The following is a 72,089-nucleotide window of genomic DNA, read 5'->3' on the forward strand; positions in this document are numbered from 1 at the left end:
AACATGGAAATATCTACACCGCCATCTCTATAAACATGGAAATATCTACACCCCTATCTGTATAAACATGGAAATATCCACACCGCTATCTCTATAAACATGGAAAAATCAACACCGCTGTCTCTATGAACATGGAAATATCTACACCGCCATCTCTATAAACATGGAAATATCTATACCGCGTTCAGTATAAACATGGGAATATCTACACCGCTATCTGTAAAAACATGGATATATCTCCACTGCTATCTCTATAAACATCGAAATATCTACACCGCCATCTGTATAAACATGGAAATACTTACAAAGTTATCTGCATAAACATGGAAATATCTATAATGCCATCTGTATAAACATGGAAATATCAACACAGCCATGTGTATATACATGGAAATATCTACACCGCTATCTATATAAACATGGAAATAACTACACCTCTTTCTGTATAAACATGGAAATATTTACACCGCCATCTACATATCCATAGAAATATCTGTGACGCCATCTGTATAAACATGGAAATATCTACACGGTCATCTGTGTATAGATGGAAATATCAACACCGCCATCTGTACAAACATGGAAATATCTGCTATGCTATCTGTATAAACATGGAAATATTTACACCGCGGTCTGTATAAACATGGAATTACCTACATCGCTATCTGTATAAACATGGAAATATCTACACCGCTATCTCTATAAACATAGAAATACCTACACCGTGATCTGTATAAATATGGAAATATTTACAAGGCTATCTGTATAAACTTGGAAATATCTACACCGCCATTTGTATAAACATGGAAATATCTACACTGCTATCTCTATAAACATGGATATATCTACAATGCCATCTGTAAAAACATGGAAATACCTATGCAGTCATCTGTATGAACATGGAAATATCTACACCACCATCTGTATAAACAGGGAAATATCTACAATGCCATTTGTATTCAGATGGAAATACCTACGCGGCAATCTGTGTATAGATGGAAACATCAACACCGCCATCTGTACAAACATGGAAATATCTACACCGCTATCTCTATAAACATGGAAATATCTACACTGCGATCAGTATAAACATGGAAATATCTACACCGGTATCTGTATAAACATGGAAATATCTACACCACGATCTGTATAAACATGGAAATATTTAAACCGCTATCTGTCTAAACATGGAAATATCTGCACCGCTATCTCTATAAACATGGAAATATCTACAAAGCCATCTGTATTAACATGGAAATACCTACACAGTAATGTGTAGGAACATGGAAATATCTACACTGCCATCTGTATAAATATGGAAATATCTACACAGCCCTCTGTATAAATATGGAAAAATCTGCAAAGGCATCTGTATAAACATGGAAATATCTGCACCGCTACCTGTCTAAACATGGAAATACCTACACCGCTGTCTCTATAAACATGGAAATATGTACACCACTATGTGTATAAACATGGAAATATCTCAACTGCTGTCTGTATAAACATGGAAATTTCTACACCGCGATCAGTATAAACATGGAAATATCTACACCACTATCTGTATAAACATGGAAATATCTACACAGCTATCTCTATAAACATGGAAATACCTACACCGCCATCTGCATAAACATGGAAATACCTACAAAGTCATCTGTATAAACATGGAAATATCCACACAGACATCTGTATAAACATGGATATATCTACACAGCAATCTGTATATACATGGAAATATCTACACCGCTATCTGTATAAACATGGAAATAACTACACCGCTATTTGTATAAACAAGGAAGTATCTTCACCGCCATCTTTTTAGCATGGAAATATATACACAGACATCTGTTTATTCATGGAAATATCTACACCGCTATCTGTATAAACATGCTAATAACTACACCGCTATCTGTATAAATGTGGAAATATTTGCACCGCTATCCCTATAAACGTGGTAATATCAAAACTGCGATCTGTATAAAAAAGGAAATATCTACACCATGATCTGTATAAACATGGAAACATCTACACCGCGATCTGTATAAACATGGAAATATCTACACCGTGATCTGTATAAAAATGGAAATATCTACACCGCCATCTCTATAAACATGGATATATCTACACCCCTATCTGTGTAAACATGGAAATATCCACACAGCTATCTCTATAAACATGGAAAAATCAACACCGCTATCTCTATGAACATGGAAATATCTACACCGCGATCTCTATAAACATGGAAATATCTACACCGTGATCAGAATAAACATTGAAATATCTACAAGGCTATCTGTATAAACATGGAAATATCTTCACCACGATCTGTATACACATGGAAATATCTACACCACTATCTGTATAAACATGGTAATATCTACACCACCATCTATATAAACATGGAAATATCTACACCGCCATCTGTATAAACATGGAAATATCTACAATGCCATCTGCAGAAAGATGGAAATATCTACACCGCAATCTCTATAAACATGGAAATAACTACACCGCTATTTGTATAAACAAGCAAATATCTACACCGTGATCTGTATAACCATGGAATTATCTACACCGCCATCTCTATAAACATGGAAATATCTACACCCCATCTGTATAAACATGGAAATATCCACACCGCTATCTCTATAAACATGGAAAAATCAACAACGTTATCTCTATGAACATGGAAATATCTACACCACCATCTCTATAAACATGGAAATATCTACACCACGATCAGTATAAACATGGAAATATCTACACCGCTATCTGTATAAACATGGAAATATCTCCACTGCTATCTCTATAAACATCGAAATATCTACACCGCCATCTGTATAAACATGGAAATACTTACAAAGTTATCTGTATAAACATGGAAATATCTACAACGCCATCTGTATAAACATGGAAATATCTACACCGGTATCTGTATAAACATGGAAATATCTACACCACGATCTGTATAAACATGGAAATATATACAGCGCTATCTGTATGAACATGGAAATATCTGCACCGCTATCTCTATAAACATGGAAATATCTACAAAGCCATCTGTATAAAGATGGATATACCTACACAGTCATGTGTAGGAACATGGAAATATCTACACTGCCGTCTGTATAAATATAGAAATATCTACACAGCCCTCTGTATAAATATGGAAATAACTGCATAGGCATCTGTGTAAACATGGAAATATCTGCACCGCTATCTGTATAAACATGGAAATAGCTACACCACTGTCTCTATAAACATGGAAATATGTACACCGCTATGTGTATAAACATGGAAATATATCCACTGCTGTCTGTATAAACATGGAAATATCTCCACCGTTATCTGCTTAAACGTGGAAATATCTACACTGCCATCTGTAAAAACATGGAAATATCTACACAGTCATCTGAATATACATTGAAATATCTACACCATCATCAGTATATACATGGAAATACCTACAATACCATCTGTATACACATGGAAATATCTACACAGACATCTGTATAAATATGGAAACATCTACACGGCCATCTGTATAAACATGGAAATATCTACACTGCCATCTGTTGAAAGATGGAAATATGTAAACCGCTATCTCTATAAATATGGAAATATCTACACCGCCATCTCTATAAACATGAAAATATCTACACTGCCATCTCCATAAAGATGGAAGTATCTACTCCATCATGTGTATAAACACGGAAATATCTACACCACCATCTGTGTAAACATGGAAATATCTACACCGCTATCTGTGTAAACCTGGAAATAACTACACCGCGATCTGCATGTGCATGGAAATATCTACGCCGCCATCTGTATAAACATGGAAATACCAACACCGCCATCTGTATAAACATGGAAATATCTACACAGCTATCTCTATAAATATGAAAATACTTACACCACCATCACTGTAAACATGGAAATATTTACACCGCTATCGCTATAAACTTAGAAATAAATAGACCGCCATCTCTATAAACATGGAAATATCTACACCGATATCTGCATAAACATGGAAATATCTACACAGACATCTGTAATAAACATGGAAATATGTACACTGCCATCTCTGTAAACATGAAAATATCTACACCGCCATCTTCAGAAACATGGATGTATCTACACCGCCATCTGTATAAACATGGAAATACCTACACCACCATCTGTATAAACATGGAAATATCCTCACTGCCATCTCTATAAACATGTAAATATCTACACCGCCATCTGTATAAAGATGGAAATATCTACAACGCAATCCGTATAAATATGGAAATACCAACACCGCTATCCCTATAGACAAGGAAATATCTACACCGCTATCACTATAAACATGAAAATACTTACACCACCATGTCTATAAACATGGAGATATTTACAACGCTATATCTATAAACATAGAAATAACTACACCGCCATCTCTATAAACATGGAAATATCTACACCGCCATCTGTAAAAACATGGAAATATCTACAAAGTCATCTGAATAAACATGGAAATATCTACACCACCATCTGTATAAACATGGAAATACCTACAAAGTCATCTGTATAAACATGGAAATATCAACACAGCCATCTGTATAAACATGGAAATATCTACACAGCTCTCTGTATAAATATGGAAATATCTGCATAGGCATCTGTATAAACATGGAAATATCCGCACCGCTCTCTGTATAAACATGGAAATACCTACACTGCTATCTCTATAAACATGGAAATATGTACACCGCTATGTGTATAAACATGGTAATATCTCCACTGCTGTCTGTGTAAACATGGAAATATCTCCACGTTTATCTGTATAAACATGGAAATATCTACAGCGCCATCTCTATAAACATTGAAATATCTACACTGCCATCTGTAAAAACATGGAAATATCTACACAGTCACCCGAATAAACATGGAAATATCTACACCACCGTCTGTATCAACATGGAAATACCTAGAATACCATCTGTATACACATGGAAATACCTACACAGACATCTGTATAAATATGGAAATATCTACACCGCCATCTGTATAAACATGGAAATATCTACACCGTGATCAGTATAAACATGGAAATATCTACACCGCTATCTGTATAAGCATGGAAATATCTCAACTGCCGTCTGTATAAACATGGAAATTTCTGCACCGCGATCAGTATAAACATGGAATTATCTACACCGCTATCTGTATAAACATGGAAATATCTACACAGCTATCTCTATAAACATGGAAATACCTACACCGCCATCTGCATAAACATGGAAATACCTACAAAGTCATCTGTATAAACATGGAAATATCCACACAGATATCTGTATAAACATGGATGTATCTACACAGCAATCTGTATATACATGGAAATATCTACACAGCTATCTGTATAAACATGGAAATAACTACACCGCTATTTGTATAAACAAGGAAGTATCTTCACCGCCATCTGTTTAAGCATGGAAATATACACACAGACATCTGTTTATTCATGGAAATATCTACACCGCTATCTGTATAAACATGCTAATAACTACACCGCTATCTGTTTAAATGTGGAAATATTTGCACCGCTATCCCTATAAACATGGTAATATCAAAACTGCAATCTGTATAAACATGGAAATATCTACACCGTGATCTGTATAAACATGGAAACATCTACACCGCCATCTCTATAAACATGGATATATCTACACCCCTATCTGTGTAAACATGGAAATATCCACACAGCTATCTCTATAAACATGGAAAAATCAACACCGCTATCTCTATGAACATGGAAATATCTACACCGCCATCTCTATAAACATGGAAATATCTACACCGTGATCAGAATAAACATTGAAATATCTACAAGGCTATCTGTATAAACATGGAAATACCTCCACTGCTATCTCTATAAACATCGAAATGTCTACACCGCCATCTGTATAAACATGGAAATACTTACACAGTTATCTGTATAAACATGGAAATATCTACACCGCCATCTATATAAACATGGAAATATCTACACAGCCATGTGTATATACATGGAAATATCTACTCCGCCATCTGTATAAACATGGAAATATCTACACAGCCATGTGTATATACATGGAAATATCTACACCGCTATCTATATAAACATGGAAATAACTACACCGCTATCTGTATAAACATGGAAATATCTACACCGCCATCTGCATGTCCATGGAAATATCTACGCGCCATCTGTATAAACATGGAAATATCTACACGGTCATCTGTGTATAGATGGAAATATCAACACCGCCATCTGTACAAACATGGGAATATCTGCACCGCAATCTGTATAAACATGGAAATATATACACCGCGGTCTGTATAAACATGGAAATATCTAAACCGCTATCTGTATAAACACGGAAATATCTACACCGCTATCTCTATAAACACGGGTATATCTACACCGAGATCTGTATAAACATGGAAATATTTACACAGCTATCTGTATAAACATTGAAATATCTACACCGTTATCTGTATAAACATGGAAATACCTACAATGCCATCTGTAGAAACATGGAAATATCTGCACGGCAATCTGTGTATAGATGGAAACATCAACACCGCAATCTGTACAGACATGGAAATATCTACACCGCTATCTGTATAAACATGGATATATCTACACTGCGGTCTCTATAAACATGGAAATATATACACCGGTATCTGTATAAATATGGAAATATCTACACCACAATCGGCATAAAACATGGAAATATTTACACCGCTATCTGCACAAACATGGAAATATCTACACCGCTATCTCTATAAACAAGGAAATACCTGAAAAGCCATCTGTATAATAATGGAAATAACAACACAGTCATGTGTAGGAACATGGAAATATCTACACTGCCATCTGTTTAAACATGGAAATATCTACACAGCCTTCTGTATAAATATGGAAATATCTGCATAGGCATCTGTATAAACATGGAAATATCTGCACCGCTATCTGTATAAACATGGAAATACCTACACTGCTATCTCTATAAACATGGAAATATGTACACTGCTATGTGTATAAACATGGTAATATCTCCACTGCTGTCTGTATAAACAAGGAAATATCTCCACGTTTATCTGTATAAACATGGAATTATCTACAGCGTCATCTCTATAAACATTGAAATATATACACTGCCATCTGTGAAAGCATGGAAATATCTACACAGTCACCCGAATAAACATGGAAATATCTACACCACCGTCTGAATAAACACGGAAATACCAACAATACCATCTGTATACACATGGAAATATCTAAACAGACATCTGTATAAATATGGAAATATCTACACCGCCATCTGTATAAACACGGAAATATCTACACCGTGATCAGTATAAACATGGAAATATCTACACCGCTATCTGTATAAGCATGGAAATATCTCCACTGCTATCTCTATAAACATCGAAATATCTACACCGCCATCTGTATAAACATGGAAATACTTACAAAGTTATTTGTATAAACATGGAAATATCTACACAGCCATCTGTATAAACATGGAAATACCTACACAGCCATGTGTATATACATGGAAATATCTACACCGATATCTGTATAAACATGGAAATAACTACACCGTTATTTGTATAAACAAGGAAAGATCTACACCGCCATCTGTTTAAACATGCAAATATATACACAGACATCTGTTTATACATGGAAATATCTACACCTCTATCTGTATAAAAATGCTAATAACTACACCGGTATCTGTATAAATGTGGAAATATTTACACCGCTATCACTATAAACATGTTAATATCAACACTGCGATCTGTATAAACATGGAAATATCTACACCATGATCTGTATAAACATGGAAACATCTACAACGTGATCTATATAAACATGGAAATATCTACACCGCCATCTCTATAAACATGGAAATATCTACACCCCTATCTGTATAAACATGGAAATATCCACATCACTATCTCTATAAACATGGAAAAATCAACACCGCTATCTCTATGAACATGGAAATATCTACAACGCCATCTCTATAAACATGGAAATATCTATACCGCGATCAGTATAAACATGGGAATATCTACACCGCTATCTGTAAAAACATGGATATATCTCCACTGCTATCTCTATAAACATCGAAATATCTACACCGCCATCTATATAAACATGGAAATACTTACAAAGTTATCTGCATAAACATGGAAATATCTATAATGCCATCTGTATAAACATGGAAATATCAACACAGCCATGTGTATATACATGGAAATATCTACACCGCTATCTATATAAACATGGAAATAACTACACCTCTTTCTGTATAAACATGGAAATATTTACACCGCCATCTACATATCCATAGAAATATCTGTGACGCCATCTGTATAAACATGGAAATATCTACACGGTCATCTGTGTATAGATGGAAATATCAACACCGCCATTTGTACAAACATGGAAATATCTGCTATGCTATCTGTATAAACATGGAAATATTTACACCGCGGTCTGTATAAACATGGAATTACCTACATCGCTATCTGTATAAACATGGAAATATCTACACCGCTATCTCTATAAACATAGACATACCTACACCGTGATCTGTATAAATATGGAAATATTTACAAGGCTATCTGTATAAACTTGGAAATATCTACACCGCCATCTGTATAAACATGGAAATATCTACACTGCTATCTCTATAAACATGGATATATCTACAATGCCATCTGTAAAAACATGGAAATACCTATGCAGTCATCTGTATGAACATGGAAATATCTACACCACCATCTGTATAAACAGGGAAATATCTACAATGCCATTTGTATTCAGATGGAAATACCTACGCGGCAATCTGTGTATAGATGGAAACATCAACACCGCCATCTGTACAAACATGGAAATATCTACACCGTTATCTCTATAAACATGGAAATATCTACACTGCGATCAGTATAAACATGGAAATATCTACACCGGTATCTGTATAAACATGGAAATATCTACACCACGATCTGTATAAACATGGAAATATTTAAACCGCTATCTGTCTAAACATGGAAATATCTGCACCGCTATCTCTATAAACATGGAAATAACTACAAAGCCATCTGTATTAACATGGAAATACCTACACAGTAATGTGTAGGAACATGGAAATATCTACACTGCCATCTGTATAAATATGGAAATATCTACACAGCCCTCTGTATAAATATGGAAAAATCTGCAAAGGCATCTGTATAAACATGGAAATATCTGCACCGCTACCTGTATAAACATGGAAATACCTACACCGCTGTCTCTATAAACATGGAAATATGTACACCACTATGTGTATAAACATGGAAATATCTCAACTGCTGTCTGTATAAACATGGAAATTTCTACACCGCGATCAGTATAAACATGGAAATATCTACACCACTATCTGTATAAACATGGAATTTTCTACACCGCGATCAGTATAAACATGGAAATATCTACACCACTATCTGTATAAACATGGAAATATCTACACAGCTATCTCTATAAACATGGAAATACCTACACCGCCATCTGCATAAACATGGAAATACCTACAAAGTCATCTGTATAAACATGGAAATATCCACACAGACATCTGTATAAACATGGATATATCTACACAGCAATCTGTATATACATGGAAATATCTACACCGCTATCTGTATAAACATGGAAATAACTACACCGCTATTTGTATAAACAAGGAAGTATCTTCACCGCCATCTTTTTAGCATGGAAATATATACACAGACATCTGTTTATTCATGGAAATATCTACACAGCTATCTGTATAAACATGCTAATAACTACACCGCTATCTGTATAAATGTGGAAATATTTGCACCGCTATCCCTATAAACGTGGTAATATCAAAACTGTGATCTGTATAAAAAAGGAAATATCTACACCATGATCTGTATAAACATGGAAACATCTACACCGCGATCTCTATAAACATGGAAATATCTACACCGTGATCTGTATAAAAATGGAAATATCTACACCGCCATCTCTATAAACATGGATATATCTACACCCCTATCTGTGTAAACATGGAAATATCCACACAGCTATCTCTATAAACATGGAAAAATCAACACCGCTATCTCTATGAACATGGAAATATCTACACCGCGATCTCTATAAACATGGAAATATCTACACCGTGATCAGAATAAACATTGAAATATCTGCAAGGCTATCTGTATAAACATGGAAATATCTTCACCACGATCTGTATACACATGGAAATATCTACACCACTATCTGTATAAACATGGTAATATCTACACCACCATCTATATAAACATGGAAATATCTACACCGCCATCTGTATAAACATGGAAATATCTACAATGCCATCTGCAGAAAGATGGAAATATCTACACCGCAATCTCTATAAACATGGAAATAACTACACCGCTATTTGTATAAACAAGCAAATATCTACACCGTGATCTGTATAACCATGGAATTATCTACACCGCCATCTCTATAAACATGGAAATATCTACACCCCATCTGTATAAACATGGAAATATCCACACCGCTATCTCTATAAACATGGAAAAATCAACAATGTTATCTCTATGAACATGGAAATATCTACACCGCCATCTCTATAAACATGGAAATATCTACACCACGATCAGTATAAACATGGAAATATCTACACCGCTATCTGTATAAACATGGAAATATCTCCACTGCTATCTCTATAAACATCGAAATATCTACACCGCCATCTGTATAAACATGGAAATACTTACAAAGTTATCTGTATAAACATGGAAATATCTACAACGCCATCTGTATAAACATGGAAATATCTACACCGGTATCTGTATAAACATGGAAATATCTACACCACGATCTGTATAAACATGGAAATATATACAGCGCTATCTGTATGAACATGGAAATATCTGCACCGCTATCTCTATAAACATGGAAATATCTACAAAGCCATCTGTATAAAGATGGATATACCTACACAGTCATGTGTAGGAACATGGAAATATCTACACTGCCGTCTGTATAAACATAGAAATATCTACACAGCCCTCTGTATAAATATGGAAATAACTGCATAGGCATCTGTGTAAACATGGAAATATCTGCACCGCTATCTGTATAAACATGGAAATAGCTACACCACTGTCTCTATAAACATGGAAATATGTACACCGCTATGTGTATAAACATGGAAATATATCCACTGCTGTCTGTATAAACATGGAAATATCTCCACCGTTATCTGCTTAAACGTGGAAATATCTACACTGCCATCTGTAAAAACATGGAAATATCTACACAGTCATCTGAATATACATTGAAATATCTACACCATCATCAGTATATACATGGAAATACCTACAATACCATCTGTATACACATGGAAATATCTACACAGACATCTGTATAAATATGGAAACATCTACACGGCCATCTGTATAAACATGGAAATATCTACACTGCCATCTGTTGAAAGATGGAAATATGTAAACCGCTATCTCTATAAATATGGAAATATCTACACCGCCATCTCTATAAACATGAAAATATCTACACTGCCATCTCCATAAAGATGGAAGTATCTCCTCCATCATGTGTATAAACACGGAAATATCTACACCACCATCTGTGTAAACATGGAAATATCTACACCGCTATCTGTGTAAACCTGGAAATAACTACACCGCGATCTGCATGTGCATGGAAATATCTACGCCGCCATCTGTATAAACATGGAAATACCAACACCGCCATCTGTATAAACATGGAAATATCTACACCGCTATCTCTATAAATATGAAAATACTTACACCACCATCACTGTAAACATGGAAATATTTACACCGCTATCGCTATAAACTTAGAAATAAATAGACCGCCATCTCTATAAACATGGAAATATCTACACCGATATCTGCATAAACATGGAAATATCTACACAGACATCTGTAATAAACATGGAAATATGTACACTGCCATATCTGTAAACATGAAAATATCTACACCGCCATCTTCAGAAACATGGATGTATCTACACCGCCATCTGTATAAACATGGAAATACCTACACCACCATCTGTATAAACATGGAAATATCCTCACTGCCATCTCTATAAACATGTAAATATCTACACCGCCATCTGTATAAAGATGGAAATATCTACAACGCAATCCGTATAAATATGGAAATACCAACACCGCTATCCCTATAGACAAGGAAATATCTACACCGCTATCACTATAAACATGAAAATACTTACACCACCATGTCTATAAACATGGAGATATTTACAACGCTATATCTATAAACATAGAAATAACTACACCGCCATCTCTATAAACATGGAAATATCTACACCGCCATCTGTAAAAACATGGAAATATCTACAAAGTCATCTGAATAAACATGGAAATATCTACACCACCATCTGTATAAACATGGAAATACCTACAAAGTCATCTGTATAAACATGGAAATATCAACACAGCCATCTGTATAAACATGGAAATATCTACACAGCTCTCTGTATAAATATGGAAATATCTGCATAGGCATCTGTATAAACATGGAAATATCCGCACCGCTCTCTGTATAAACATGGAAATACCTACACTGCTATCTCTATAAACATGGAAATATGTACACCGCTATGTGTATAAACATGGTAATATCTCCACTGCTGTCTGTGTAAACATGGAAATATCTCCACGTTTATCTGTATAAACATGGAAATATCTACAGCGCCATCTCTATAAACATTGAAATATCTACACTGCCATCTGTAAAAACATGGAAATATCTACACAGTCACCCGAATAAACATGGAAATATCTACACCACCGTCTGTATAAACATGGAAATACCTAGAATACCATCTGTATACACATGGAAATACCTACACAGACATCTGTATAAATATGGAAATATCTACACCGCCATCTGTATAAACATGGAAATATCTACACCGTGATCAGTATAAACATGGAAATATCTACACCGCTATCTGTATAAGCATGGAAATATCTCAACTGCCGTCTGTATAAACATGGAAATTTCTGCACCGCGATCAGTATAAACATGGAATTATCTACACCGCTATCTGTATAAACATGGAAATATCTACACAGCTATCTCTATAAACATGGAAATACCTACACCGCCATCTGCATAAACATGGAAATACCTACAAAGTCATCTGTATAAACATGGAAATATCCACACAGATATCTGTATAAACATGGATGTATCTACACAGCAATCTGTATATACATGGAAATATCTACACAGCTATCTGTATAAACATGGAAATAACTACACCGCTATTTGTATAAACAAGGAAGTATCTTCACCGCCATCTGTTTAAGCATGGAAATATACACACAGACATCTGTTTATTCATGGAAATATCTACACCGCTATCTGTATAAACATGCTAATAACTACACCGCTATCTGTTTAAATGTGGAAATATTTGCACCGCTATCCCTATAAACATGGTAATATCAAAACTGCAATCTGTATAAATATGGAAATATCTACACCGTGATCTGTATAAACATGGAAACATCTACACCGCCATCTCTATAAACATGGATATATCTACACCCCTATCTGTGTAAACATGGAAATATCCACACAGCTATCTCTATAAACATGGAAAAATCAACACCGCTATCTCTATGAACATGGAAATATCTACACCGCCATCTCTATAAACATGGAAATATCTACACCGTGATCAGAATAAACATTGAAATATCTACAAGGCTATCTGTATAAACATGGAAATACCACCACTGCTATCTCTATAAACATCGAAATGTCTACACCGCCATCTGTATAAACATGGAAATACTTACACAGTTATCTGTATAAACATGGAAATATCTACACCGCCATCTGTATAAACATGGAAATATCTACACAGCCATGTGTATATACATGGAAATATCTACTCCGCCATCTGTATAAACATGGAAATATCTACACAGCCATGTGTATATACATGGAAATATCTACACCGCTATCTATATAAACATGGAAATAACTACACCGCTATCTGTATAAACATGGAAATATCTACACCGCCATCTGCATGTCCATGGAAATATCTACGCGCCATCTGTATAAACATGGAAATATCTACACGGTCATCTGTGTATAGATGGAAATATCAACACCGCCATCTGTACAAACATGGGAATATCTGCACCGCAATCTGTATAAACATGGAAATATATACACCGCGGTCTGTATAAACATGGAAATATCTAAACTGCTATCTGTATAAACACGGAAATATCTACACCGCTATCTCTATAAACACGGGTATATCTACACCGAGATCTGTATAAACATGGAAATATTTACACCGCTATCTGTATAAACATTCAAATATCTACACCGTTATCTGTATAAACATGGAAATACCTACAATGCCATCTGTAGAAACATGGAAATATCTGCACGGCAATCTGTGTATAGATGGAAACATCAACACCGCAATCTGTACAGACATGGAAATATCTACACCGCTATCTGTATAAACATGGATATATCTACACTGCGGTCTCTATAAACATGGAAATATATACACCGGTATCTGTATAAATATGGAAATATCTACACCACAATTGGCATAAAACATGGAAATATTTACACCGCTATCTGCACAAACATGGAAATATCTACACCGCTATCTCTATAAACAAGGAAATACCTGAAAAGCCATCTGTATAATAATGGAAATAACAACACAGTCATGTGTAGGAACATGGAAATATCTACACTGCCATCTGTTTAAACATGGAAATATCTACACAGCCTTCTGTATAAATATGGAAATATCTGCATAGGCATCTGTATAAACATGGAAATATCTGCACCGCTATCTGTATAAACATGGAAATACCTACACTGCTATCTCTATAAACATGGAAATATGTACACTGCTATGTGTATAAACATGGTAATATCTCCACTGCTGTCTGTATAAACAAGGAAATATCTCCACGTTTATCTGTATAAACATGGAATTATCTACAGCGTCATCTCTATAAACATTGAAATATATACACTGCCATCTGTGAAAGCATGGAAATATCTACACAGTCACCCGAATAAACATGGAAATATCTACACCACCGTCTGAATAAACACGGAAATACCAACAATACCATCTGTATACACATGAAAATATCTAAACAGACATCTGTATAAATATGGAAATATCTACACCGCCATCTGTATAAACACGGAAATATCTACACCGTGATCAGTATAAACATGGAAATATCTACACCGCTATCTGTATAAGCATGGAAATATCTCCACTGCTATCTCTATAAACATCGAAATATCTACACCGCCATCTGTATAAACATGGAAATACTTACAAAGTTATTTGTATAAACATGGAAATATCTACACAGCCATCTGTATAAACATGGAAATACCTACACAGCCATGTGTATATACATGGAAATATCTACACCGATATCTGTATAAACATGGAAATAACTACACCGTTATTTGTATAAACAAGGAAAGATCTACACCGCCATCTGTTTAAACATGCAAATATATACACAGACATCTGTTTATACATGGAAATATCTACACCTCTATCTGTATAAAAATGCTAATAACTACACCGGTATCTGTATAAATGTGGAAATATTTGCACCGCTATCACTATAAACATGTTAATATCAACACTGCGATCTGTATAAACATGGAAATATCTACACCATGATCTGTATAAACATGGAAACATCTACAACGTGATCTATATAAACATGGAAATATCTACACCGCCATCTCTATAAACATGGAAATATCTACACCCCTATCTGTATAAACATGGAAATATCCACACCACTATCTCTATAAACATGGAAAAATCAACACCGCTATCTCTATGAACATGGAAATATCTACAACGCCATCTCTATAAACATGGAAATATCTATACCGCGATCAGTATAAACATGGGAATATCTACACCGCTATCTGTAAAAACATGGATATATCTCCACTGCTATCTCTATAAACATCGAAATATCTACACCGCCATCTATATAAACATGGAAATACTTACAAAGTTATCTGCATAAACATGGAGATATCTATAATGCCATCTGTATAAACATGGAAATATCAACACAGCCATGTGTATATACATGGAAATATCTACACCGCTATCTATATAAACATGGAAATAACTACACCTCTTTCTGTATAAACATGGAAATATTTACACCGCCATCTACATATCCATAGAAATATCTGTGACGCCTTCTGTATAAACATGGAAATATCTACACGGTCATCTGTGTATAGATGGAAATATCAACACCGCCATCTGTACAAACATGGAAATATCTGCTATGCTATCTGTATAAACATGGAAATATTTACACCGCGGTCTGTATAAACATGGAATTACCTACATCGCTATCTGTATAAACATGGAAATATCTACACCGCTATCTCTATAAACATAGACATACCTACACCGTGATCTGTATAAATATGGAAATATTTACAAGGCTATCTGTATAAACTTGGAAATATCTACACCGCCATCTGCATAAACATGGAAATATCTACACTGCTATCTCTATAAACATGGATATATCTACAATGCCATCTGTAAAAACATGGAAATACCTATGCAGTCATCTGTATGAACATGGAAATATCTACACCACCATCTGTATAAACAGGGAAATATCTACAATGCCATTTGTATTCAGATGGAAATACCTACGCGGCAATCTGTGTATAGATGGAAACATCAACACCGCCATCTGTACAAACATGGAAATATCTACACCGCTATCTCTATAAACATGGAAATATCTACACTGCGATCAGTATAAACATGGAAATATCTACACCGGTATCTGTATAAACATGGAAATATCTACACCACGATCTGTATAAACATGGAAATATTTAAACCGCTATCTGTCTAAACATGGAAATATCTGCACCGCTATCTCTATAAACATGGAAATATCTACAAAGCCATCTGTATTAACATGGAAATACCTACACAGTAATGTGTAGGAACATGGAAATATCTACACTGCCATCTGTATAAATATGGAAATATCTACACAGCCCTCTGTATAAATATGGAAAAATCTGCAAAGGCATCTGTATAAACATGGAAATATCTGCACCGCTACCTGTCTAAACATGGAAATACCTACACCGCTGTCTCTATAAACATGGAAATATGTACACCACTATGTGTATAAACATGGAAATATCTCAACTGCTGTCTGTATAAACATGGAAATTTCTACACCGCGATCAGTATAAACATGGAAATATCTACACCACTATCTGTATAAACATGGAAATATCTACACAGCTATCTCTATAAACATGGAAATACCTACACCGCCATCTGCATAAACATGGAAATACCTACAAAGTCATCTGTATAAACATGGAAATATCCACACAGACATCTGTATAAACATGGATATATCTACACAGCAATCTGTATATACATGGAAATATCTACACCGCTATCTGTATAAACATGGAAATAACTACACCGCTATTTGTATAAACAAGGAAGTATCTTCACCGCCATCTTTTTAAGCATGGAAATATATACACAGACATCTGTTTATTCATGGAAATATCTACACCGCTATCTGCATAAACATGCTAATAACTACACCGCTATCTGTATAAATGTGGAAATATTTGCACCGCTATCCCTATAAACGTGGTAATATCAAAACTGCGATCTGTATAAAAAAGGAAATAACTACACCATAATCTGTATAAACATGGAAACATCTACACCGCGATCTGTATAAACATGGAAATATCTACACCGTGATCTGTATAAAAATGGAAATATCTACACCGCCATCTCTATAAACATGGATATATCTACACCCCTATCTGTGTAAACATGGAAATATCCACACAGCTATCTCTATAAACATGGAAAAATCAACACCACTATGTCTATGAACATGGAAATATCTACACCGCGATCTCTATAAACATGGAAATATCTACACCGTGATCAGAATAAACATTGAAATATCTACAAGGCTATCTGTATAAACATGGAAATATCTTCACCACGATCTGTATACACATGGAAATATCTACACCACTATCTGTATAAACATGGTAATATCTACACCACCATCTATATAAACATGGAAATATCTACATCGCCATCTGTATAAACATGGAAATATCTACAATGCCATCTGCAGAAAGATGGAAATATCTACACCGCAATCTCTATAAACATGGAAATAACTACACCGCTATTTGTATAAACAAGCAAATATCTACACTGTGATCTGTATAACCATGGAATTATCTACACCGCCATCTCTATAAACATGGAAATATCTACACCCCATCTGTATAAACATGGAAATATCCACACCGCTATCTCTATAAACATGGAAAAATCAACAACGTTATCTCTATGAACATGGAAATATCTACACCGCCATCTCTATAAACATGGAAATATCTACACCACGATCAGTATAAACATGGAAATATCTACACCGCTATCTGTATAAACATGGAAATATCTCCACTGCTATCTCTATAAACATCGAAATATCTACACCGCCATCTGTATAAACACGGAAATACTTACAAAGTTATCTGTATAAACATGGAAATATCTACAACGCCATCTGTATAAACATGGAAATATCTACACCGGTATCTGTATAAACATGGAAATATCTACACCACGATCTGTATAAACATGGAAATATATACAGCGCTATCTGTATGAACATGGAAATATCTGCACCGCTATCTCTATAAACATGGAAATATCTACAAAGCCATCTGTATAAAGATGGATATACCTACACAGACATGTGTAGGAACATGGAAATATCTACACTGCCGTCTGTATAAACATAGAAATATCTACACAGCCCTCGGTATAAATATGGAAATAACTGCATAGGCATCTGTGTAAACGTGGAAATATCTGCACCGCTATCTGTATAAACATGGAAATAGCTACACCACTGTCTCTATAAACATGGAAATATGTACACCGCTATGTGTATAAACATGGAAATATATCCACTGCTGTTTGTATAAACATGGAAATATCTCAACCGTTATCTGTTTAAACGTGGAAATATCTACACTGCCATCTGTAAAAACATGGAAATATCTACACAGTCATCTGAATATACATTGAAATATCTACACCATCATCAGTATATACATGGAAATACCTACAATACCATCTGTATACACATGGAAATATCTACACAGACATCTGTATAAATATGGAAACATCTACACGGCCATCTGTATAAACATGGAAATATCTACACTGCCATCTGTTGAAAGATGGAAATATGTACACCGCTATCTCTATAAATATGGAAATATCTACACCGCCATCTCTATAAACATGAAAATATCTACACTGCCATCTCCATAAAGATGGAAGTATCTACTCCATCATGTGTATAAACACGGAAATATCTACACCACCATCTGTGTAAACATGGAAATATCTACACCGCTATCTGTGTAAACCTGGAAATAACTACACCGCGATCTGCATGTGCATGGAAATATCTACGCCGCCATCTGTATAAACATGGAAATATCTACTCGGCCATCTGTGTATAGATGGAAATATCAGCACCGCCATCTGTACAAACATGGAAATATCTACACCGCTATCTCTATAAACATGGAAATATCTGCACTGCCAACTGTAAAAACATGGAAATACCTATACAGTCATCTGTATAAACATGGAAATATCTACAATGACATCTCTATAAACATGGAAATATCTACACCCCTATCTGTATAAACATGGAAATATCTACACGGCCATCCATGTTTAGATGGAAATATCAACACCGCCATCTGTACAAACATGGAAATATCTACATAGCTATCTCTATAAACATGGAAATATCTGCACTGCCATCTGTAAAAACATGGAAATAGCTATACAGTCATCTGTATTAACATGGAAATATCTACACTGCTATCTCTATAAACATGGAAATATCTACACCGCCATCTCTATATACATGAAAATATCTACACTGCCATCTTCATAAACATGGAACTAACTACTTCAACATCTGTATAAACAGGGAAACATCCACACCGCCATCTGTGTGAATAATGAAATATCTACAATGCCATCTGTATAAAGATATAAATATCTGCACCGCGAGCTGTATAAACATGGAAATATCTTCATCGCAATCTGTATAAACGTGGAAATACCAACACCGCGGTCTGTATAAACATGGAAAAAACTACAAAGACATCTGTATAAACATGGAAATATCTACACAGCCATCTGTATAAACATGGAAATATCTACACAGCCATCTGTATATACATGGAAATATCTACACCGCTATCTATATAAACATGGAAATAACTACACCGCTATTTGTATAAACAAGGAAATATCTACACCGTGATCTGTATAAACATGGAAATATCTACACTGCCATCTCTATAAACATGGAAATATCTACACCCCTATCTGTATAAACATGGAAATATCCACACCGCTATCTCTATAAACATGGAAAAATCAACACCGCTATCTCTATGAACATGGAAATATCTACACCTCCATCTCTATAAACATGGAAATATCTACACCACGATCAGTATAAACATGGAAATATCTACACCGCTATCTGTATAAACATGGAAATATCTCCACTGATATCTCTATAAACATCGAAATATCTACACCGCCATCTGTATAAACATGGAAATAACTCCACTGCTATCTCTATAAACATCGAAATATCTTCACCGCCATCTGTATAAACACGGAAATGCTTACAAAGTTATCTGTATAAACATGGAAATATCTACACCGCCATCTGTATAAACATGGAAATAGCTACACAGCCATGTGTACATATATGGAAATATCTACACAGCTATCTATAAAAATGGAAATAACTACACCGCTATCTGTATGAACAAGGAAATACCTACAGCTCCATCTACATATCCATGGAAATATCTGCGCCGCCATCTGTATAAACATGGAAATATCTACACGGTCATCTGTGTATAGATGGAAATATCAACACCGCCATCTGTACAAACATGGAAATATCTGCACCGCCATCTGTATAAACCTGGAAATATCTACACGACGGTCTGTATAAACATGGAAATATCTACACAGGTATCTGTAAAAACAAGGAAATATCTGCACCGGTATCTCTATAAACATGGAAATATCTACAAAGCCATCTGTATGAACATGGAAATACCTACACAGTCATGTATAGGAACATGGAAATATCTACACTGCCATCTGTTTAAACGTAGAAATATCTAGACAGCCCTCTGTATAAAAATGGATATATCTGCATAGGCATCTGTATAAACATGGAAATATCTGCACAGCTATCTGTATCAACATGGAAATACCTACACCGCCGTCCCTATAAACATGTAAATATGTACACCACTATGTGTATAAACATGGAAATATCTCCACTGCTGTCTGTATAAACATGGAAATATCTCCACCATTATCTGTATAAACATGGAAATATCTACAGCGCCATCTCTATAAACATTGAAATATCTACACTGCCATCTGTAAAAACATGGAAATATCTACACAGTCATCTGAATAAACATGAAAATATCTACACCACCATCTGTATAAACATGGAAATACCTACAATACCATCTGTATACACATGGAAATATCTACAGAGACATCTGTATAAATATGGAAATATCTACAACGCCAGTTGTATAAACATGGAAATATCTACACTGCCATCTGTACAAAGATGGAAATATCTACACCGCTATCTCTATAAATATGGAAATATCTACACCACCATCTCCATAAACATGAAAATATCTAAACTGCCATCTCCATAAAGATGGAAGTATCTACTCCGCCATGTGTATAAACACGGAAATATCTACAACACCATCTGTGTAAACATGGAAATATCTACACCGCCATCTGCATGTCCATGGAAATATCTATGCCGCCATCTCTAAAAACTTGGAAATATCTACACAGCCATCTGTGTATAGATGGAAATATCAACACCGCCATCTGTACAAACACGGATATATCTACACCGCTATCTCTATAAACATGGAAATATCTGCAATGCCATCTCTAAAAACATGGAAATAACTATACAGTCATCTGTATAAGCACGGAAATATCTACAATGCCATCTGTATACACATGGAAATATCTACATAGTCATCTGTATAAACATGTAAATATCTACACTGCTATGTCTATAAACATGGAAATATCTACACCGACATCTCTATAAACATGAAAATATCTACACAGCCATCTCCATAAACATGGAACTAACTACTCCGCCATATGTATAAACATGGAAATATCTACAATGCCATCTGTAGAAAGATGGAAATACCTACACCGCAATCTGTGTAAACATGGAAATATCTACACCGATATCTGTAAAAACATGGAAATATCTACACCGCTATCTGTACAAACATGGAAATATCTACACCACGATCTGTATAAAGATGGAAATATCTACAGCGCCATCTCTATAAACATTGAAATATCTACACTGCCGTCTGTAAAAACATTGAAATATCTACACAGTCATCTGAATAAACATGGAAATATCTACACCACCATCTGTATAAACATGGAAATACCTGCAATACCATCTGTATACACATGGAAATATCTACACTGCCATCTGTAGAAAGATGGAAATATCTACACCGCTATCTCTATAAATATGGAAATATCTACACCGCCATCTCTATAAACATTATAATATCTACAATGCCATCTCCATAAAGATGGAAGTATCTACTCCTCCTTGTGTATAAACACGGAAATATCTACACCACCATCTGTGTAAACATGGAAATATCTACACCGCTGTCTGTATAAACATGGAAATATCTACACCGCCATCTGCATGTCAATGGAAATATCTACGCCGCCATCTGTATAAACATGGAAATATCTACACGGTCATCTATGTATAGATGGAAATATCAACACCGCCATCTGTACAAACATGGAAATATCTGCACCGCTATCTGTATAAACATGGAAATATCTACACCGCGGTCTGTGTAAACATGGAAATATCTACACCGCTATCTGTATAAACATGGAAATATCTACACCGCTATCTCTATAAACATGGAAATATCTACACCATGATCTGTATAAACTTGGAAATATTTCCACCGCTATCTGTATAAACATGGAAATATCTACAGTTTTCTGTAGAAATACGGAAATATCTACACCACTATCTCTATAAACACGGAAATATCTACACCGCCATCTGTATAAACATGGAAATACCTACACAGTCATCTGTATAAACATGGAAATATCTACACCACTATCTGTATAAACATGGAAATACCTTCACTGCCATCTGTATATACATGGAAATATCTACACTGCCATCTGTATAAAGATGGAAATATCTACATCGCTATCTCTACAGACATGGAAATATCTTCACCGCTATCTGTATAAACATGGAAATATCTACACCGCTATCTGTATAAACATGGAAATAACAACACCGTTATCTGTATAAACATGGAAATATCTACACCGCTATCTCTATAAACATGAAAATACTTAAACCGCCATCTCTGTAAACATGGAAATATTTACACCGCTATGTCTATAAACATAGAAATACCTACACCGCCATCTCTATAAACATGGAAATATCTACACCGCCATCTGCATAAACATGGAAATATCTAAACAGACATCTGTATAAACATGGAAATAACTACAATACCATCTGTATGAACTTTTAAATATCTACACTGACATGTGTAGAAAGATGGAAATGTCTACAAAGCGATCTGTATAAACATGGGAATTTCTACACCGCTCCCTGTATAAACGTGGAAATAGCAACACCGCTATCTGTATCAACAAGGAAATAACTACACCGCAATCTGAATAAACATGGAAATATCTACAATGCTATCTCTGTAAACATGGAAATATCTACACAGCTATCTGTGTAAACTAGCAAATATCTACACCGCTATCCTGGTAAATTTGGCAATAGCTACAGTGCAATCTATGCAAAGATGGAAATATCTACACTGCTATCTATGTAAACATGGAAATATCTACACCGCTATCTGTATAAACATGGAAATATCAACACTGCCATCTATATAAACATGGAAATATCTACAGCGCCATCTGTATAAACATGGAAATATCCACACCGCCATCTGTACACTCATGGAAATATCTAAACAGCCATCTGTATAAACATGGAAATATCTACACCGCTATCTCTATAAACATGGAAATATCTACACAGATATCTGTATAAACATGGAAATATCTACACCGCTATCTGTATAAACTTGGAAATATCTACAACGTTATCTGTGTAAACATGGAAATATCTACACAGTTATCTGTGTAAACTTGGAAATATCTACACAGCTATCTGTGTAAAAATGGAAATATCTACACAGCCATCTGTGCAAAGATTGAAATATCTACACCGATATCTCTGTAAGCATGGAAATATCTACACCGCTATCGGTATAAACAAGGAAATATCTATACTGCTGTCTCTATAAACATGGTAATATCTCCACCGCTATCTGTATAAACATGAAAATATCTACACCGCTATCTGTATAAACATGGACATATCTACACCGCAGTCTGTATATACATGGAAATATCAACACCCCTATCTGTATAAGCATGGAAATATCCACACCGCTATCTCTATAACCATGGAAATATCTAAACCGCGATCACTATAAACGTGGAAATATCTACGCCGCTATCTCTATAAACATGGAAATATCTCCACTGGTATCTCTATAAACATTGAAATATCTACACCGCCATCTGCATAAACATGGAAATATCTACACAGCCATGTGTATATACATGGAAATATCTACACCGCTATCTATATAAACATCGGAATAACTACACCGCTATCTCTATTAACATGGAAATATCTACACCGCCTTCTACATATCCATGGAAATATCTGCGCCGCCATCTGTATAAACATGGAAATATCTACACGGACATCTCTGTAGAGATGGAAATATCAACACTGCCGTCTGTACAAACATGGAAATAACTGCACCGGGATCTGCATAAACATGGAAATATCTACACAGTGGTCTGTATAAACATGGAAATAGCTAAACCGCTATCTGTATAAACATGGCAATATCTACAACGCTATCTCTATAAACATGGAAATATCTACACCGTGATCTGTATAAACATGGAAATATTTACACTGCTATCTGTATAAACACGGAAATATCTACATCATTATCTGTATAAATATGGAAATATCTACACCGCTATCTCTATAAACATGGAAATATCTACACCGCCATCTGTATAAACATGGAAATATCTACACTGCTATCTCTACAAACATGGAAATATCTACACTGCGGTCGGTATAAACATGGAAATTTCTACACCGGTATCTGTATAAACATGGAAATATCTACACCACGATCTGTATAAACATGGAAATATTTACACCGCTATCTGTAAAAACATGGAAATATCTACACCGCTATCTCTATAAACATGGAAATATCTACAAAGCCATCTGTATAAACATGGAAATACCAACACAGTCATGTGTAGGAACATGGAAATATCTACACCGCGATTTGTATAAACACGGAAATATCTACACCGCGATCTGTATAAACATGGAAATATCTACACCGCTATCTGTATAAACATGGAAATATCTACACAGCTATCTCTATAAACATGGAAATATCTACACCGCAATCTGTATAAACATGGAAATACCTACAAAGTCATCTGTATAAACATGGAAATATCTACACAGCCATCTGTATAAACATGGAAATATCTACACAGCCGTCTGTATATACATGGAAATATGTACAACGCTATCTGTATAAACATGGAAATAAATACACCGCTATGTGTATAAACAAGGAAATATCTTCACCACCATCTGTATAAACATGGAAATATCTACAATGCCATCTGTATATACATGGAAATACCTACATGGCAATCTGTGTACCGATGGAAATATCAACACCGCCATCTGTACAAACATGGAAATATCTCCACCGCTATCTGTATAAACATGGAAATATCTACATTGCTATCTTTATGGACATGGAAATATCAACACCGCTATCTGTAAAAGCATGGAAATAACTATAACACTATCTGTGAAAACATGGAAATATCTACACACCAATCTGTGTAAACATGAAACATGTACACTGCTATCTATGTAAATATGGAAATGTCTACACCGCTATCTCCGAAAACAGGGAAATATCTACACCGCTATCTGTATAAATATGGAAATATGTACACCACGATCTCTATAAAAATGAAAATATCTACACGGCTATCTGTATAAACATGTAAATATCTATACCGCTATCTGTATAAGTATGGGAATATCTACACTGCTATCTCTATGAACATGGAAAAGTCTACAACGCTATCTGTATAAACATGGAAATATCTACATGCATATGTCTATAAACATGGAAATATCTACACCGCCATCTGTATATACATGGAAATACCTACACCGTCATATGTATAAACACGGAAATATCTACACCGCTATTTTTACAAACATGGAAATATCTCCACCGCTATCTGTATAAACATGGAAATATCTCCACCTCTATCTGTATAAACATGGAAATATCTACTCCGATATCTGTATAAACATGGAAATATCTACAATGCTGTCTGTATAAACTTTCAAATGTCTACATCGCTATCTGTATAAAAGTGGAAATATCTCCATGGCTATCTGTACACACATGGAAATATCTACATCACTATCTTCATAAGCAGGGAAATATCTACACCGCTATCTATATAAACATGGAAATTTCTACAACACTATCTGTCTAAACATGGAAATATATACATTGCTATCTGTGTAAACATGGAAATATGTACTCCGCAATCTGTGTAAAGATGGAAATATCTACACCGCTATCTCTGTAAACTTGGAAATAACTACACCGCTATCTCTATAAACATGGAAATATCTCCACCGCTATCTGTATAAACATGGAAATATCTACACCGATATCTGTATAAATATGGAAATATCTACACCGCTATCTCTATAAACATGGAAATGTCTACACCGCTATCTGTATAAACATGGAAATATCTGCAAGGCTATCTCTATAAAGATGGAAATATCTACACCGCCATCTGTATAAACATGGAAATATCTACACAGCCATCTCTATAAACTTGGAAATATCTACTCCGCTACATGTATAAACAAGGAAATAGCCACACCGCTATCAGTATTAACATGGAAATATCTACACAACTATCAGTATAAACATGGAAATATGTACACCGCTACCTGTTTAAACATGGAAATATCTTCACCGCTATCTGTAAAAACATGGAACTATCTACACTGCTATCTCTATAAACATGGAAATATCTATATCTCTATCTGTACAAATATGGAAATATCTCCACCGCTAACTCTATAAACATGGAAATATCCACACCGCTATGTTTATAAACATGGAAATATCTACACCGCTATCTGTATAAACATGGAAATATCTACAACACTATCTGTGTAAACATGGAAATATCTACACAGCTATCTGTGTAAACATGGAAATATGTACACCGCTATCTGTGATGATGGAAATATCTACACTGCTGTCAGTATAAACATGGAAATATCTACACTGCTGTCTATGTAAAGATGGAAATATCTACACCGCTATCTGTATAAACATGGAAATATTTACACCGCAATCTGTATAAACATGGAAATATCAACACCACGATCTGTACAAACATGGAAATATCTACACCGATATCTGTATAAACATGGAAATATCTACACCGCTATCTGTATAAACACGTAAATATCTAAACCGATATCTGTGTTAACATGGAAATATCTACACTGCTATCTCTATAAACATGGAAATATCTGGAACACTATCTGTGTAAACATGGAAATATATACACTGCTATCTGTGTATACATGGAAATATGTTCCACGCTATCTGTGTAAAGATGGAAATATCTACACCGCATTCGGTGAAAATATGGAAATATCTACACCGCTGTCTTTGTAAACTTGGAAATATCTACACCGCTATCTGTATAAACCTGGAAATATCTACACTGCCATCTCTATAAACAAGGAAATATCTAGAACACTATCTGTGTAAAGATAGAAATATACACACTGCTATCTGTGTAAACATGGAAATATGTACCCCGCTATCTATGTAAAGATGGAAATATCTACACCGCAATCTGTGAAAATATGGAAATATCTACACCGGTATCTCTGTAAACTTGGAAATACCTACACCGCTATCTATATAAACATGGAAATATCTACACAGCTATCTGTATAAACATGGAAATATCTACACCACGATCTGTATAAACATGGAAATATCTACACGGCTTTCTGTTTAAACATGGAAATATCTACACTGCTATCTGTATAAACATGGAAATACCTACACCGATATCTGTATAAATATGGAAATATCTACAACGCTATCTCTATAAACATGGAAATGTCTACATCGCTATCTGTATAAACATGGAAATATCTACATGGATATCTCTATAAACATGGTAATATCTACACCGCCATCTGTATAAACCTGGAAGTATCTACACCTCTAACTGCATAAACATGGAAATATCTACACCGATATCTGTATAAATATGGAAATATCTACACCGCTATCTCTGTAAACATGGAAATATGTACACCGCTATCTGTGAAGATGGAAATATCTACACCGCTGTCAGTATAAACATGGAAATACCTACACCGCTGTCTGTGTAAAGATGGAAATATCTACACCGCTATATGTATAAACATGGAAATATTTACACCGCAATCTGTATAAACATGGAAATATCAACACCACGATCTGTACAAACATGGAAATATCTACACCGATATCTGTATAAACATGGAAATATCTACACCGCTATCTGTATAAACATGGAAATATCTAAACCGATATCTGTGTTAACATGGAAATATCTACAATGCTATCTCTATAAACATGGAAATATCTAGAACACTATCTGTGTAAACATGGAAATATATACACTGCTATCTGTGTATACATGGAAATATGTACCCCGCTATCTGTGTAAAGATGGAAATATCTACACCGCATTCTGTGAAAATATGGAAATATCTACACCGCTATCTCTGTAAACTTGGAAATATCTACAACGCTATCCGTATAAACCTGGAAATATCTACACTGCCATCTCTATAAACATGGAAATATCTAGAACACTATCTGTGTAAACATGGAAATATACACACTGCTATCTGTGTAAACATGGAAATATGTACCCCGCTATCTGTGTAAAAATGGAAATATCTACACCGGTATCTCTGTAAACTTGGAAATATCTACACCGCTATCTATATAAACATGGAAATATCTACACCGCTATCTGTATAAACATGGAAACAACTGCACCGCCATTTCTATACACATGGAAATATCTTAACAGCAATCTCTATAAACATGGAAATATCTACACCACGATCTGTATAAACATGAAAATATCCACACCGCCATATTTATAAACATAGAAATATCTACACTGCCATCTGTAGAAAGATGGAAATATCTACACCGTGATCTGCATAAACATGGAAATAACTACATCTCCACTATATAAACATGGAAATATCTAAACCGCTATCTGTATAAATATGGAAAAATCTACACCGCTATGTCTATGAACATGGAAATGACTACACCACTAACTGTATAAACATGGAAAAAGCTACATGACTATCTCTATAAAAATGGAAATATCTACAACGCCATCTGTATAAACATGGAAATATCTACACCGATATCTGTATAAAAATGGAAATATCTACACCACTGTCTGTATAAACTTGCAAATGTCTATATCGCTATCTGTATAAACATGGAAATATCTCCACCGCTATCTGTACAAACATGGAAATATCTACATCACTATATTTACAAGCATGGAAATATCTACACCGCTATCAATATAAACATGGAAATATCTACAACACTATCTGTGTAAACATGGAAATATATACACTACTATCTGTGTAAAGAAGGAAATATGTACCCCGCTATCTGTGTAAAGATGGAAATATCTACACCGCAATCTGTGATAATATGGAAATATCTACACCGCTATCTCGGTAAAGTTGGAAATATCTTCACCGCTACATGTATAAACATGGAAATACCTACACTGCTATCTGTATAAACATGGAAATATCTACATCACGATCTATATAAACATGGAAATATCTACACCGCTATCTGCATAAACATCGAAATATCTACACCGATATCTGTATAAAAAAGTAAATATCTACACCGCTATCTCTATAAACATGGAAATGTCTACACCGCTATCTGTATAAACATGGAAATATCTACATGGCTATCTCTATAAACATGGAAATTTCTACACCGCCATCTGTATAAACATGGAAATACCTACACGGTCATCTGTATAAACATGGAAATATCTACACCAATATCTGTATAAACATGGATATTTCTACACTGCCATCTGTATAAACATGGAAATATCTACACAGCCGTCTCTATAAACATGGAAATATCTACAACGCTACCTGTATAAACATGGAAATAGCCACACCGCGATCTGTATAAAAATGGAAATATCTACACCGTTATCTGTATAAACATGGAAATATCTACACCGCTATCTGTATAAACTTGGAAGTATCTACACCGCCGTCTGTATAAACATGGAAATATCTCCACCGCTATCTGTATAAACATGGAAATATCTCCAACGTTATCTGTATAAACATGGAAATATCTACACCGGTATCTGTTTAAACATGGAAATATCTACAATGCTATCTGTATAAATATGGAAATATCTACATCGCTGTCTGTATAAACGTGGAAATATCTCAACCGCTATCTCTATAAACTTGGAAATATCTACACCGCTATCTTTATAAACATACAAATATCTACACTGCTATCTGTATAAACATTGAAATATCTATAATACTATCTGTGTAAACATGGAAATATCTACACAGCTATCTGTGTAAACATGAAATATGTACACCGCTATCTATGTAAATATGGAACTATCTACAACTCAATCAGAGCAAATATGGAAATATCTACACCGCTATCTCTGAAAACATGGAAATATCTACACAGCTATCTGTATGAACATGGATATATCGACCCCGCAATCTGTTTAAACATGGAAATATGTATACCACGATCTGTATAAACATGAAAATATCTACAACACTATCTGTATAAACTTGGAAATATCTGCACCGCTGTCTGTATAAGTATGGAAATATCTGCATCCGCTATCTCTATGAACATGGAAATGTCTACACCGCTGTCTGTATCAACATGGAAATACCTACAGAGTCATTTGTATAAACACGGAAATATCTACACTGCTATGTTTATAAACATGGAAATATCTCCACCGCTATCTGTATAATGATGGAAATATCTACACCGCTATCTGTATAAACATGGAAGTATCTACACCGCTGTCTGTATAAACATGGAAATATCTACACCACTATCTGTATAAATATGGAAATATCAACACCGCTATCTCTATGATCATGGAAATGTCTACACCGCTATCTCTATAATCATGGAAATATCTACATGGATATCTCTATAATCATGGAAATATCTACACCGCCATCTGTATAAACATGGAAATACCTATACAGTCATCTGTATAAACATGGAAATATCTACAGCAGTATCTGTATAAACATGGGAATATCTACACTGCCATCTGTATAAACATGGAAATATCTACACAGCTATCTCTATAAACATTTAAATATCTACACCGATACCTGTATAAACATGGAAATGGCCACACCGCTATCTGTATAAACATGGAAATATCTACACCACTATCGGTATGAACATGGAAATATCTACAACGCTATCTGTTTAAACATGGAAATATCTACACTGCTATCTGTATAAACATAGAAATATCTACACAGCTATCTGTATAAACATGGAAATAACTACACCGCTATCTGTATAAACTTGGAAATATCTCCACCTCTATCTCTATAAACATGGAAATATCTACACCGCTATCTTTATAAACATGGAAATATGTACACCGCTATCTGTATAAACATGGAAATATCTACAACACTATCTGTGTAAACATGGAAATATCTACACAGCTATCTGTGTAAACATGGAAACATCTACACTGCTATCTGTATATACATGGAAATATTTACACCGCTATCTGTATAAACATGGAAATAACTACACCGCTATCTGTATAAACTTGGAAATATCTCCACCTCTATCTCTATAAACATGGAAATATCTACACTGCTATCTCTATAAACATGGAAATGTCTACACCGCTATCTGTATAAACATGGAAATATCTACATGGCTATCTCTATAAACATGGAAATATCTACACCGCTATCTCTATAAACATGGAAATAACGACACAGTCATCTGCAGAATCATGGATATATCTACACCAGTATCTGTATAAACATGGAAATATCTACACTTCCATCAGTATTAACATGGAAATATCTACACAGCCATCTCTGTAAACATGGAAATATCTACACTGCTATCTGTATAAACATGGAATTAGACACACCGCTATGTGTATAAACATGGAAATATCTCCACTGCTATCTGTACAAACATGGAAATATCTATATCGCAATCTTTATAAGCATGGAAATATCTACACTGCTATCTCTATTAACATGGAAATACCTAGAACACTATCAGTGTAAACATGGAAATATACACACTGCTATCTGTGTAAACATGGAAATATGTACCCTGCTATCTGTGTAAAGATGGAAATATATACACTGCAATCTGTGAAAATACGGAAATATCTACACTGGTATCTCTGTAAACTTGGAAATATCTACACAGCTATCTATATAAACATGGAAATATCTACACCGCTATCTGTATAAACATGGAAATATCTACACCACGATCTGTATAAACATGGAAATATCTACACTGATTTCTGTATAAACATGGAAATATCTACACTGCTATCTGTATGAACATGGAAATATATACACCGCTATCTTTATAAACATGGAAATACCTACACCGCTATCTCTATAAACATGGAAATATCTACACCGCTGTCTCTATAAACATGGAAATATATTCACCGCCATCTCTTTAAACATGGAATTATCTACACCGCCATCTACATAAACAAGGAAATATCCACACCGACATCTATACAAACATTCAAAAATCTGTACCGGTATCTGTATAAACATGGAAATATCTACAACGCTATCTCTATAAACATGGAAATATCTTCACCACCATCTCTATAAATATGGAAATATCTACGAAGCCATCTGTATAAACATGGAAATATCTACACCGTTACCTGTATAAACATGGAAATAGCCACACCGCTATCTGTAGAAATATGGAAATATCTACACCGCTATCTGTATAAACATGGAAATATCTACACCGCCATCTGTACAAACATCGAAAAATATACACCTCCATCTCTAGAAACATGGAAATATCTACACCGCTGTCTGTATAAACATCAAAATATCTCAAATGCTATTTCTCTAAACATGGAAATATCTACACCGCATCTGTACAAAGATGGAAATATCTACACCCCGAACTGTATAAATATGGAAATATCTAAACTGCTAACTGTATAAACATGGAAATATCTACACCGCTATCTGTACAAACATGGAAATATTTACATCGCCATCTGTATAAACATGGAAAAATATACCCCGCCATCTCTATAAACATGGAAATATCTACACTGCCATCTGTATAAACATGGAAATATCTACACAGCCATCTGTATAAAGATGGAAATATCTACACCGCGAAGTGTATAAACATAGAAATATCTACACCGCTATCTGTGTAAACATGGAAATATCTACACAGTCATCTGTATAAACATGGAAATATCTACACCACTATCTGTATAAACATGAAAATATCTACATTGCCTTCTGTATAAACATGGAAATATCTACACAGCCATCTCTATAAACATGGAAATATCAACACTGGTATCTGAATAAACATGGAAATAGCCACACCGATATCTGTATAAACATGGAAATATCTACACCGCCATCTGTAAAAACACGGAAATATCTACACAGTCATCTGTATAAACATGGAAATATCTACACCTTCATCTGTATAAACAGGGAAATATCTACACTGTCATCGGTATACACATGGAAATATCTACAGTCATCTCTATAAACATGGAAAAATCTACAAAGCTATCTCCATAAACATGGAAATACCTACACCGCAATCTGTATAAACACGGAAATATCTACACAAATATCAGTATAAACATGGAAATATCTACACCGCTATCTGCTTAAACATGGAAATATCTACACTGCTGTCTGTATCAACATAGAAATATCTACACTGCTATCTGTATAAACATGGAAATATCTACATCGCTATCTGTATAAACATGGAAATAGCCACACCGCTATCTGTATAAACATGGAAATATCTACACGGCTATCTGTATAAACATGGAAATATCAACACCACGATCTGTATAAACATGGAAATATCTACACCGATATCTGTATAAATATGGAAATATCTACACCGCTATCTGTATAAACATGGAAATATCTAGACCGATATCTGTGGAAACATGGAAATATCTACACTGCTATCTCTATAAACATGGAAATATCTAGAACACTATCTGTGTAAACATGGAAATATATACACTGCTATCTGTGTATACATGGAAATATGTACCCGGCTATCTGTGTAAAGATGGAAATATCTACACCGCAATCTGTGAAAATATGGACATATCTACACCGCTATCTCTGTAAACTTGGAAATATCCACACCGCCATTTGTATAAACATGGAAATACCTACACAGTCATCTGTATAAACATGGAAATCTCTACACCACTATGTGTATAAACACGGAAAAATCTACACTGCCTTCTGTATAAACATCGAAATATCTACACAGCCATCTCTATAAACTTGGAAATATCTACACCGTTACCTGTATAAACATGGAAATAGCCACACCGCTATCTGTAGAAATATGGAAATATCTACACCGCTATCTGTATAAACATGGAAATATCTACACCGCCATCTGTACAAACATCGAAAAATATACACCTCCATCTCTATAGACATGGAAATATCTACACCGCTGTCTGTATAAAGATCGAAATATCTCAACTGGTATATCTCTAAACATGGAAATATCTACACCACATCTGTACAAAGATGGAAATATTTACACCCCGAACTGTATAAATATGGAAATATATAAGCCGCTAACTGTATAAACATAGAAATATCTACACCGCTATCTGTACAAACATGGAAATATTTACACCGCCATCTGTATAAACATGGAAAAATATACACCGCCATCTCTATAAACATGGAAATATCCACACCTCCATCTGTATAAACTTGGAAATATCTACACTGCCATCTGTATACACATGTAATTATCTACACAGCCATGTGTATAAACATAGAAATAACTACACCGCTATCACTGTAAACATGGAAATAACTACACCGCAATCTGTATAATCATGGATTTATCTACACTGCTATCTCTATAAACATAGAAATCTCTACCCCCCATTTCTATAAACATGGAAATACCTACACCGCAATCTGTATAAACATGGATATATCTACACGTCTATCTGAATAAACTTGGAAATATCTACACCGCTAACTGTATAAACACGGAAATATCTACACAGCCATCTGTATAAAGATGGAAATTTCTACACCGCTATCTGTAGAAACATGGAAATACGAACACCACTATCTGTATAATCATGGAAATATCTACACCGCTATCTGTATAAACATGGAAATATCTACACCACAATCTCTATAAACATGGAAACACCTACTCCGCCATCTCCGTAAACGTGGAATTATCTACACCGATATGTCTATAAACATAGATAAATCTACACCGCCATCTCTATAAACTTCGAAATAGCTACACAGCCATCTGTATAAACATAGAAATATCTACAACACCATCTGTATAAACATGGAAATATCTATACCGCCATCTGTATAAACATAGAAATATCTACACAACCATCTGTAGAAAGGTGGAAATCTCTACACCGCGATCTGTATAAACATGGAAATACATACACCTCTACCTTTATAAACCTGGAAATATCTACACCGCAATCTGTATAAATATGGAAACATCTACACCGCTATAACTATAAACATGGAAATGTCTACACCACTGTCTGTATAAACATGGAAATATCTATATGGCTATCTCTATAAACATGGAAATATCTACACCGCCATCTGCATAAACATGGAAATACCTACACAGTCATCTGTATAAACATGGAAATATCTACACCACTATCTGTATAAACATGGAAATATCTACATTGCCATCTGTATAAACATGGAAATATCTATACAGCCATCTGTAACAACATGGAAATATCTACACAGTCATCTGTATAAACATGGAAATATCTACACATCCATCTGTATAAACATGGAAATATCTACCCTGTCATCGGTGTACACATGGAAATATCTACACAGTCATCTCTATAAACATGGAATAATCTACACCGCTATCTCCATAAACATGGAAATACCTACACCGCAATCTGTATAAACATGGAAATATCTACACCACTATCAGTATAGACATGGAAATATCTACACCGCTATTTGCTTAAACTTGGAAATATCTACACTGCTGTCTGTGTAAACATGGCAATATCTACACTGCTATCTGTATAAACATGGAAATATCTACATCGCTATCTGTATAAACATGGAAATACCTCCAACGCTATCTCTACAAACATGGAAATATCTCCACCGCTACCTCTATAAACATGGAAATATCTACACCACTATCTTTATAAACATGGAAATATCTACACCGCTATCTGTATAAACATGGAAATATCTACAACATTATCTGTGTAAAAATGGAAACATCTACCCAGCTATCTGTGTAAACATGGAAATATGTACACCTCTATCTGTGAAGATGGAAATATCTACACCGCTATCTGTATAAACCTGGAAGTGTCTACACAGCTATCTGTGTAAAGGTGGAAATATCTACACCACTATCTGTATAAACATCGAAATATCTACACCGCTATCTGTATAAACATGGAAATATCCACACCGCTATCTGTATAAACATGGAAATATCAACACCGCTATCTGTGTAATCATGGAAATATATACACTGCTATCTCAATAAACAAGGAAATGTGTACACCGCTATCTGTATAAACATGGAAATATATACATGGCTATCTCTATATACATTTAAATATGTACACCGCCATCTCTATAAACATGGAAATACCTACACAGTCATTTGTATAAACATAGAAATATCTACAACACTATCTGTATAAACATGGAAATATTTACACTGCCATCTGTATTAACATTGAAATATCTACACAGCCATCTCTATTAACATGGAAATATCTACACTGCTATCTTTACAAACATGGAAGTAGCCACACTGCTATCTGTATAAACATGGAAATATCACCCCCGCTATCTGTACAAACATGGAAATATCTACATCGCTATCTTTATAAGCATGGAAATATCTACGCTGCTATCTATATAAACATGGAAATATCTACAACACTCTCTGTGTAAACATGGAATTATATACACTGCTATCTGTGTAAACATGGAAATATGTACCCAGCTATCTGTGTAAAGATGGAAATATCTACACCGCAATCTGTGAAAATATGGAAATATCTACACCGTTATCTCTGTAAACTTGGAAATATCTACACCGCTATCTGTATACACATGGAAATATCTACACCGCAATCTGTATAAACATGGAAATATCTATACCATGATCTGTATAAACATGGAAATATCTACACCGCTATATGTATAAACATAGAAATATCTACACCGCTATCTGTGTAAACATGGAAATATCTACACCGATATCTGTATAAATATGGAAATATCTACACCGCTATCTCTGTGAACATGGAAATGTCTACACCGCTGTCTGTATAAACATGGAAATATCTAAATGGCTATCTCTATAAACATGGAAATATCTACACCAGTATCTGTATAAACATGGAAATATCTACACTGCCATCTGTATAAATATGGAAATATCTACACAGCCATCTCTATAAACTTGAAAATATCTACACCGCTACCTGTATAAACATGAAAATAGCCACACCGCTATCTGTATAAACATGGAAATATCTCCACCACTATCTGTACAAACATGGAAATATCTACACCGCTATCTGTTTAAACATGGAAATATCTACACTGCTGTCTGTATAAACATGGAAATATCTACACCGCTATCTGTATAAGCATGGAAATATCTACATCACTATCTGTATAAACACGGAAATATCTCCACCGCTATCTGTATAAACATGCAAATATCTACACCGCTATCTTTATAAATATGGAAATATCTACAACGCTATCTGTATAAGCATCGAAATATCTACAACACTATCTGTGTAAACATGGAAATATCTACACAGCTATCTCTGTAAACATGGAAATATGTACACCGCTATCTTTGAAGATGGAAATATCTACACCGCTATGTGTATAAACATGGAAATATCTACACAGCTATCTGTGTAAAGATGGAAATATCTACACCGCTATCTGTATAAACATGGAAATATCTACACCGCTATCTGTATAAACATGGAAATATCTACATTGCTATCTGTATAAACATGGAAATACCTCCACCGCTATCACTATAAACATGGAAATATCTACACCGCTCTCTTTATAAACATGGAAAAAGCTACACCGCTATCTGTATAAACGGGAAATATCTACAAAACTATGTGAGTAAACATAGAAATATCTACACAGCTATCTTTGTAAACATGGAAATATGTACACCGCTATCTGTGAAGATGGAAATATCTACACCGCTATCTGTATAGACATGGAAATATCTACACCGCTATCTGAGTAAAGATGGAAATATCTACACCGCTATCTGTATATACATGGAAATATCTCCACCGCTATCTGTATAAACATGGAAATATCAACACCACGATCTGTATAAACATGGAAATATCTACACCGCTATCTGTATAAACATGGAAATATCAACACCGCCATCTGTATAAACATGGAAATACCTACACAGTCTACTGTATAAACATGGAAATAGCTACACCACTATCTGTATAAACATGGAAATATCTACACTGCCTTCTGTATAAACATGGAAATATCTACACAGCCATCTCTATAAACTTGGAAACATCTACACCGCTACGTGTATAAACTTGGAAATAGCCACACCGCTATCTGTATAAACATGGAAATATCTACACAGCCATCTCTATAAACTTGGAAACATCTACACCGCTACGTGTATAAACTTGGAAATAGCCACACCGCTATCTGTATAAACATGGAAATATCTACACCACTATCAGTATAAACATGGAAATATCTACACCGCTATCTGTTTAAACATGGAAATATCTACACTGCTATCTGTATAAACATGGCAATAGCTACACCGCTATCTCTATGAACATGGAAATATCTACATCGCTATCTGTATAAACATGGAAATATCTCCACCGCTATCTCTATAAACATGGAAATATCTACACCACTATATTTATAAACATGGAAAAAGCTACACCGCTATCTGTATAAACGTGGAAATATCTACAACACTATGTGTGTAAACATGGAAATATCTACACAGCTATCTTTGTAAACATGGAAATATGTACACCGCTATCTGTGAAGATGGAAATATCTACACCGCTATCTGTATAGACATGGAAATATCTACACCGCGATCTGTATAAACATGGAAATATCTACACCGCTATCTGTATATACATGGAAATATCAACAACGCCATCTGTATAAACATGGAAATATCTACATGGCTATCTCTATAAACATGGAAATATCTACACCGCCACCTGTATAAACATGGAAATACCTACACAGTCTACTGTATAAACATGGAAATAGCTACACCACTATCTGTATAAACATGGAAATATATACAATGCCTTCTGTATAAACATGGAAATATCTACACAGCCATCTCTATAAACCTGGAAACATCTACACCGCTACGTGTATCAACTTGGAAATAGCCACACCGCTATCTGTATAAACATGGAAATATCTACACCGCTATCTGTATTAACACGGAATTATCTACACCGCTACCTGTGTAAACATGGAAATATCTACACTGCTATCTCTATAAACATGGAAATGTCTACACCGCTATCTGTAGAAACATGGAAATATCTACATGGCTATTTGTATAAACATGGAAATATCTACACAGTCATTTCTATAAACTTCGAAATATCTACCCTGCTACCTGTATAAACATGGAAATAGCCACACCACTATCTGTATAAACATGGAAATATCTACACCGCTATCTGTATAAACATGGAAATATCTACACCACTATCTGTATAAACATGGAAATATCTACACCGCCATCTGTATAAACATGGAAATAGCTACACAGTCATGTGTATAAACATGGAAATATCTACACCACTATCTGCATAAACATGGAAATATCTACACTGCCATCTGTATAAACATGGAAATATCTACACAGCCATCTCTATAAACGTGGAAATACCCACACCGCTACATGTATAAACATGGAAATACCCACACCACTATCTGTATAAACATGGAAATATCTTCACCAATATCAGTATAAACATGGAAATATGAACACCGCTATCTCTATAAACATGGAAATATCTACATCGCTATCTGTATAAACATGGAAATATCTCCACGGCTATCTCTATAAACATGGAAATATCTACACCACTATATTTACAAACATGGAAATATCTACACCGCTATCTGTATATACATGGAAATATCTACAACACTATCTGAGTAAACATGGAAATATCCACCCAGCTATGTGAGTAAACATGGAAATATGTACACCGCTATCTGTGAAGATGGAAATATCTGCACCGCTATCTGTATAATGCTGGAAATATCTACTCCACTATCTGTATAATCATGGAAATATCAACATCACGATCTGTATAAACATGGAAATATCTACACCGCTATCAGTATAAACATGGAAATATCTACACCGCTCTCTGTATAAACATGGAAATATCTACACCGCTATCTGTGTAATCATGGAAATATCTACACTGCTATCTCTATAAACATGGAAATGTGTACACCGCTATCTGTATAAACATGGAAATACCTACACAGTCAACTGTATAAGCATGGAAATATCTACACCACTGTCTGTATAAACATGGAAATATCTACTCCGCTGTCTGTATTAATATGGAAATATCTACACCGAGATCTCTATAAACATGGAAATGTCTACACCGTGTTCTGTATAATCATGAAAATATCTACACTGCCATCTGTATAAACATGGAAATAACTACACCGCTATCTCTATAAACATGGAAATATCTACACTGCCATCTGTATATACATGGAAATAGCTACACACCTACACCGCCATCTTTATGAACATTGAAATATCTACACCGCTATCTCTGTAAACATGAAAATGTCTTCACTGCTATCTGTAAAAACATGGAATTATCTACATGGCAATTTCTATAAACATTGAAATATCTACGCCGCCATCTCTATAAACAGGGAAATACCTACACAGTCATCTGTATGAACATGGAAATATCTACACCACAGTCTCTATAAACATGGAAATATCTACACTGCCATCTGTATAAACATGGAAATATCTACATCGCTATCTGTATAAACATGGAAATATCTACATTGCTATCTGTATAAACATGGAAATACCTCCACCGCTATCACTATAAACATGGAAATATCTACACCGCTATCTTTATAAACATGGAAAAAGCTACACCGCTATCTGTATAAACGTGGAAATATCTACAACACTATGTGTGTAAACATGGAAATATCTACACAGCTATCTTTGTAAACATGGAAATATGTACACCGCTATCTGTGAAGATGGAAATATCTACAACGCTATCTGTATAGACATGGAAATATCTACACCGCGATCTGAATAAACTAGGAAATATCTACACCGCTATCTGTATATACATGAAAATATCTCCACCGCTATCTGTATAAACATGGAAATATCAACACCACGATCTGTATAAACATGGAAATATCTACACCGCTATCTGTATAAACATGGAAATATCAACAACGCCATCTGTATAAACATGGAAATATCTACATGGCTATCTCTATAAACATGGAAATATCTACACCGCCACCTGTATAAGCATGGAAATACCTACACAGTCTACTGTATAAACATGGAAATAGCTACACCACTATCTGTATAAACATGGAAATATCTACACTGCCTTCTGTATAAACATGGAAATATCTACACAGCCATCTCTATAAACTTGGAAACATCTACACCGCTACGTGTATAAACTTGGAAATAGCCACACCGCTATCTGTATAAACATGGAAATATCTACACCGCTATCTGTATTAACACGGAATTATCTACAACGCTACCTGTGTAAACATGGAAATATCTACACTGCTATCTCTATAAACATGGAAATGTCTACACCGCTATCTGTATAAACATGGAAATATCTACATGGCTATCTGTATAAACATGGAAATATCTACACAGTCATTTCTATGAACTTCGAAATATCTACCCTGCTACCTGTATAAACATGGAAATAGCCACACCACTATCTGTATAAACATGGAAATATCTACACCGCTATCTGTATAAACATGGAAATAACTGCACCGCTATCTGTTTAAACATGGAAATATCTACACTGCTGTCTGTATAAAACTGGAAATATCTACACCGCTATCAGTATAAACATGGAAATATCTACATCGCTATCTGTATAAACATGGAAATATCTCCACCGCTGTCTCTATAAACATGGAAATATCTACACTGCTATCTTTATAAACATGGAAATATCTACACCGCTATCTGTATAAACATGGAAATATCTACAAAACTATCTGCGTAAACATGGAAATATCTACACAGCTATCTGCGTAAACATGGAAATATGTACAGCGCTATCTGGGAAGACGGAAATATCTACACCGCTATCTGTATAAACCTGGGAATATCTACACCGCTATCTGTGTAAAGATGGAAATATCTACACCGCCATCTGTATAAACGTGGAAATATCTACACCGCTATCTGTATAAACATGGAAATATCTACACCGCTATCTGTATAAACATGGAAATATCTACACCGCTCTCTGTGTAATCATGGAAATATCTACACTGCTATCTCTATAAACATGGAAATGTGTACACCGCTATGTGTATAAACATGTAAATATCTACATGGCTATCTCTATAAACATGGAAATAGCTACACCGCCATCTGTATAAATATGGAAATACCTACACAGTCATCTGTATAAACATGGAAATATCTGCACTGCCATGTGTAAAAACATGGAAATAACTATACAGTCATCTGTATAAACATGGAAATATCTACAATGCCATCTGTATAGACATCGAAATATCTACACCGCAATCTGTGTAAACATGGAAATATCTACACCGCGATATGTATAAACATGGAAATACCTACACCGCAATCTGTATAAACATGGAAATATCTGCACCGCTATCTGTATAAACATGGAAATATCTACACAGCTATCTCTACAAACATGGAAATATCTACACCGCCATCTGTATAAACATGGAAATACCTACAAAGTCATCTGTATAAACATGTAAATATCTACATCGCCATCTGTATAAACATGGAAATATCTACACTGCCATCTGTATATACATGGAAATATCTACACCGCTATCTGTATAAACATGGAAATAACTACACCGCTATTTGTATAAACAAGGAAATACATACAGCGTGATCTGTACGAACATGGAAATATCTACACCGCCATCTCTATAAACATGGAAATATCTACACCCGTATCTGTATAAACATGAAAATATCCACACCGCTATCTCTATATACATGCAAAAATCAACACCGCTATCTTTATGAACATGGAAATATCTACACCGCCATCTCTATAACATGGAAATATCTACACCACGATCAGTATAAACATGGAAATATCTACACCGCTATCTGTATAAACATGGAAATATATCCACTTCTATCTCCATAAACATCGAAATATCTACACCGCCATCTGTATAAACATGGAAATACTTACAAAGTTATCTGTATAAACATGGTAATATCTACACCGCCATCTGTATAAACATGGAAATATCTACACAGCCATGTGTATATACATGGAAATATCTACACCGCTATCTATATAAACATGGAAATAACTACACCGATATCTGTATAAACATGGAAACTCCTACACCGTTATCTGTATAAATATGGAAATATCTACGCCGCTATCTGTATAAATATGGAAATATCTACAATGCCATCTGTAGATAGATGGAAATATCTACAATGCCATCTGTAAAAACATGGAAATATCTAAACAGTCATCTGAATAAACATGGAAATATCTACACCGCCATCTGTATAAACATGGAAATACCTACAATACCATCTGTATACACATGGAAATATCTACACAGACATCTGTATAAATATGGAAGTATCTACACCGCCATCTGTATAAACATGGAAATATCTACACTGCCATCTGTAGAAAGATGGAAATATCTACACCGCCATCTCTATAAACATGAAAGTATCTACACTGCCATCTCCATAAAGATGGAAATATCTACTCCGCCATGTGTATAAACTCGGAAATATCTACACCACCATCTGTGTAAACATGGAAATATCTACACCGTTATCTGTATAAACGTGGAAATATCTACACTGCCATCTGCATGTCCATGGAAATATCTACGCCACCATCTGTATAAACATGGAAATATCTACACGGCCATCTGAGTATACATGGAAATATCAACACCGCCATCTGTACAAACATGGTAATATCTACACCGCTATCTCTATGAAAATGGAAATATCTGCACTGCCATCTGTAAAAACATGGAAATACCTATACAGTCATCTGTATAAACATGGAAATATCTACAATGCCATCTGAATACACAAGGAAATATCTACACAGCCATCTGTATAAACATGTAAATATCTACACTGCTATCTCTATAAACATGGAAATATCTACACCGCCATCTCTATAAACATGAAAATATCTACACTGCCATCTCCATAAACATCAACTAACTGCTCCGCCATCTGTATAAACATGGAAACATCTACACCGCCATCTGTGTCAATAAGGAAATATCTACAATGCCATCTGTATGAAGATATAAATATCTGCACCGCGAGCTGTATAAACATGGAAATATCTACATCGCTATCTGTATAAACGTGGAAAAACCAACACCGCTATCGGTATAAACATGGAAATATCTACACAGCCATCTGTATATACATGGAAATACCTACATTGTGATCTGTATAAACATGGAAATATTTACACCGCTATCTGTATAAACATGGAAAATTCTGCACCGTTATCTGTATAAATATGGATATATCTACACCGCTATCTCTATAAACATGGAAATATCTACACCGCCATCTGTATAAACATGGGAATACCTATACAGTCATCTGTGTAAACATGGAAATATCTACACCACCATCGGTATAAACATGGAAATGTCTTCCATGCCATCTGTATTCACATGGAAATACCTACACGGCTATCTGTGTATAGATGGAAACATCAACACTGCCATCTGTACAAACTTGGAAATATCTACACTGCTATCTCTATAAACATGGAAATATCTACACTGCGGTCTGTATAAACATGGAAATATCTACACCGGTATCTGTATAAACATGAAAATATCTACACCACGATCTGTATAAACATGGAAATATATACACCGCTATCTGTATAAAGATGAAAAATCTGCACCTCTATCTCTATAGACATGGAAATACCTACACAGTCGTCCGAATAAACATGGAAGTATCTACACCACCAAATGTATAACATGGAAATACCTACAATACCATCTGTATACACATGGAAATATCTACACAGACATCTCTATAAATATGGAAATATCTACCCCGCCATCTGTATAAATATGGAAATATCTACACCGCGATCAGTATAAACATGGGAATATCAACAACGCTATCTGTATAAACATGGAAATATCTCCACTGCTATCTCTATAAACATCGAAATATCTACACCGCCATCTGTATAAACATGGAAATACTTACAAAGTTATCTGTATAAACATGGAAATATCTACACCGCCATCTGTATAAACATGGAAATATCTACACACCCATGTGTATATACATGGAAATATCTACACCGCTATCTACATAAACATGGAAATAACTACACCGCTATCTGTATAAACATGGAAATAACTACACCACCATCTACATATCCATGGAAATATCTGTGCCGCCATCTGTATAAACATGGAAATATCTACACGGTCATCTGTGTATAGATGGAAATATCGACACCGCCATCTGTACAAACATGGAAATATCTGCACCGCTATCTGTATAAACATGGAATTATCTACACCGCGGTCGGTATAAACATGGAAATATCTACAGCGCTATCTGTATAAACATCGAAATATCTACACCGCTATCTCTATAAACATGGAAATATCTACACCATGATCTGTATAAACATGAAAATATTTACACCGCTATCTGTATAAACATGGCAATATCTACACAGTTATCTGTATAAATATGGAAGTAACTACACCGCTATCTCTATAAACATGGAAATATCTAACCGCCATCTGTATAAACATGTAAATATGTATACTGCTATCTCCATAAACATGGAGATATCTACAATGCCATCTGTAAAAACATGGAAATACCTATACAGTGATCTGTATAAACATGGAAATATCTACACAGGTATCTCTGTAAACATGGAAATATCTACACCGCCATCTGTATAAACATGGAAACACCTACAAAGTCATCTGTATAAACATGGAAATATCTACACAGCCATCTGTATAAACATGTAAATATCTACACCATGATCAGTATAAACATGGAAATATCTACACCGCTATCTGTATAAACATTGAAATATCTCCACTGCTATCTCTATAAACATCGAAATATCTACACCGCCACCTGTATAAACATGGAAATACTGACAAAGTTATCTGTATAAACATGGAAATATCTACACCGCCATCTGTATAAACATGGAAATGTCTACACAGCCATGTGTACATATGTGGAAATATCTACACCGATCTCTTTATAAACATGGAAATAACTACACCGCTATCTGTATATACATGGAAATATCTACATCGACATCTACATATCCATAGAAATATCTGCGCCGCCATCTGTATAAACATGGAAATATCTACACGGTCATCTGTGTAGAGATGGAAATATCAAAACCACCATCTGTAGATACATGGAAATATCTGCACCGCTATCTCTATAAACATGGAAATATCTTCACCGCTATCTGTATAAACATGGAAATATATACACCGATATCTCTATAAACATGGAAATATCTACACCGTGATCTGTATAAACATGGAAATATTTACACCGATATCTGTATACACATGGAAATTTCTACAAGGTTATCTGTATAAATATGGAAATATCTACACCGCTATCTCTATAAACATGGAAATAGCTACACTGCTGTCGCTATAAACATGGAAATATCTACCCTGCGGTCTGTATATACATGGAAATTTCTACACTGCTATCTGTATATACATGGAAATATCTACACTGCGGTCTGTATAAACATGGAAATATCTACACCGGTATCTGTATAAACATGGAAATATCTACACCACGATCTGTATAAACATGGAAATATATACACCGCTGTCTGTATAAACATGGAAATATCTGCACCGCTATCTCTATAAACATGGAAATAACTACAAAGCCATCTGTATAAACATGGAAATACCTACACAGTCATGTGTAGGAACATGGAAATATCTACACTGCCATCTGTATAAACATAGAAATATGTACAGAGCCCTCTGTATAAATATGGAAATATCTGCATAGGCATCTGTATAAACATGGAAATATCTGCACCGCTTTCTGTATAAACATGGAAATACCTACACCGCTGTCTCTATAAACATGAAAATATGTACACCGCTATGTGTATAAACATGGAAATATCTCTACTGCTGTCTGTATAAACATGGAAATACCTACACCGCTATATGTATAAACGTGGAAATATCTACACTGCTATCTGTATAAACCTGGGAATATCTACACCGCTATCTGTGTAAAGATGGAAATATCTACACCGCCATCTGTATAAACACGGAAATATCTACAATGCCATCTGTAGAAAGATGGAAATATCTACACCGCAATCTGTGTAAACATGGAAATATCTACACCGATATCTGTAAAAACATGGAAATATCTACACCGCTATCAGTATAAACATGGAAATATCTACACCGCGATCTGTATAAACATGGAAATATCTACAGCGCCATCTCTATAAACATTGAAATATCTACACTGCGATGTGTAAAAACATGGAAATATCTACACAGTCATCTGAATAAACATGGAAATATCTACACCACCATCTGTATAAACATGGAAATACCTAGAATACCATCTGTATACACATGGAAATATCTACACAGACATCTGTATAAATATGGAAATATCTACACCGCCATCTGTATAAACTTGGAAATAACTACAATGCCATCTGTAGAAAGATGGAAATATCTACACCGCTATCTCTATAAATATGGAAATATCTACACCGCCATCTCTATAAACATGAAAATATCTTCACTGCCATCTCCATGAACATGGAAGTATCTACCCCGCCATGTGTATAAACATGGAAATATCTACACAGGTATCTCTATAAACATGGAAATATCTACACCGCCATCTGTATAAACATGGAAATACCTACAAAGTCATCTGTATAAACATGGAAATATCTACAAAGCCTTCTGTATAAACATGGAAATATCTCCACAGCCATCTGCATATACATGGAAATATCTACACCGCTATCTGTATAAACATGGAAATAACTACACCGCTATTTGTATAAACACGCAAATATCTACACCGTAATCTGTATAAACATGGAAATATTAACACCGCTATCTGTATAAATATGGAAATTTCTACACCGTTATCTGTATAAATATGGAAATATCTACACCGCTATCTCTATAAACATGGAAATATCTACACCGCCATCTGTATAAACATGGAAATATCTACACTGCCATCTCCATAAACATGGATTTATCTACTCCGCCATCTGTATAAACATGGAAACATCTACACCGCCATCTCTGTGAATAAGGAAATATCTACAATGCCATCTGTATAAAGATATAAATATCTGCACCGCGAGCTGTATAAACATGGAAATATCTACAATGCTATCTATATAAACGTGGAAATACCAACACCGCTATCGGTATAAACATGGAAATATCTACAACGCCATCTCTATAAACATGGAAATATCTACATGGCTATGTCTATAAACATGGAAATATCTACATCACTGTCTGTATAAACGTGGAAATACCAACACCGCTATCGGTAAAAACTTGGAAATATCTACAACGCCATCTATATAAACATGGAAATATCTACACCGCTATGTCTATAAACATAGAAATACCTACACCGCTATCTCTATAAACATGGAACCATCCACACCGCCATCTGCATATCCATGGAAATATCTACAACGCCATCTGTATAAAGATGGAAATACCTACACGGCAATCTTTGTACAGGTGGAAATATCAACACCGCCATCTGTACAAACATGGAAATATCTACACCGCTATCTGTATAAACATAGAAATATCTACACTGCAGTCTGTATAAACATGGAAATCTCTACACCGGTATCTGTATAAACATGGAAATATCTACACCACTATCTGTATAAACATGGAAATATTTACACCGCTATCTGTATAAACCTGGAAATATCTACACTGCTATCTCTATAAATATGGAAATATCTACACCGCCATCGGTATAAACATGGAAATAACTACACAGTCATGTGTAGGAACATGGAAATATCTACAACACCTTTTTTATAAAGATGGAAATACCTAAAACGTTATCTGTATAAACATGGAAATATCTACACGGTGATCTGTTTAAACATGGAAATATGTACAGCACTCTCTGAATAAAGATGGAAATATCTACACCGCTATCTGTATAAACATGGAAATATCTACACCACTATCTGTATAAATACGGGAATATTTACTCCGCTATCTCTATAAACGTGGAAATATCTACACCGCTATCTGTATAAACATGGAGATATCTACTCCACTATCTGTATAAATACGGAAATATTTACTCCGCTATCTCTATATACATGGAAATATCTACAAAGCCATCTGTATAAACATGGAAATACCTACACAGTCATGTGTTGGAACATGGAAAAATCAACACTACCATCTGTGTAAACATGGAAATATCTACACCGATATCAGTATAAACATGGTAATATCTGCACCACCATCTTTATAAACATGGAAATATCTACACCGCCATCTGTAAAAACATGGAAATATCTACAATGCCATCTGTATAAAGATGGAAATATCTACACCGCAATCTGTGTAAACATAGAAGTATCTACACCGTGATCTGTATAAACATGGAAATATCTACACCGCTATCTGTATAAACCTGGAAATATCTACACTGTCATCTGTATAAACATGGAAATATCTAAACTGCCATCTGTGGAAAGATGGAAATACCTACACCACGATCTGTATAAATATGAAAATATCTACACCGCTATCTGTGTAAAGATGGAAATATCTACACCGCAATCTGTGTAAAAATGGAAATATCTACACCGCTATCTCTGTAAACATGGAAATATCTACGCTACTATCTGTATAAACATGGAAATATCTACATCGCTATCTGTATAAACATGGATATATCAACAGCGTTATCTGTATAAACATAGAAATATCTACACCGCTATCTGTATAAATATGGAAATATCTACACCGCCATTTGTGTAAACATACAAATATCTACAGAGTCATCTGTATACACATGGAAATATCTACACAGCCATCTGTATAAACATGGATGTATCTACACAACTATCTCTATAAACAAGGAAATACCTACAGCGCTATCTCTATAAACATGGAAATATCAACACCACAATCTCTACAAACATGGAAATATCTACACCGCCATCTATATAAACATGAAAATATCTACACCGCCATCTGTATAAACATGGAAATATCCACAATGCCATCTGTAGAAAGATGGAAATATCTACACCGCAATCTGTGTAAACATGGAAATATCTACACCGATATCTGTAAAAACATGGAAATATCTACACCGCTATCTGTAAACATGGAAATATCTACATTGCGATCTGCATAAACATGGAAATATCTACACCATCATCTTTATAAACATGGAAATATCTACACCGCTATCTCTATAATCATGAAAATACTTACACAACCGTCTCTATAAACATGGAACTATTTACACCGCTATCTCTATAAACTTAGAAATAACTAGACCGCCATCTCTATAAACATGGAACTATCTACACCGCTATCAGCATAAACATGGAATTATCTAAACAGACATCTGTATAAACATGGAAATATCTATACCGCCATCTCTATAAACATGAAAATATCTACACCGCCATCTTCAGAAACATGGATATATCTACACCGCCATCTGTATAAACATGGAAATATCTACACCAGTATCTGTATAAACATGGAAATATCTTCACTGCCATCTGTATAAACATGGAAATATCTACACCGCCATCTGTATAAAGATGGAAATATCTACACCGCAATCTGTATAAAGATGGAAATATCTACACTGCAATCTATATCAATATGGAAATATCTACAGTGCCATCTGTATAAAGATGGAAATATCTACACCGCGAGCTGTATAAACATGGAAATATCTACACCGCTATTTGTATAAACAAGGAAATATCTACATCACCATCTGTTGAAACATCGAAATATATACACAGACATCTGTTTATACATGGAAATATCTACACCGCTATCTGTATAAACATGCTAATAACCACACCGCTATCTGTATAAATGTGGAAATATTTGCACCGCTATCCCTATAAACATGGTAATATCAACACCGCGATCTGTATAAACATGGAAATATCAACACCATGATCTGTATAAACATGGAAATATCTACACTGCGATCTGTATAAACATGGAAATATCTACACCGTGATCTGTATAAACATGGAAATATCTACACCGCCATCTCTATAAACATGGAAATATCTACACCCCTATCTGTATAAACATGGAAATATATACACCGCTATCTCTATAAACATGGAAAAGTCAACACCGCTATCTCTATGAATATGGAAATACCTACACCGCCATCTCTATGAACATGGAAATATCTACACTGCGATCAGTATAAACATGGAAATATCTACACCGCTATCTGTATAAACATGGAAATATCTCCACTGCTATCTCTATAAACGTCGAAATATCTACACCGCCATCTGTATAAACATGGAGATACTTACGAAGTTATCTGTATAAACATGGAAATATCTACACCGCCATCTTTATAAACATGGAAATATCTACACAGCCATGTATATATACATAGAAATATCTTCACCGCTATCTATATAAACATGGAAATACCTACACCGCTTTCTGTATAAACATGGAAATATTTACACCGCCCTCTACATATCCATAGAAATATCTGCTCCGCCATCTGTATAAACATGGAAATATCTACACGATCATCTGTGTATAGATGGAAATATCAACACCGCCATCTGTACAAAGATGGAAATATCTGCAACGCTCTGTGTATAAACATGGAAATATGTACACCGCGGTCTGTATAAACATGGAAATATCTACACCGCAGTCTTTATAAAGATTTAAATAACTACACCGCTATCTCTATAGACAAGGAAATATCTACACCGCTATCTGTATAAACATGGAAATATCTACACAGTCATCTGTATAAAGATGGAAATATCTACACCACGAGCTGTATAAACATGGAAATATCTACACCGCTCTTGGTATAAACATGGAAATATCTACACCGCCATCTCTATAAACATGGAAATATCTACACCGCCATCTGTATAAACATGGAAATATCTACAGTGCTATCTGTATAAACATGGAAATATCTACACCGCTATCTGTATAAACATGGAAATATCTACACCGCGATCTGTATAAAGATGGAAATATCTACACCGCCATCTGTATAAACATGGAAATATCTACACCGTGATCTGTATAAACATGGAAATATCTACACCGCCATCTGTACAAAGATGGAAATATCTGCAACGCTATCTGTATAAACATGGAAATATTTACACCGCGGTCTATATAAACATGGAAATATCTACATCGCTATCTGTATAAACATGGAAATATCTACACGGCTATCTCTATAAACATGGAAATATCTACACCGTGATCTGTATAAACATGGAAATATTTACACCGCGATCTATGAAAACATGGAAATATCTACACCGTGATCTGTATAAACATGGAAATATCTACACCGCCATCTCTATAAACATGGAAATATCTACACCCCTATCTGTATAAACATGGAAATATCCACACAGCTATCTCTATAAACATGGAAAAATCAACACCGCTATCTCTATGAACATGGAAATATCTACACCGCCATCTCTGTAAACATGGAAATATCTACACCGTGATCAGTATAAACATGGAAATATCTACACCGCTATCTGTATAAACATGGAAATATGTCCACTGCTATCTCTATAAACATCGAAATATCTACACCGCCATCTGTATAAACATGGAAATACTTACAAATTTATCTGTATAAACATGGAAATATCTACACTGCCATCTGTATAAACATGGAAATATCTAATCCGCCATGTGTATATACATGGAAATATCTACACCGCTCTCTATATAAACATGGAAATAACTGCACCGCTCTCTATATATACATGGAAATATCTACACCGCCATCTACATATCCATAGAAATATCTGCGCCATCTGTATAAACATGGAAATATCTACACGGTCATCTGTGTATAGATGGAAACATCAACACCGCTATCTGTACAAACATGGAAATATCTGCACCGCTATCTGTATAAACATGGAAATATCTACACCGCGGTCTGTATAAAGATGGAAATATCTACACCGCTATCAGTATAAACATGGAAATATATACACCGCTATCTATATAAACATGAAAATATCTGAACCGCTATCTGTATAATCATGGACATATCTACACCGCAATCTGTATAAACATTGAAATATCTACCACGCTATGTGTGTAAACATGGAAATATCTATACAGCTATCTGTGTATACCTGGACATACCTGCAAAGCTATCTGCGTAAACATGGAAATATCTACATGGCAATCTGTGCAAAGATGGAAATATCTACACCGCTACCTCTGTAAACATGGAGACATCTACACCGCTACCTGTATAAACATGGAAATATCCACACCGCTGTCTGTATAAACAAGGAAATATCTACACTGCCATCTGTAGAAACATGGAAATATCTACACCGCAATCTGTATAAACATGGAAATACCTACACCGCTACCTGTATAAATATGGAAATATCTACACCGCTATTTCTATAAACATGGAAATACCTACACCGCTTTCTCTATAAACATGAAAATATCTACACTGCTATCTCTATATACATGGAAATATCTACACCTCCATCTCTATAAACATGAAAATATCTACACCGCCATCTGCAGATACATGGATGTATCTACACAGCTATCTGTATAAACATTGAAATATCTACACCACTGTCTGTATAAACATGGAAATATCTTCATTGCCATCTGTATAAACATGGAAATATCTGCACCGCCATCTGTATAAAGATGGAAATATCTACACCGCAGTCTTTATAAAGATGGAAATAACTACACCGCTATCTCTATAGACAAGGAAATATCTACACCGCTATCTGTATAAACATGGAAATATCTACACAGTCATCTGTATAAAGATGGAAAAATCTACACCACGAGCTGTATAAACATGGAAATATCTACACTGCTATCGGTATAAACATGGAACTACCATCACCGTTATCTGTATAAACTTTGAAATATCTACAGCGCTATCTCTATAAACATGAAAATACTTACACCACCATCTCTATAAACATGGAGATGTTTACACCGCTATCTCTATAAACATAGAAATAACTACACCGCCATCTCTATAAACATGGAAATATCTACACCGCCATCTGCATAAACATGGAAATATCTACACAGACATCTGTATAAACATGGAAATATCTACACTGCCATCAGTATAAACTTGGAAATATCTACACTGACATCTGTAGAAAGATGGAAATGTCTACAAAGCGATCTGTATAAACATGTGAATTTCTACACCGCTACTTGTATAAACATGGAAATATCTACACCGCTATCTGTATCAACATGGAAATAACTACACAGCAATCCGTATAAACATGGAAATATCTACAATGCTATCTCTGTAAACATGGAAATATCTACACAGATATCTGTGTAAACTTGGAAATATCTACACAGCCATGTGTACATACATGGAAATATCTACACTGCTATCTCTATAAACATGGACATATATACACTGCGGTCTGTATAAGCATGGAAGTATCTACAACGGTATCTGTATAAACATGGAAATATCTACACCACGAGCTTTATAAACATGGAAATATATTCACCGCTATCTGTATAAACATGGAAATATCTGCACCGCTATCTCAATAAACATGGAAACATCTACAAAGCCACCTGTATAAACATGGAAATAACTACACAGTCATGTGTAGGAACATGGAAATATCTACACTGCCATCTGTAAAAACATAGAAATATCTACACAGCCCTCTGTATAAATATGGAAATATCTGCATAGGCATCTGAATAAACATGGAAATATCTGCACCGCTATCTGTATAAACATGGAAATAACTACACCGCTGTCTCTATAATCATGGAAATATGTACACCGCTTTGTGTATAAACATGGAAATATCTAAACTGCTGTCTGTATAAACATGGAAATATCTCCACCGTTATCTGTATAAACATGGAAATATCTACAGCGCCATCTCTATAAACATTGAAATATCTACACTGCCATCTGTAAAAACATGGAAATATCTACACAGTCATCTGAATAAACATGGAAATATCTACACCACCATCTGTATAAACATGGAAATAGCTACAATGCCATCTGTATACACATGGAAATATCTACACAGACATCTGTATAAATATGGAAATATCTACACCGCCATCTGTATAAACATGGAAATATCTACACTGCCATCTGTAGGAAGATGGAATTATCTACACCACTATCTCTATAAATATGGAAATATCTACACCGCCATCTCTATAAACATGGAAATATCTACATGGCTATGTCTATAAACATGGAAATATCTACATCACTGTCTGTATAAACGTGGAAATACCAACACCGCTATCGGTAAAAACTTGGAAATATCTACAACGCCATCTATATAAACATGGAAATATCTACACCGCTATGTCTATAAACATAGAAATACCTACACCGCTATCTCTATAAACATGGAACCATCCACACCGCCATCTGCATATCCATGGAAATATCTACAACGCCATCTGTATAAAGATGGAAATACCTACACGGCAATCTTTGTACAGGTGGAAATATCAACACCGCCATCTGTACAAACATGGAAATATCTACACCGCTATCTGTATAAACATAGAAATATCTACACTGCAGTCTGTATAAACATGGAAATCTCTACACCGGTATCTGTATAAACATGGAAATATCTACACCACTATCTGTATAAACATGGAAATATTTACACCGCTATCTGTATAAACCTGGAAATATCTACACTGCTATCTCTATAAATATGGAAATATCTACACCGCCATCGGTATAAACATGGAAATAACTACACAGTCATGTGTAGGAACATGGAAATATCTACAACACCTTTTTTATAAAGATGGAAATACCTAAAACGTTATCTGTATAAACATGGAAATATCTACACGGTGATCTGTTTAAACATGGAAATATGTACAGCACTCTCTGAATAAAGATGGAAATATCTACACCGCTATCTGTATAAACATGGAAATATCTACACCACTATCTGTATAAATACGGGAATATTTACTCCGCTATCTCTATAAACGTGGAAATATCTACACCGCTATCTGTATAAACATGGAGATATCTACTCCACTATCTGTATAAATACGGAAATATTTACTCCGCTATCTCTATATACATGGAAATATCTACAAAGCCATCTGTATAAACATGGAAATACCTACACAGTCATGTGTTGGAACATGGAAAAATCAACACTACCATCTGTGTAAACATGGAAATATCTACACCGATATCAGTATAAACATGGTAATATCTGCACCACCATCTTTATAAACATGGAAATATCTACACCGCCATCTGTATAAACATGGAAATATCTACAATGCCATCTGTATAAACATGGAAATATTTACACCGCTATCTGTATAAACATGGAAAATTCTGCACCGTTATCTGTATAAATATGGATATATCTACACCACTATCTCTATAAACATGGAAATATCTACACCGCCATCTGTATAAACATGGGAATACCTATACAGTCATCTGTGTAAACATGGAAATATCTACACCACCATCGGTATAAACATGGAAATGTCTTCCATGCCATCTGTATTCACATGGAAATACCTACACGGCTATCTGTGTATAGATGGAAACATCAACACTGCCATCTGTACAAACTTGGAAATATCTACACTGCTATCTCTATAAACATGGAAATATCTACACTGCGGTCTGTATAAACATGGAAATATCTACACCGGTATCTGTATAAACAAGAAAATATCTACACCACGATCTGTATAAACATGGAAATATATACACCGCTATCTGTATAAAGATGAAAAATCTGCACCTCTATCTCTATAGACATGGAAATACCTACACAGTCGTCCGAATAAACATGGAAGTATCTACACCACCAAATGTATAACATGGAAATACCTACAATACCATCTGTATACACATGGAAATATCTACACAGACATCTCTATAAATATGGAAATATCTACCCCGCCATCTGTATAAACATGGAAATATCTACACCGCGATCAGTATAAACATGGGAATATCAACAACGCTATCTGTATAAACATGGAAATATCTCCACTGCTATCTCTATAAACATCGAAATATCTACACCGCCATCTGTATAAACATGGAAATACTTACAAAGTTATCTGTATAAACATGGAAATATCTACACCGCCATCTGTATAAACATGGAAATATCTACACACCCATGTGTATATACATGGAAATATCTACAAGGCAATCTCTATAAACATGGAAATATATACAATGCCATCTGTAAAAACATGGAAATACCTATACAGTCATCTGTATAAACATGGAAATATCTACCCCACGATCAGTATAAACATGGAAATATCTACAATGCCATCTGTATACACATGGAAATACCTACACGGCAATCTCTGTATAGATGGAAACATCAACACCGCCATCTGTACAAACTTGGAAATATCTACACCACTATCTGTATAAACATGGAAATATGTACACTGCGGTCTGTATAAACGTGGAAATTTCTACACCGCTTTCTGTATAAACATGGAAATATCTACACCACTATCTCTATAAACATGGAAATATCTACACCGCGATCTGTATAAACATGGAAATATCTACACCGCTATCTCTATGAACATGGAAATATCTACACCGCCATCTCTATAAACATGGAAATATCTACACCGCGATCACTATAAACATGGAAATATCTACACCGCTTTCTGTATAAACATGGAAATATCTCCACTGCTATCTCTATAAACATCGAAATATCTACACCGCCATCTGTATAAACATGGAATAACTTACAAAGTTATCTGTATAAACATGGAAATATCTACGCCGCCATCTGTATAAACATGGAAATATCTACACAGCCATGTGTATATACATGGAAATATCTACACCGCTATCTATATAAACATGGAAATAACTACAACGCTATTTGTGTAAACATGGAAATATCTCCACTGCTATCTCTATAAAATCGAAATATCTACACCGCCATCTGTATAAACATGGAAATACTTACAATGTTATCTGTATAAAGATGGAAATATCTACACCACCATCTGAATAAACATGGAAATATCTACACAGCCATGTGTACATACATGGAAATATCTACACCGCTCTCTATATAAACATGGAAATAACTACACCGCTGTCTGTATATACATGGAAATAGCTACACCGCCATCTACATATCCACAGAAATATCTGCGCTGCCATCTGTATAAACACGGAAATATCTACACTGTCATCTGTGTATAGATGGAAATATCAACACCGCTATCTGTACAAACATGGAAATATCTGCACCGCTATCTGTATAAACATGGAAATGTCTACACCGCGGTCTGTATAAACATTGAAATAACTACACCGCTATCTGTATAAACATGGAAATATATACACCGCTATCTCTATAAACATGGAAATATCTACACCGTGATCTGTATAAACATGGAAATATTTACACCGATATCTGTATAAACATGGAAATTTCTACACCGTTATCTGTATAAATATGGAAATATCTACACCGCTATCTCTATAAACATGGAAATATCTACACAGCCATCTGTATAAACATGGAAATAGCTATACAGTCATCTGTGTAAACATGGAAATATCTACAATGCCATCTGTATACACATGGAAATACCTACACGGCAATCTGTGTATAGATGGAAACATCAACACGGCAATCTGTACAAACATGGAAATATCTACACTGCTATCTCTATAAACATTGAAATATCTACACTGCGGTCTGTATAAACATGGAAATATCTGCACCGCTATCTGTATAAACATGGAAATACCTACACCGCTGTCTCTATAAACATGGAAATATGTACACCACTATGTGTATAAACATGGAAACGTCTCCTCTGCTGTCTGTATAAACATGGAAATATCTCCACCGAAATCTGTATCAACATGGAAATATCAACAGCGCCATCTCTATGAACATTGAAATATCTACACTTCCATCTGTAAAAACATGGAAATATCTACACAGCCATCTGAATAAACATGGAAATATCTACACCACCATCTGTATAAACATGGAAATAGCTACAATACCATCTGTATACACATGGAAATATCTACACAGACATCTGTATAAATATGGAAATATCTACACCGCCATATGTATATACATGGAAATATCTACACTGCCATCTGTGTATAGATGGAAATTTCAACACCGCCATCTGTACAAATATGGAAATAACTACACCGCTATCTCTATAAATATGGAAATATCTACACCGCCATCTCTATAAACATGAAAATATCTACACAGCCATCTCCATGTAGATGGAAGTATCTACTCTGCCACGTGTATTATCACGGAAATATCTACACCACCATCTGTGTAAACATGGTAATATCTACTCCGCTATCTCTATAAACATGGAAATAACTACACCGCCATCTGCATGTCCATGTAAATATCTACGCCGCCATCTGTATAAACATGGAAATATCTACACGGCCATTTGTGTACAGATGGAAATTTCAACACCGCCATCTGTACAAATATGGAAATATCTACACCGCTGTCTCTATAAACATGGAAATATGTACACCGCTATGTGTATAAACATGGAAATATCTCCACTGCTGTCTGTATAAACATGGAAATATCTACACCGCGATCTGTATAAACATGGAAATATCTACACCGCTATCGGTATAAACATGGAAATATCTACAAAGCTATCTCTATATACATGGAAATACCTACACCGCCATCTGTATAAACATGCAATTACATACAAAGTCATCTGTATAAACATGGAAATATCCACACAGCCATCTGTATAAACATGGAAATATCTACACAGCCATCTGTATGTACATGGAAATATCTACACCGCTATCTGTATAAACATGGAAATATCTACACCGCCTTCTACATATCCATGGAAATATCTGCGCCGCCTTCTGTATAAACATGGAAATATCTACACGGTCATCTGTGTATAGATGGAAATATCAACACCGCCATCTGCACAAACTTGGAAATATCTGCACCGCTATCTGTATAAACATGGAAATATCTACACCGCGGTCTGTATAAACATGGAAACAGCTAAACTGCTATCTGTATAAACATGGAAATATCTACACTGCTATCTCTACAAACCTGGAAATATCTACACCATGATCTGTATAAACATGGAAATGTTTACACTGCTATGTGTATATACATGGAAATATCTACACCGTTATCTGTATAAATATGGAAATATCTACACCGCTATCTCTATAAACATGGAAATATCTACACCACCATCTGTATAAACATGTAAATATCTACACTGCTATCTCTATAAACACGGAAATATCTACAATGCCATCTTTAAAAACATGGAAATACCTATACAGTCATCTGAATAAACATGGAAATCTCTACACCACCATCTGTATAAACATGGAAATATCTACAATGCCATCTGTATACACATGGAAATACCTACACGGCAATCTGTGTATAGATGGAAACATCAACACCGCCATCTGTACAAACATGGAAATATCTACACCGCTATCTGAAGAAACATGGAAATATCTACACTGCGGTCTCTATAAACATGGAAATATCTACACCACGATCTGTATAAACATGGAAATATTTACACCGCTATCTGTATAAACAGGGAAATATCTACACCGCTATCTCTATAAACATGGAAATATCTACAAAGCCATCTGTATAAACATGGAAATAGCTACACAGTCATGTGCAGGAACAAGGAAATATCTACACTGCCATCTGTATAAACATGGAAATAACTACAGAGCCCTCTGTATAAATATGGAAATATCTGCATAGGCATCTGTATAAACATGGAAATATCTGCACCGCTATCTGTACAAACACGGAAATACCTACATCGCTGTCTCTATAAACATGGAAATATGTACACCGCTATGTGTGTAAACATGGAAATATCTCCACTGCTGTCTGTATAAACATGGAAATATCTACACCACGATCTGTATAAGCATGGAAATATCTACACCGCTATCTGTATAAACATGGAAATATCTACACAGCTATCTCTATAAACATGGAAATACCTACACCGCCATCTGTAAACATGGAAATACCTACAAAGTCATATGTATAAACTTGGAAATATCTGCACCGCTATCTGTATAAACATTGAAATACCTACAGCGCTGTCTCTATAAACCTGGAAATATCTACAAAGCCATCTTTATAAACATGGAAATACCTACACAGTCATGTGTAGGAACATGGAAAAATCTACACTGCCATCTGTATAAACATGGAAATACCTACAGAGCCCTCTGTATAAATATGGAAATATCTGCATAGGCATCTGTATAAACATGGAAATATCTGCACCGCTATCTGTATAAACATTGAAATAAATACACCGCTGTCTCTATAAACATGGAAATATGTACATCGCTACGTGTATAAACATGGAAATATCTATACTGCTGTCTGTATAAACATGGAAATATCTACACCGTGATCTGTATAAACATGGAAATATCTACACCGCTATCTGTAAAAACATGGAAATATCTACAACGCCTTCTACATATCCATGGAAATATCTGCGCCGCCTTCTGTATAAACATGGAAATATCTACACGGTCATCTGTGTATATATGGGAATATCAACACCGCCATCTGTACAAACATGGAAATATCTACACCGCTATCTCTATAAACATGGAAATATCTACAAAGCCATCTGTAAACATGGAAATACCTACACAGTCATGTGTAGGAACATGGAAAAATCTACACTGCCATCTGTATAAACATGGAAATATCTACAGAGCCCTCTGTATAAATATGGAAATATCTGCATAGGCATCTGTATAAACATGGAAATATCTGCACCGCTATCTGTATAAACATTGAAATACCTACAACGCTGTCTCTATAAACATGGAAATATCTACAAAGCCATCTGTATAAACATGGAAATACCTACAGAGTCATGTGTAGGAACATGGAAAAATCTACACTGCCATCTGTATAAACATGGAAATATCTACAGAGCCCTCTGTATAAATATGGAAATATCTGCATAGGCATCTGTATAAACATGGAAATATCTGCACCGCTATGTGTATAAACATTGAAATACCTACACCGCTGTCTCTATAAACATGGAAATATGTACACCGCTATGTGTATAAACATGGAAATATCTCCACTGCTGTCTGTATAAACATGGAAATATCTACACCGTGATCTGTTTAAACATGGAAATATCTACACCGCTATCTGTATAAACATGGAAATATCTACACAGCTATCTCTATAAACATGGAAATACCTACACCGCCATCTGTATAAACATGGAAATACCTACAAAGTCATCTGTATAAACATGGAAATATCTACACAGCCATCTGTATAAACATGGAAATAGCTACAAAGCCATTAGTATATACATGGAAATATCTACACCGCTATCTGTAAAAACATGGAAATATCTACACCGCCTTCTACATATCCATAGAAATATCTGCGCCACCTTTTGAATAAACATGGAAATATCTACACGGTCATCTGTGTATGGATGGAAATATCAACACCGCCATCTGTACAAACATGGAATTATCTGCACCGCTATCTGCATAAACATGGAAATATCTACACAGCCATCTGTATAAACATGGAAATATCTACACAGCCATCTGTATATACATGGAAATATCTACACCGCTACCTGTATAAACATGGAAATATCTACACCGCCTTCTACATATCCACGGAAATATCTGCGCCGCCTTCTGTATAAACATGGAAATATCTACACGGTCATCTGTGTATATATGGAAATATCAACACCGCCATCTGTACAAACATGGAAATATCTGCACCGCTATCTGTATAAACATGGAAATATCTACACTGCTATCTCTATAAACCTGGAAATATCTACACCGTGATCTGTATAAACATGGAAATATTTACACTGCTATCTGTATAAACATGGAAATATCTACACTGTTGTCTGTATAAATATGGAAATATCTACACCGCTATCTCTATAAACATGGATATATCTACACCGCCATCTGTATAAACATGGAAATATCTTCACTGCTATCTCTATAAACATGGAAATATCTACAATGCCATCTGTAAAAACATGGAAATACCTATACAGTCATCTGTATAAACATGGAAATATCTACACCACCATCTGTATAATCATGGAAATATCTACAATGCCATCTGTATACACATGGAAATACCTACACGGCAATCTGTGTATACATGGAAACATCAACACCGCCATCTGTACAAACATGGAAATATCTACACCGCTATCTGTATAAACATGGAAATATCTACACTGCGGTCTGTATAAACATGGAAATTTCTACACCGGTATCTGTATAAACATGGAAATATCTACACCACGATCTGTATAAACATGGAAATATTTCCACCGCTATCTCTATAAACATGGAAATATCTACACCGCTATCTCTATAAACATGGAAATATCTACAAAGCCATCTGTTTAAACATGGAAATACCTACACAGTCATGTGTAGGAACATGGAAAAATCTACACTGCCATCTGTATAAACATGGAAATATTTACAGAGCCCTCTGTATAAATATGGAAATATCTGCATAGGCATCTGTATAAACATGGAAATATCTGCACCGCTATCTGTATAAACATTGAAATACCTACACCGCTGTCTCTATAAACATGGAAATATGTACACCGCTATGTGTATAACCATGGAAATATCTCCACTTCTGTCTGTATAAACATGGAAATATCTACACAGCTATCTCTATAAACATGGAAATACCTACACCGCCATCTGTATAAACATGGAAATAACTACAAAGTCATCTGTATAAACATGGAAATATCTACACAGCCATCTGTATAAACATGGAAATATCTACAGCGCTATCTGTAAAACATGGAAATATCTACACCGCCTTCTACATATCCATGGAAATATCTGCGCCGCGTTCTGTATAAACATGGAAATATCTACACGGTCATCTGTGTATAGATGGAAATATCAACACCACCATCTGTACAAACATGGAATTATCTACACCGCTATCTGCATAAACATGGAAATATCTACACAGCCATCTGTATAAACATGGAAATATCTACACAGCCATCAGTATATACATGGAAATATCTACACTGCGGTCTGTATAAACATGGAAATTTCTACACCGGTATCTGAATAAACATGGAAATACCTACAAAGTCATCTGTATAAACATGGAAATATCTACACGGCCATCAGTATAAACATGGAAATATCTACACAGCCATCTGTATATACATGGAAATATCTACACCGCTATCTGTATAAACATTTAAATATCTACACCGCCTTCTACATATCCATGGAAATATCTGCGCCGCCTTCTGTATAAACATGGAAATATTTACACTGCTATCTGTATAAACATGGAAATATCTACACCGTTATCTCTATAAATATGGAAATACCTACACCGCTATCTCTGTAAACATGGAAATATCTACACCGTCATCTGTATAAACATGGAAATATCTACACTGCTATCTCTATAAACATGGAAATATCTACAATGCCATCTGAAAACACATGGAAATACCTGTACAGTCATCTGTATAAACATGGAAATATCTACACCACCATCTGTATAAACATGGAAATATCTACAATGCCATCTGTATACACATGGAAATACCTACACGGCAATCTGTGTATAGATGGAAACATCAACACCGCCATCTGTACAAACATGGAAATATCTACACCGCTATCTGTATAAACATGGAAATATCTACACTGTGGCCTGTATAAACATGGAAATTTCTACACCGGTATCTGTATAAACATGGAAATATCTACACCACGATCTGTATAAACATGGAAATATTTCCACCGCTATCTGTATAAACATGGAACTATCTTCACTGCTATCTCTATAAACATGGGAATATCTACAATGCCATCTGTAAAAACATGGAAATACCTATACAGTCACATGTATAAACATGGAAATATCTGCACCGGTATCTGTATAAACATTGAAATACCTTCACCGCTCTTTCCATAAACATGGAAATATCTACAAAGCCATCTGTATAAACATGGAAATACCTACACAGTCATGTGTAGGAACATGGAAAAACCTACACTGCCATCTGTATAAACATGGAAATATCTACAGAGCCCTCTGTATAAATATGGAAATATCTGCATAGGCATCTGTATAAACATGGAAATATCTGCACCGCTATCTGTATAAACATTGAAATACCTACACCGCTGACTCTATAAACATGGAAATATGTACATCGCTATGTGTATATACATGGAAATATCTCCACTGCTGTCTGTATAAACATGGAAATATCTACACCGTGATCTGTATAAACGTGGAAATATCTACACCGCTATCTGTATAAACATGGAAATATCTACAAAGATATCTCTATAAACATGGAAATACCTACACCGCCATCTGTATAAACATGGAAATACCTACAAAGTCATCTGTATAAACATGGAAATATCTACACAGCCATCTGTATAAACATGGAAATAGCTACAAAGCCATCTGTATATACATGGAAATATCTACACCGCTATCTGTAAAAACATGGAAATATCTACACCGCCTTCTACATATCCATAGAAATATCTGCGCCGCCTTTTGAATAAACATGGAAATATCTACACGGTCATCTGTGTATAGCTGGAAATATCAACACCGCCATCTGTACAAACATGGAATTATCTGCACCGCTATCTGCATAAACATGGAAATATCTACAGAGCCATCTGTATAAACATGGAAATATCTACACAGCCATCTGTATATACATGGAAATATCTACACCGCTACCTGTATAAACATGGAAATATCTACACCGCCTTCTACATATCCATGGAAATATCTGCGCCGCATTCTGTATAAACATGGAAATATCTACACGGTCATCTGTGTATATATGGAAATATCAACACCGCCATCTGTACAAACATGGAAATATCTGCACCGCTATCTGTATAAACATGGAAATATCTACACTGCTATCTCTATAAACCTGGAAATATCTACACCGTGATCTGTATAAACGTGGAAATATTTACACTGCTATCTGTATAAACATGGAAATATCTACATCGTTATCTGTATAAATATGGAAATATCTACACCGCTATCTCTATAAACATGGATATATCTACACCGCCACCTGTATAAACATGGAAATATCTTCACTGCTATCTCTATAAACATGGAAATATCTACAATGCCATCTGAAAACACATGGAAATACCTATACAGTCATCTGTATAAACATGGAAATATCTACACCACCATCTTTATAAACATGGAAATATCTACAATGCCATCTGTATACACATGGAAATACCTACACGGCAATCTGTGTATAGATGGAAACATCAACACCGCCATCTGTACAAACATGGAAATATCTACACCGCTATCTGTATAAACATGGAAATATCTACACTGCGGTCTGTATAAACATGGAAATTTCTACACCGGTATCTGTATAAACATGGAAATATCTACACCACGATCTGTATAAACATGGAAATATTTCCACCGCTATCTGTATAAACATGGAAATATCTACACCGCTATCTCTATAAACATGGAAATATCTACAAAACCATCTGTTTAAACATGGAAATACCTACACAGTCATGTGTAGGAACATGGAAAAATCTACACTGCCATCTGTATAAACATGGAAATATTTACAGAGCCCTCTGTATAAATATGGAAATATCTGCATAGGCATCTGTATAAACATGGAAATATCTGCACCGCTATCTGTATAAACATTGAAATACCTACACCGCTGTCACTATTAACATGGAAATATGTACACCGCTATGTGTATAAACATGGAAATATCTCCACTTCTGTCTGTATAAACATGGAAATATCTACACAGCTATCTCTATAAACATGGAAATACCTACACCGCCATCTGTATAAACATGGAAATAAGTACAAAGTCATCTGTATAAACATGGAAATATCTACACAGCCATCTGTATAAACATGGAAATAGTTACACTGCTATCTGTATAAACATGGAAATATCTACACCGTTATGTGTATAAATATGGAAATATCTAAACCGCCATCTGTATAAACATTGAAATACCTACACCGCTGTCTCTATAAACATGGAAATATGTACACCGCTATGTGTATAAACATGGAAATATCTCCACTGCTGTCTGTATAAACATGGAAATATCTACACCGCGATCTGTATAAACATGGAAATATCTACACCGCTGTCTGTATAAACATGGAAATATCTACACAGCTATCTCTATAAACATGGAAATACCTACACTGCCATCTGTATAAACATGGAAATACCTACAAAGTCATCTGTATAAACATGGAAATATCTAAACAGCCATCTGTATAAACATGGAAATATCTACACAGCCATCTGTATATACATGGAAATATCTACACCGCTATCTGTATAAATATGGAAATATCTACACCGCCTTCTACATATCCATGGAAATATCTGCGCCGCCTTCTGTATAAACATGGAAATATCTATACGGTCATCTGTGTATAGATGGAAATATCCACACAGCCATCTTTACAAACATGGAAATATCTGCACCGCTATCTGTATAAACATGGAATTATCTACACCACGGTCTGTATAAACACGGAAATAGCTAAACCGCTATCTGTATAAACATGGAAATATCTACACTGCTATCTCTATAAACCTGGAAATATCTACACCGTGATCTGTATAAACATGAAATATTTACACTGCTATCTGTATAAACATGGAAATATCTACACCGTTATCAGTATAAATATGGAAATATCTACACCGCTATCTGTATAAACATGGAAATATCTACACTGCTATCTCTATAAACCTGGAAATATCTACACCGTGATCTGTATAAACATGGAAATATTTACACTGCTATCTGTATAAACATGGAAATATCTACACCGTTATCTGTATAAATATGGAAATATCTAAACCGCTATCTCTATAAACATGGAAATATCTACACCGCCATCTGTATAAACATGGAAATATCTACACTGCTATCTCTGGAAACATGGAAATATCTACAATGACATCTGTAAGAACATGGAAATACCTATACAGTCATCTGTATAAACATGGAAATATCTACACCACCATCTGTATAAACATGCAAATATCTACAATGCCATCTGTATACACATGGAAATACCTACACGGCAATCTGTGTATAGATGTAAACAACAACACCGCCATCTGTACAAACATGGAAATATTTACACCGCTATCTGTATAAACATGGAAATATCTACACTGCGGTCTGTATAAACATATAAATTTCTACACCGGTATCTGTATAAACATGGAAATATCTACACCACGATCTGTATAAACATGGAAATATTTACACCGCTATCTGTATAAACATGGAAATATCTACACCGCTATCTCTATAAACATGGAAATACCTACAAAGCCATCTGTATAAACATGGAAATACCTACACAGTCATGTGTAGGAACATGGAAAAATCTACACTGCCATCTGTATAAACATGGAAATATCTACAGAGCCCTCTGTATAAATATGGAAATATCTGCATAGGCATCTGTATAAACATGGAAATATCTGCACCGCTATCTGTATAAACATGGAAATACCTACACCGCTGTCTCTATAAACATGGAAATATGTACACCGCTATGTGTATAAACATGGAAATATCTCCACTGCTGTCTGTATAAACATGGAAATATCTACACCGCGATCTGTACAAACATGGAAATAGCTACACCGCTATCTGTATAAACATGGAAATATCTACAAAGCTATCTCTATAAACATGGAAATACCTACACCGCCATCTGTATAAACATGGAAATACCTACAAAGTCATCTGTATTAACATGGAAATATCTACACAGGCATCTGTATAAACATGGTAATACCTACACAGCCATCTGTATATACATAGAAATATCTACACCGCTATCTATATAAACATGGAAATATGTACACCGCCTTCTACATATCCATGGAAATATCTGCGCCGCCTTCTGTATAAACATGCAACTATCTACACGGTCATCTGTGTATAGATGGAAATATCAACACCGCCATCTGTACAAACATGGAAATATCTGAACCGCTATCTATATAAACATGGAAATATCTACACCGCGGTCTGTATAAACATGGAAATAGCTAAACCGCTATCTGTATAAACATGGAAATATCTACACTGCTATTTCTATAAACCTGGAAATATCTACACCGTGATCTGTATAAACATGGAAATATTTCACTGCTATCTGTATAAACATGGAAATATCTACACCGTTATCTGTATAAATATGGAAATATCTACACCGCTATCTCTATAAACATGGAAATATCTACACCGCCATCTGTATAAACATGGAAATATCTACACTGCTATCTCTATAAACATGGAAATATCTACAATGCCATCTGTAAAAACATGGAAATACCTATACAGTCATCTGTATAAACATGGAAATACCTACACCGCCATCTGTATAAACATGGAAATACCTACAAAGTCATCTGTATAAACATGGAAATATCTAAACAGCCATCTGTATAAACATGGAAATATCTACACAGCCATCTGTATATACATGGAAATATCTACACCGCTATCTGTATAAATATGGAAATATCTACACCGCCTTCTACATATCCATGGAAATATCTGCGCCGCCTTCTGTATAAACATGGAAATATCTATACGGTCATCTGTGTATAGATGGAAATATCCACACCGCCATCTTTACAAATATGGAAATATCTGCACCGCTATCTGTATAAACATGGAAATATCTACACCACCTTCTACATATCCATGGAAATATCTGCGCCGCCTTCTGTATAAACATGGAAATATCTTCATGGTCATCTGTGTATAGATGGAAATATCAACACCGCCATCTGTACAAACAAGGAAATATCTGCACCGCTATCTGTATAAACATGGAAATATCTACACCGCGGTCTGTATAAACATGGAAACAGCTAAACCGCTATCTGTATAGACATGGAAATATCTACACTGCTATCTGTATAAACCTGGAAATATCTACACCGTGATCTGTATAAACATGGAAATATTTACACTGCTATCTATATAAACATGGAAATATCTACACTGTTATGTGTATAAATATGGAAATATCTACACCGCTGTCTCTATACACATGGAAATATCTACACCGCCATCTGTATAAACATGGAAATATCTACACTGCTATCTCTATAAACATGGAAATATCTACAATGCCATGTGTAAAAACATG

This window comes from Pan troglodytes, chromosome 13 (genome assembly GCF_028858775.2).
Source record: "Pan troglodytes isolate AG18354 chromosome 13, NHGRI_mPanTro3-v2.0_pri, whole genome shotgun sequence".
Classification (NCBI taxonomy): domain Eukaryota; kingdom Metazoa; phylum Chordata; class Mammalia; order Primates; family Hominidae; genus Pan; species Pan troglodytes.